Source organism: Fundulus heteroclitus, chromosome 7 (genome assembly GCF_011125445.2).
Source record: "Fundulus heteroclitus isolate FHET01 chromosome 7, MU-UCD_Fhet_4.1, whole genome shotgun sequence".
Classification (NCBI taxonomy): domain Eukaryota; kingdom Metazoa; phylum Chordata; class Actinopteri; order Cyprinodontiformes; family Fundulidae; genus Fundulus; species Fundulus heteroclitus.
The window spans coordinates 32,446,467-32,518,555 of record NC_046367.1 but is presented as its reverse complement, the minus strand read 5'-3'; the positions used below and the strand labels follow the sequence as shown (position 1 = coordinate 32,518,555).

The 72,089-nt window shown below is 38.4% G+C and overlaps 2 protein-coding genes across 3 annotated transcripts in view; one reads left to right on the top strand and one right to left on the bottom strand.

Moving 5' to 3' along the window:
- Positions 1-37,085: 37,085 nt before the first annotated feature.
- pou1f1 (POU class 1 homeobox 1) lies at positions 37,086-58,845 on the top strand. Of its 2 annotated transcripts, XM_036138700.1 has the most exons (8): positions 37,086-37,097; positions 37,777-37,959; positions 40,689-40,850; positions 42,452-42,550; positions 57,434-57,694; positions 57,869-58,033; positions 58,432-58,492; positions 58,588-58,845. In XM_036138700.1, the coding sequence occupies exons 2-8, from the start codon at positions 37,824-37,826 to the stop codon at positions 58,826-58,828; spliced, it is 1,125 nt and encodes a 374-aa protein (XP_035994593.1). In that variant the 5' UTR covers positions 37,086-37,097; positions 37,777-37,823; the 3' UTR covers positions 58,829-58,845. The 2 variants fall into 2 exon arrangements, with proteins under 2 accessions (XP_035994593.1, XP_035994594.1); XM_036138701.1 differs by lacking the exon at positions 37,086-37,097 and having other exon boundaries at positions 37,275-37,959; positions 40,698-40,850.
- Positions 58,846-65,507: 6,662 nt separating this feature from the next.
- Positions 65,508-72,089, bottom strand: part of chmp2ba (charged multivesicular body protein 2Ba) — a 10,775-nt gene continuing 4,193 nt past the window's right edge. The window contains exons 3-6 of the mRNA XM_012850120.3: positions 68,762-68,956; positions 67,335-67,437; positions 67,012-67,118; positions 65,508-65,674 (exon numbers count right to left, since the gene is read on the bottom strand). Coding sequence (XP_012705574.1) covers positions 65,558-65,674; positions 67,012-67,118; positions 67,335-67,437; positions 68,762-68,956 — 522 coding nt within the window. The 3' untranslated portion in view covers positions 65,508-65,557. The remainder of the gene's footprint in view (positions 65,675-67,011; positions 67,119-67,334; positions 67,438-68,761; positions 68,957-72,089) is intronic.

Here is a 72,089-nt window from a genome sequence, read left to right as displayed (position 1 = left end):
CTGCTCGCTCTTTGAGCATCAATGGTGTTGGAAACGATAATACCTGCACAAAGGCTTATTTCAACTTGTTTTAGACATCTAATCGAATTGCACTTTGAGTAGGTTTTGTCTTTGCATTGCGCAGGGCAAGCATATGTACACACATTTTTATAAAAAATGTACTTGGATGTGTTTTACTAAAAACCCTTTACATATGTATATTATTTAACAATTTTTTAGCTGATGATAATTTTCCTTAGCTGTAAGCAATATTTGTCTTCATTAACTAAAATAAATGCTTGGAATGTATCATGCTATGTGTAATGAGTTTCATTTTTTATGAATTTGATTATTGATATTTGCTTGTTTATTTGCTAGGGTAGGGCAACAGGAGTCTTTCTAGGATCTTCATGTCATTTGATGTCAGGACAACACGTGTGTAGTTATTTGGTACCTGACCAAGCAGGATGATTTCCACAACATTGAATCCTTTACCTAGGTCAGGCCAAAAGGTGCTTCAGAATCCGACCGAGCTGCTCTGCACAGGCCTTATGGATTCTAGGGCTGATAACATCTGGACCTGTGGCCTTGTTCTGGTTTGGCTCTTCAGGTTCCTCTTCAACAAAAACTCTTTTCATTTTTGACGTTAACCTTGCAAATTGCACCAAATGTTTAACGTAATCTTTTATTGCCAAGATATTAGTATACACTAGCGGAAACGAGGAAAAACCGAAAGCATGAAAAAGATGCAGGTGTTATCTTACTGAACTGCAATTTCCCAGAGGAATGTTTGATTGATTGTTTTATTTAGGAATTATTACAGTGTTTTTACAGTTCATTCAAGGTTCCTCCCCATCTGAAGATTAATTTTTTTGCACCTGTGACTCAGTGGCAGCTCATTTCTCAGCCAAAACTAAACAACCTGTGAAATCCTGTGGAATGCTTAAAGACCCGGAGGATGTGGAGTCTGGGGGTTACTGGCCCTCTATGGGGTGTAAAATCAATAATGACTCTGAAGATTTGCAGTATGACAGAAGAAAGCTGAGCCATAAAAATTTTATCTAGATCACCTTTTGAATTTTCACACCAACTGTAATATGACCTTTTAAGACATTTCATGTGACTTTACTCAGACTACGACAGCATTATGTTAAGATAAAAGTGCAAATACTAATAAGTTTCCCAGAAACAATCTTATATGCAGAACCTATCTGATTTTAAGGTATGGAACAAAATGTACATTACAGTGAATTATTTAGGTGTTAAAAAATGATTGATCATTCGGACAGTTTTACAGGGCATTTTTATAGGATCCTGTTTTCACAAACACATTTCAATAAATTCTTGTTACAAATTCTTAGCTAAACTCACTTATTGTTTAGAGTATAGTATGAAGGGAAATGGCTGGATCCCATATCTGCTGATGTGAGAGGGGTGATACAGTAACTGTGGTGTGCGCTGAACATTTATCTAGTCAATCACAGGTTTACCAAAGAAAAACAGACAGTAGGTACTTTTCACTTTGTTGCCACTTCTCCTTGTGTCCTGCAAACCCATTACCTAGCATGTTACCTCCTTGCAGTGAGGATGTGTGAAGGAAATGTGTGGACAGATCTGTAGAAGGTGATAAATAAAAAAAAGACCTTTGAGGTATGATCTTTAAGCTTTAACCTGTCTTTTAAAAAGAAAAAATATATAATGTTTTTTGTTATTGTGTTTCTTTTGACAATATGGACAATAATTATATGTCTGTCTGTTTGTCTGTCTGTCTGTCTTTAAAGACTGGATACAGTTGGGATTCTGCACTACTCTCCTATGAAATAGATTGTTAGAGGACATTGCAATTTATGTTACACAGGAGGGAGGAGAAAGCATTACTTAGCATAATGAAAACCATTCAGTGGTTCACATCTTTCCACAGCTAATTTAGATCTACCAACGGTCACCAGAAATCACACGAGAAGTCAAGTCTGTGACTTTTACTCACTTACATTACCAAAGCAAAGGCATCAAACTTTACTTGGACCCACATTGTCATGACCAATGTAAAACCCATGTAAACACGGCTGAGTTTTGCTGGTAAGTGTAGATCATTCAAGTCAATGATTAATATTATCCCCTCTGTAAAATAGACAAACTGCTTGTTGTCATGGTAGCAATAGATGGTTGCTTCTCTAATGTTTCTCGACAGTACATAACAGCTATAGGAGTTACACTTATCTTTGTTGGAAGAATCGATTGTTCTGCACACCACCCTAAAAACACCATGCAAAAAGCTAGTTGGAAGATCGTGGTGTGGGCTTACTTGTAGTAGGATACTGGCAATATTCATATATATATATATATATATATATATATATATATATATATATATATATATATATAAAGATGAATGGAGCACTAGCACTGGTTCAGTACTGGGTAGAAAGTGGAAGTCCATCAAAAAATAACATAAAAGCGGCTTTAAATCATACTTTTAATGTGTCAGCAACATGCATTTTGCAGGCCTCTTTGATTAGTTGAAAGTGTCAACACAGAATGGGGGCTGAATTTGACTCACCACTGTGATCCACCTCAGCAGGTAGCCACGGAGCTGTTATAAGCCATGAGATGAAAGTGGATCTGGGATCACTGAATGGAATATGATGCATACATTTTGACCAGATAGAATATTGAGGATGATGAGCAACATCACATGCTTACTACATGTTCTAAATCTTTAACAGCAATCTCACTGGATCGACTTGTATGATATCAATAAAAAAGTGACAGAAGAGAGTGGTTTGTAATTGCATGTTTATAATAAAGCTGTAGTCTGGGGGGAGATGTAAACAATCATACTAGCAGTTTAAAATTCACGATCAAGTTATCATGCACGGTTTTGGTCAACAGTAGGAACTGGATTACAGATTACAGCATCATTCTGTTCTGGAGCTGCATAGTGATGCACAATAAAAATATTACTTTCTACTATCCAAAAATGGATAATCTGATCCCTAAATGTTAAAAGAAGTTCTTGCGCAACATTTATAAAAGCCTGTGACCACACAAGGCTGGATTACCATAAAACACTTTATTTATATCCCACGTCTGCAAACGGTACAAAATTCTGCTGAATGCCTTTGAACTAGCACACACAATTTTGAGCAAATTTAACTGGTTTTGAGTTCACTTCTCTGGCTGCCGGTCCATTTTAGTATCTATTTTAAAATTCCTTTATTTGTTTTGAAGTCTTTAAATAAAGTGTAATTATTAAGCGCCTTTCACAGACAGTGCAATCAAAGTGCTGTACAGAAACCAATAAAACAACAATTAAAGTAAAATAACAATAATGAAATAAAATCACAATAAAAATAAACATTCAACAAATAGCTTGTATAAAAAAAAATATTTTTTAACTGCTTCCTAAAACAGTCCACAGAATCAACTAAACATAGTCGCTGAGGACGACTGTTCCTCTACTTTAGTGCCACGGACTGAAAGCCCCCCCCCCCCCCCCCACCCTTTGTGTTTAATCTGGTCCGTGGAACCACTTACAGAACCTGAGGTTCCGAACAAAGGGAACGAGCAGCAGTATAAAATTAAGAAGAATCTGGGACCTGGTTGTTTAGTGCTCTATGTGTTAGAGTGAGAATTTTAAAGTGGATCCTGAACGCTATAGCCAGTGTAAATAATATAAAATGGGGGTTATATGATCTCGCATTCTGGAACGAGTCAAAAGTCTGGCTGCAGCATTTTGTATGGTTTAGAGGTGTGAGAGTGAAGATTTATCCAATCCAGTAAAGAGAGCATTAAAATAATCTTAGTGCGATGATAAATGCATGAATTCATTTTTCCAATTCAACTAAGAAGACCACATTTCGCAGTTTAAACATGTTCTTTAAATTAAAAGAAAAAAAACAGGAGAGAGAGAGAGAGATATTTCACATGTGAGTCAAGACCTAGAGAAGAATTAAAAATTACACTCACTGAACTGCAGTCTGATAAAATGGCCTCCTCCCACTCTACATCTCTTAGCTTTTGTAGCTCGCTGTGCCACCTCGTTCTCTTAGGTCAACTGACCTATTACTCATGTCAGTACAGAGAACCAAACGCAAACTCAGAGGGGACTGGGTCTTCTCTGTAGCTGATCCTAAACTCTGAAATTACCCATTTCTGTTTGTTAGGCATCTTTATACTCCCTTTTAAACCACTTTTAAAAACAAGTTTTTTTTCTCTGGCCTTTAATACTTATTAGGGTTTTAGTTTTATGTCAATCTTATGTTGTTTAATGTATATTGCTGGGCCATTAACACACTGTTTTAAGATATTGAATGTTTAATAAATCACTCTCGGTCTGTTAGGTATTGTCCGGTGAATATCAGCCCAAACAGCTGATTTTGAAAGGATGATTTGATCACTGGCATTCTTATAACAGCAAACTCTGCACACAGTGACAACTTCTCTTCAAGTTCAAGAATTTGTTTACAGAAATAGGAATGAACATCCAGAGAACATCACTATAGAATGCTGTTTATCTGAATCAACACTATATTTCAATCAACTAATCCTTTCTACCAGGCTAGTGAAACTTAACTAACTATTAAGCAAAACAAAGATAAAAAGACGCTAAGGAACTACGTACACACAAAAGAAACAAAAGGACAAATTAAGATAGTTCATAACTATCATCAGAATGATTCAGTGTGTCCTGGTTCACTGCAGATCCAAGTTAGAGAACCAAAGTTCATCTTAAAGAATATGGAATGAGATCAAACTTGACTAACATAGAACAACATTTAGTATGTGTTTCAACCCATTTACAAAGCAAATCCTGAGTTAAACAAAACATTATTTGAGAAAATACAATTTTAAAGAATGATCATACCACTATCGAACTATCGATAGCGGAGTTAAACAAAAACAAAAACAAGCATTATGTTTAAAATGAACCGTAGCTGCGTTGACTCAAGCGCTATGCTAGTGGACATTTTGCACTAATTTAAAAGACTTCAGTTATATTTGGTCGTAATGAGCGGTCCGGAAAACACAAACATTAATATCCCATCAACGTATAAAACCCTTACGGAAATAAAGTTTGTCTAACCATAAAAAGACGCTCTAACAACATCAGCAAAGTTTGGTTTCCATAATGCTAGCGGAAGTTTGCCTGTAAGCTCCAGGGCTTTTTACTAAGTCAAATCTTAAAACAAGACAGTAAAACCATTTTGAATAAACCATTTGACTTTCCCTGCCTAACTCTGCCAAACCTGCCTGTGCCTCTGTGTCAGTTCGGTTCACTTTGGGGCATCCAGTTGGAAGCAATTGAAGCAGGGTAAAAGCTGGTTATCTCAGCAGCGAGCAGGCGGCTAGCTTGAAACGGGGCTGTGAGGAGGCGGCTCAAATTCCTTCATGTGGGTCTCAGGCTTTAGTGCTGCAGCATGTGGGCTTGATTGCACACAACATTTTCCTATTTTAATAATTTTGAATTACACAGGGAGGGATTTAAAAGGTTTATTAAAGAAACAGGTGTAGCTGGACTGGTAATTGGCTGGCACAAACACAGGGACTACTAGAATGGAAAAGGATAGGTTAGTGGTTGCAGGACAAACAGTGACCAGTTGTATGCACTGAATGTAAGCCCAAAACCTTTCGTGAATCCAGGAGGTAGCACAGAATCCAATCAGTGGGTCTGAGTGGTTAGTGGGTCTGAGTGGTTAGTGGGTGGTAGCATTGGCAGCCAATACGGAGTTCCTGGCAAAGCTAGGAGCTGATGGATTAACCAGGGGACAGTCCAGGGTCATGCATGGGTGATCAGAGGCAGGCAGTAGTAACAGAGGGGGAACCCAATAATCCTTATCCAGAATTGGTCCGGGGTCTCTATCCACAGAGAGCAAAGAGAGCCAGAGGTAACAGGAGGGCAAGGCAAAGAGACTAAGTTACGAAACTTGCAGGGGTCAATGTCCAGAATCTGAAGATCAAACCAGAAAGTCCTACAAGGACAAGGCAAACAGGCAGGAATCCACAGAACGATCTGAGTGAAACACAGGAAGGCAGTCAAGGAACGCTGGAAGGTATACTCACTCAGTGGTTTTTGAGAATCTGCAGCTGAAAAAAAAAATCAGAACTGAGAGTGTCCCCTTGTGTTACAAAAGCGATTAAAATATTAAGATAAATCATTTACAGCAGCAAAAATTTAGTCGTGGTCTGATCAGCGATTTACGTGTAGTAGTTGCGCTCCAGCATACAGGCTCCTTCAGAAAAGGACATACCTTTGGCGACACTTCCTTGTGAAAATCTCTTAACAAAGCAGGAAAAACTCAGTTAGCCCAAACAACTCTGCCCAGGAGCAGGGTTTTTTCCCCAGACTAATTTGTTGTCAAAATTTGACTCAAAGCAAAGGCTTCTGAGCTTTCTGAAACGGAAAAGCCAGCGTATGCAGGAATTTACCTCAGAAATTACTCTGAATATCCACTGACCCAGCTTTCTGAAACAGAGCCCGTTCGCCCAATTTGCAGTATTTCTTGATAATTCAACTTTTTAACTTTATATTCTTTACATCTTTTTTTCCTTTTCATAGTAGGTGCACCTGGTCTGGCATTCTGTTTGCTGTGACACCGTCCAGGGGAGCAGAGCATCTGCCGTTACCATTCCTGGATCAATGTCTCTGCTCAGTCTTCTCTAACCCCCAGTCAGTCGCGGCAGATGGTCGTTTACACTGAGCCTGGTTCTGCTGGAGGTTTTTCTTCCCTTAAGGGGGCGCTTTCCTCTCCACCGTCACTTCATGCATGCTTGGTATGAGGGATTGCTGCAAAGTCATCAACATTACAAAGAACTGTCCACTGTGGCTCTATGCTGCTTGTCAATATCCACTTAAATGGATATTAAACATCATCTTTAGTATCCAGCCATCAAATTGTCAAGTCTGGTCAGTCAGGGCTATTCATAATTTAGAAAATGTAACTTACTGTCTTAATATAAAAACATCTTCATATAAGTCAAAGAGAGTGAAGTAAAAAAAAAAAATCCAGTCCTATTGAGCTTATTTTTTTCCAGTTGAAATACTTTCAATTTCCCACTTGGACTGGAACACAGTCGGCTCAACTGATTAAAGCCGAGAAAAAAAAACTTGGATCATCAGGCTTTCCATGCAAAGCTGCCAACAAACCAGCTTTGCGTGGCCTTTTGCCATGGACAGAGACGGCAATAATTCCATCTAGGTGTTGAACAGTGACATTTTTGTCACACAGTTTTCCAGTAAGTAAAACAGGTGCTTGAAAATAGCAAGGAGGGTCAAACTGATGTCAGAAATGTAGAAAAAGACAACAAGATTTTACAAAATCTACAAGTATTGTATGAATGTTAAATTGATGAGTATGGGCTGGATTACTCCAGAACCAGCACTAAATCCACGTTAGAGCTCCATTAACACCAGTTCTTTTTTATTTCACTGCTGAAAGCACTGCTGATAAAACTGTGAAAGCAACTCTACCTTGGCACCAACTCTTTCCTGGAACAGAGGGTGGTGATGGAAGTGGTTAAAGTGGTGAAGGGGAATATTGTGTGAGTAAAAATCCCAATTATTCCCAATTTTGGGTCATCTTTTTAGAGTTTAAGTGTGACTACTCACCTTTCTAACGTTTATGATACTTGAATGAACATATTTTACCAATACTAAATTGATTAGTATACTATACTGAAATTGGTAATCTAACATCAGCACTCACTTATAGGAATAATTGTTGGACAGTTTTTCCCAAAAACAAGAAAAGAAAATAACTTTCAACATATCAAAGCTGCAACAATTTCCATTCAGTCACCATGACATTCTCATTTGCAGTTTCAACCCTTTGTTTTGTTGGGTTCGGTGGAACTGTTATCAAAAACCTTAGAGACCACATTGATGCATGATGACTTTCACCCTACAGGGATTTTATTCTGATAAAAAGCGTTTTCAGAGCTGAGCAACAAATTAGGTCACAATCAGACCAATGGGCTGACACAGACATTGTATACCCTTTAGTGACAACAAATCTTGCTTTTGTGTATATGACTTTGCAAACACACACACCCAACCTGCAACGTGGACTATTCTTGTTGGCCAGGTGGGAAACATTTTGAAATAACAGGGTTTTGGTCAACTTGACAATTCACTCAGGATCCAGAAGGTAGTTGATATAAGGAAAATATTTTGGTTAGCCAACTAATCAGGAAATGTTTTATATACACTTAAAACCAGATATTCTCCAAAACTGTGAAGGAAAAAAACAAATGTTTTCTAACTGCCTAAACGACTTGGGAAAGCTAAAATGATGATGGGTTAGTAAGTTTCTGACAGATCCATGCAAAAAAAAAAAAAAAAGTTAAATGGAAGTACTCCTCTAACACAGCTTGCTTTTGTAATATCAGGGAAGACATTGGCAAGAGAATTGTGGACCTTCACAAGGTGATCTATTAAACAACTGATAAGTTTAAGTGTATATAGGTGTCCACCCATCACACCATTCAGCAGGGACACAAGTTATGTTCGGTTCTCCAGAGATGAACTTACCTGACTCCGCCAGATAGATTTGCTCCGCATATCCATCTGGAAACCTTCCGTTGAAGTAATTTTGGGAAGGGGCGAAAATACTGGTTAGCTGATTGGCCTATGTTGGTGATAGACGGACCAAATAAACCAATCAGATTCGTCGTCGCTCTGTTACGAGGGTCGACGAAAACACAACCACAAGCTAAGCTACTCTTGCTGCTGCAGGTAAAGGCTCGTTAGCTCAGCAAAGAAATACTCTGTAATTCCGATAAAACTTGCTCGATAGCCGCGCTAACGCTAGTTTCATCGGCTGAAGCCGCCATGTTCTTTAGACTGAACTGACGCTCCTCGTTGCGTCACACCTCAACCCGCCTCAAAGCCAACGCTGATTGGACGTTCGTTTGGTGAACGGCTCCAAATTTTCTTTAACGGAGGGTAGCCAGACTGATCTGCGAGTGAAACCTTGAAAGCTCGCGAGATCAGGATGGTCTCACGAGGCTAGAGATGAACACCTTTAGGGTGAAATATTAAATTTACTCCAAAAAAAAACAACAAAAAAAACAAACAGCTTTTGAATGTTCTGGCTGAAGCTGGTGCGTCATTATCCACATTTAAACAGGTATTTTACTGACATGGGCTGAACGTAACCTGACTCTTGCCAGATGGTTTAGTTCTGCCGAGATCCACACGGCTCCATACATCCACCTGGGATTGCTCCATTGGAGATGTATTTCAGAAGAAGGGACCTTATCAAAAACCCTTCCATATGACTGGATAAACCACTTGTCTGTCATCTTTCGCTTGCCAAACCCGGGATCCAGTGCTGCTTCTCCACAATCCCCCACTCACACTGCTCCTTTGGGAAACAGTCGTGGCTCCGGCTGCTGAAAGGGTGGAAATTTCACGTGGTCCTTTCTGTTGCCATCCCTCAAAGGTCTTTGTTTTCTAGGACAAAACTCATTATCCGTGCACATAAATATCCTATTTCATCCTCCAATAGCCCTTCTGTTTCCTTGTGTTTCTGTGTTCCCATTTTGTTTACATTAGTCAAGTTAGCATAAGTTGGTGGTGTGATTTTATTCTGAAATTCAAGGAATTTTCTCCTGTCTAGAGTCCTACTATTCCTGAGGGGCATGTAAAATTCAGGAGCTTGGTCTGGGGGCGCTGTGCCGTCCAACCAAACTTTCTTCTTGCAGAATTTTTTGCAACTCTGCGTGGCCTATGTAACTGAACCCCCAATACACCGTGGCTGATGTGAGTGTACCACACTGATTTTAATGATTTGGATTCTTTGCAGGGCCTACACCATATCTGCAACGTATTCAGTGTGAGTCCCAGTGCAAGAGAGCTAGGGTGCTCTCACAGCTGAGACAGCTTGATGGGGATATGTATTTTCTCTAGGAAACCCATCTTAAGACTTCGAAGGTTGTTTGCCTTATCTACAGTGCCGCATAATGACGAAAATCACACTTTTCATGCAGTGAATATCCTGGATATGTCACATATTTAATGGAAAATTCTTTGCTATGACAGGAGGGGCAGTAATTAGCATTAGCAAGAACACCCAAACTCAAAAATCTACTGAAGATCCTAATGGGCATTTCTTTTTTTGCAGTATCTGGTAAGCTTGTTGACACCCAAGTCAATAGCCAATCATAGGCGAGATTAAAAACATCATAATCACGTTTTAGGTCTTCCTCTAAACCCTTTACTGTTTCTAACTCTGCCACAATGAAGTATCTTACAGACCACCATGGTGTAAGTAAACCTTGGAGATCCAAGCCTTTTCTTTTTTCTCCCATCTTTATAGCACATACTCAAGAAATAATTTCTTCACTATTGACAATAGGCTATTGAATTGTGTCAAGTCCAGTAATCATCACAGCATCTTGATCTATGACAATTATTCAGCTTCTCTCACTTTCACTCTCACACTCAGAGGAGGCTTTTTCTTTTTTTTTGAATGAGCAATCCTAGACTTAAAGAATTTTTCTGTTTGGACATTGCCAACTTTTTTCAGATAAACAACACATGATATTTTGAGAGGCAATTTTGTGAGTTCTGTAAGGCATACTTGAGGAGGCAGGCCATCTTATTTGCCTCTCAACAATACAGTAAAGGCAACTCGACCTTTATATCAGTCATCAGAATTTGACACAAAACATGCCGCAACTTCCATTTCAGAACTGTAACTTCCATTTCAGAGCAACGCCTGAAACGTAAGCCAGAGTTTGAACAGCCAAGGTTGAAACTCGATTGTTAAAAAGAAAGTACTATTATTATTATAAAATGGGAGATACAATCAATGATTTAAAGCCAATATGTATTTTCTATTTAAAAAAGATGAATGCAATAGTTACTGGCCTATTTCACTCTTAAATGTGGATGCGAAGATTTTTGCCAAGGTCTTAGCCATATGATTACAATCCTTCCAGCAGTAAAATCAACTGAACAAACTGGTTTCATAGCCAGAATGATTTCATCATTTAATACTAGATGTTTCTTGTTTTCTTATTATTTAGTCTCTTGTCATGCCCAGCTTCATGGTAAGCAGAATGGGGCTCTGGATGCCGTAGATAGGCCAAACATATTTGCTTTATGAAGGGAGGCTTTATACTTAGAAATCCACACTTGACACCCAACCTTTAATTTTATTGCTGTTAACCTATTGTGTATACACTGAAGCCAAACATAACAGAGGAATAAGAACAAGGTAAAATAAAGACAGAAAGGACAAAGAAAACATAAAGACAAGCCTAAAAATACCAGACAAACAGCTGCAACAAAAATATATATATATTTTACGACATCCATGGGAGATCATGGAAAGATAACCACAAACGCCAAGAGACAAAACTAACAAAAGAAGTATGCCTGTGCATGTTGTCAGTTATTTGGGTCATCACAACAGCAAACAAGCTAAATCCGAGGCAACCGGACTTAAGGTCAGTCTTTTCTGAAAATGTTTTGATGCTTATCCAGGAGTCTTTGTCAAATATGCTGGCTCGCACTTGAGCGACAAAAACTCCTGGATAGGTGTCAAAACGTTTTCATAAAAGAAAAAAAAAAAAACAGATAGCAACTACTCCTAAAGCAAAGATATGGAGGACAACTGTTGATGGTGATGGACAGAACTACAAGGGAAAATAGCTACTGGATTATAAGTGCATAAATGTGTGTGAAAATGCAAAATAATGTGATGTAGGCCTTACATGACTTGTGCTCAGTGATGGGTGCAGTGGGCCACTGTGATCCTACCTCCAGGGATCAGAAGAAACCAGAGAGGACCCCGACACCTAGTAAACCAGCAGTCCCACTGAGCAGAGAGGCCAGGGAGCCCACCAGAGATACACCACGCATCCGCCCAGAGGAGAGCAGAAAAAAAACCCACTGCCATGGCCAAGAGGCCCCCCCAGGAACCAGGCTACCAACCCTGCAAGGCCTCGTTCACCCAAGCGTGAGTCAGGTGATGTAAAATGTGAAGATCTCTTCTTGTTTTTAACACAAAACCTCCAGGTGTATGCTTGAATGCTGGAGAAGAGGTGTATAATTTGCCAGCATCCCAGATAGCATTAGCAAGAACATAACATTTGAACTCACAGGTATACTTAAAGGAGCATGAAGTAAGAAATCATTTTTATTGATTACCAGGCAGGGTAGTAGCATTCCCTATAAACAATCATTCCTCTACATCAGAGGTGTCAAACTAATTTCTATATGGGGCACTTTGGCATCATGAAGTCATTAAAAGGGCCGCTTGCATGTGTAGAGACGATACTTTTCATTTCCTAATTTCATTCCAGTTCACACAGTAGTATAAAAAATGCACAGTAACATAAAAGTAGCACTCTTAGGCCCAGTTTACACAGTTTTTCTGCAAAAAAAATTTATATTGGGGTGAGTTACACTTACAGGAGGCACAGTTTTAGCCACTTTATACACTATAAAAGGATATAGGCTTTTTTTTTGGCTCTCGAGGGCCGGATAATTTACCTTGAAGGGCCAGATTTGGCCCGCGGGCCTTGAGTTTGACACCTGTGCTCTACATCAACAATGTCTTAGTCAAGAGTTTCTCCTTTCAAACATACAAGCACAGTGCAGGACTACATCAGTGCAGTGTGTGGCCCATGTTTACTTCCTGATTCCTGAGCCAATCACATGACAGTTCCCAGGGTTGCCAAAAGAGAGCGCAGCATTTGATCATTTATGTTGACAAAAGAGCAGCAGCCAGCAAACATGGAAGCCATTAAGAAAAATGGAACAGAATACCACAGCAAATACCTATCCTGTTTAAGTAAAAATTCAATGATCGTTGGGAAGTGTACTTGGCTGCGTTTCACAGCAGCAATGGACTGTTGAGGAGACAGCATAGGCTGTTGTCAGTGTCAGGCTGTTGGCCCTTTGTGGATCTCTGCGTCTTTTTAAGCAAGCTGTTAATTCCACAATAACCTACTTTGGCTGAATAGTGTTCACTCGTCTTGAATTTTGCTGTGCAACATCCTCGTCTCTGTTGACATGGCAACCTGCCAATGCTTTCCGAAGGGGGGTGGTGGTGGTGGGCACTAGGTGTCATTATTAAATTATTAAACTTCACCTAAAGAAAGAAATGTTGGCAATGATGGGAGCCTACAATTAAACATAATTGTCATTTAGTGATGTCGCCAATAGTGCTGTAGACAGATATCCTCACAATTTGTTACATTTCAAGAGTATTCTCAAGTTTTAGAGAGTACAAATGTTGTAGCTATGTATGAAACCTGTTAATGGTCTCCTGGCTAAACAGTTAGCATGATGGAATTAAATCACAAGATAATACAAGCAAATTACTGGTTAAAATAAAACAAAAACAAACCTTAAATCAGCCAGATGTTGGATTAGGTTAATATAGAAAATAAGTTGATTCTCCACAATTAAGCAGATAAACATGGCCAGCATTCTCCACTTAAAGTGTATACAAGTAGTTTAATGTGACATTTACTGAGCTGATGCAACATCTGACCTTTGCAGATATTAACATGTCCCTGACAGTGAGAGCTGTTTTTGTAAATTCAGTTATTTCTTTTGCATTGGTTGTTCTAGGTTGCTTTTTTGTAAACGTCTTTACAGCTTTCTCCTTATCATGAGCTTTTCATTACATCAGATACAGTTGATTGACAAGTAATCTGCTGCTGTGCTATCTGTTGTTGCTCATGGAAACTCAGTTACTTCAGGCTTCATTTATATAGTTTTTTTTTTTTCTGATTTCCACAAAGATATTTATTTGACCCTGAAAATATATTTTATTATTTGATGTGGCAAGTGCAATGAGTCATGGGGGAAGTGCTGGAATTGAGGAGGGATATCACAACAGGAGCTGCAGTTCAAAGCCAAGCTGCCATTCACACATTTTTCTTCCAATTGCATGCAGGAGCTGCATATACCAACAAAACAGCACTAAACATCTAGGGGACTGTGACTCTCGCACACAGCCCAAAAACTTAGTGTGGCCTTGCTACAAAATCTGCAACACTGTGTTTTCTTCAGAGGCTTAAAATAAATTCTTATTATGTTTTCTTGACAAGTGACCTTTCAGTGCAAAACCCTGGTCATGATGCATGAGTGTTTGAAAACGGATTATCATAGATGACACAGGGCTGTTGCTTTAGTTCCGCAACACACATTTTAGAGGTTGCTTTCAAACACAATCTTACACAAAGTGGTTTAGTGCATGCACGGATATGGGATTTTCCAAGTTATATCAATAGGAAGAAAAAAATCCTCTTGAGAACAGAGTCTACAAAGGAAGTTAATCTTGATTAACAGCACAAGTGCTGCCTTTTAAAGGCTATTTCAGGTCAACACAGAGCAAGGCAAGCCAGATCTGAAGTCTGATGTAAAGATGAATGCAATGGCCACCCGTATAAAATTACTAACCTAAATACCTTTTTTTTCTGAATATATTACAGAGTTCAATAGTGAGACATGATGGTGGTCTCATATCCATAGGTTTTGTACTTTTGGTTCTCATGTTTTTGGATTTTAAATATGTTGGGTTGCCACTAAGGGTGTTTCATATTCAATCCATTCCTTTGTATTGATCTTCTTAGTTATTTCTTGTCTTTTGCTGCTCTTGTTGTTGGTTTGTTTTTATGTTGGAATGACTCTATTTGATTTGGTTAATAGGTCCTTTTGTGTTCTTGATCTTTTGTGCTTATCAGTAACCCTCCCCCAGTTTCCCTGATCTGGTTCATCTCCACCTGCACTACATTTTCTTGGCTAACACGTCACTCCATTAACCCTCCCTGTTGACATAAAATAAAGACTGGATATAAAAGACAAGTCAGATGGCAAGTCTAATTTAAGTTTTCAGTCTTAAGTACACAAGTCAAGCCGGATATCTTTCTGTTATGGCTTAATTGCTTCTTGTGCCCAAGAGCAAAAACTTGGCACTCCCCCCTGTCCCCATTGGTCAACCATGGTATAGTCTCAGAAGCATTTATTTTTATTATTTTTTTGGAAATAAACCTGAGGAAAGACCAAACTTCATCCATGTGTTTTAATACAACCTTTAATTGTTTTATATTTTTTTTGAATGTCTGTCACTCAGTCAGACTCGCTGCTCTGTAAAGAGCACGAAGTCAGGGGACTAACAGTATTTTAAAAATCATGAATCAAAAATTTGTGAGGGGCTCAAAAGCATTTTCTAACATAGAAAGTCAGCAGATTTGTGATTTAAAGGTTCTTCAAATTGAAATTGCAGGCAATATTTTGCTTCTAAAAATCTTAATCATGAATAACATCAGTATTAATCGAAACAAAAGTCAAGCTCTTTGAAGTGCTGTCCTCTGAAATACAATTTTAAACGTTTAAAATTCTGGTATACTTTTTGGCTTTGGCATGCTACCCAGATATTGGCCCTCATCTGTGGACAAAGCTGAGAATTTTCAGCTCTATTGGTAATGTATTAACAGGTATCAGCAGTTTAAAGAGGCTCCAGCCTTTGGTTTGCTTTTACTTTCAAAGTTTACTTGTTTATATAATGAAAACAATGTCTGGACAGCAGTGTCGACATAGCTGTGGGCATGTTTGTTGTGCACAAATGTTCATAAAAGAGGCTGTGTCTCTCTTCAGCTATTGTACCTAGAAATGTTTACATAATTTATATCAACTGATTCATTTGGCCTATGTCTCTGCAACAAGGCCAAATACTCAGCTATAAAATTTCTTGGAGACACAGCCTATGCATGTGTTATTCACCACTCAAACAGTTGCAGCAGAAGTAAAAACTGGAGGATAGAAATATCCTGTCTGTGTGCGCATGTGCGCGTGTGTGTCCTGTCTGGCAGTGTAGCATTAAGAATTGCTGTCTTAATGCCAAAATGAACCCAACAGATTTTTCTTTCACAAGTGGAGCCTCACTGCTTTCTCGTGCTCCGCTTGATTTATATATGCAAGAAGCTTTATTAGATTTTAGAATATACAGTATTGAAGAATATACAGTATTGAGATGAAGCTAAAGCGCAAGTTCAATTGAAGAAACTCATCGCCTGCCTCCATTCAATCAGAGGCCGATCCGCCTCTGATGTGAGCCAATCAGCTACGAAGCGCACCTCCATGAAGCCTAATCAGCATCCCGCGCTCATCTTAAAAGCAACTTCAAATCCAGGTCTCAGCCTGCTAACCAGCAAGCGCAAACAGCATCGCATCATGTCGGATTTCGAATCAGATGTCCAATTCAGCCCACCCCCAACCCCTTCTCCACCATCGTAGCTGAGTTCATCTAGCTTCCAAGACGTTCCTCCATCCTCAACCCATCAGAGTGTTTTCTCCCAGTCTTCAGCACTCCCTATCACCTCGTTATTGGTCCGGCAGAAGACCACCATGTTGGGCCCGGTTCTGCCAGAGGTTTCTTCCCAAAGGGGAGTTTTTCCTCTCCACAGTCGCTTCAAGCTTGCTCATCATGGACAGTTCATGCAAACCTGTGTTTATCAAGTTGGACATCTATCTTAAACAGATCATCATATGGACTGAACAAACTTCTTCTATCTCCACTCCACCACCAGTTTCAGACCTGGGGGGAACATCCCTGTTCTCATACATCTACATATGCATATTAAAGTATAATTCAGCATTAATGTTCCTGCCGAGGTCTGAGCGCCAAAGACTTAAACTATTGTGTCAATAAAATCCTTCTAATTGCCATTTCTTTCTCTGTGAGTTTTTCAGATTAGAATAATAAAAGGGGTTTTCTAAATAGAAGTGAATCTGTAAGTGAATCCTAGCTCCTGTAGGTGTTTGTGAGAGTATGTTTGTGTATGTAAGGTTTTTCCATAAGAAAAATAGTCAATAGTGGTTATGAGGTGCCAAAGACCCACCCCCCAGAGCACTAAGGCAGACGCCAGGGGAACTAGAACCTCAGAGCCTCCCTCATCCCAGGGAAGAGCAGAAAGGAGCCCCAGGAAACCCCCCAACAGCCACAACGCCGAAGCCTCCGGGAGTCGTGGGGACTCGCCCATGGGAGCCACCAGCAGCCAGCTACGCCAGAGTTGATCCAGCCATGGGCCCAGAAACCCGAGGCCCAGGGGCGGCCTTTCCCCCGGCGGGTTCCCGGACCGAGCCACAGCTGCCCAGGCCCCGCGAAGCAGCCGCCAGGAGTGAACCAGTGCCCGACCGAGTACCTATCCCTGGACACCAAGGACCACCAACGCACCAGCGGGCTAAGGCACCAGCCAGCGGAGGAAAGCAGGACGGGGGGCTTCACAGATAGCAGAGACCTGAGATGTCCCAGGAGAGGGGGCAGTTCAAACCCAACCTGATAGAAAGACAAACAGAAAACCATGTAGACAGTCACATTCCTTCTCATCATTTGTTCAAATCAAATATGACTGTCAAATAAGGCATGCTCATAGGCACTGAAGCAGCATGGGGTCTTCCCATCCCGCAACCTCCACGCCCTTCTGTTACAACCTGTCTGGCAGCCAACCATGGTACTGCAGTCGGCAAAGGGCAGCAACTACCCACAAGTGTAGTGGTGCATTAGGTGCTGTGAAAATTGTCAGTCCGGTGGGGAATCTGATGCCACCCTGGACCAAAAGCCGCCTTAGACGGCTGCTCACATCGCTCAAATCAGAAACCTCCACCGCTTTAACAAACCTGTCGCTGCTGCTGCATTTCAGTGGTCCAATAGTTTGGTGAAGAGAGTAATCCATTTTGTCATTTTTCTTTGGTTTCCAAGACAACTCATAGCACTACTCCTGAGGGCAACCCATGCACATCATGACAGCCTTCTAGAAAAACATTGTGACCAAATTGAAAACTTAAATTGTATTTGTTGTCTTAGGTGGTTGTGCTTGAATTTTGCCATCGTTTGCCTTTCAAGAGCATTTATAGCTGTTGAACTTTTGCATGTTTTGTCAGGGCACGAGCACAATTTTCAGCATGCTATTTGGGAATTTTATGGCATTGACAGAGACAGTGTTGCAAAATTATGAAGTGGGAATAAAAGGATACATGATTTAGGCATTAATTTGAATTTTGTGTGCTTTAGTCTGATACAGGTACAGTTTAGAGAAATATCACTTTCAACAACAAGCAGTCAAGTGTCACAGCTGACAGTTCAGGGCAGAAGCTGATGAAAAGTTTAGATTAAAAATTTTAGATGGAGCTAAATACAATGATTTAATGTAGGGCATCCTGTTAGAGGGTGGACAGTCTTGAGATTGTGGTGTAGGTTCATCTTCCTGCAGAATAGCAACCTTAAACATATAACTAGACTTACAATAAACATTTGAAAACAAAGCTTGTCCTTGAGTCAGAACGGTCCAGTCAAAGTCCAGATCTAAAACCTTGTTAAGAAATATGAGAAAATTTGAAATTGGATTTTCACAGAAGCTGAGACTAACCTGAAAAGGCTTGCAGCTGTAACTGCAAATACAAACTCACACTCATCTTTATTGGGAGTTAAATTAAAAAACTTGTATCCACTACTTGTCTTTGTCTACCACACAAAATGGCAATCTAAAATACGTTGAAGTTTGTTGTTGTAATATAACAAAATGTGAAGTTCATGACAAAAAGTCTAGATGGTTTTAATACTTTTATGAGTATTTACATTTATTTTGCAATTATTTAACAATAATAATATCATGTATGAATATGTACAATCATTTATTCCCTTTAACAAGAGTGGTTAAACTGAAAAAAATATGGAATGAAGTTGACATGAAAGCTTGTAGGTGGATTATATTCAACTGCAGGTCGGTGTAAGGGTGAATAGAAAATAGGACATATAATAATTGACAAGGGCTATCTTTGCACAGATTTGCACACAATGTGTTAAATCTTTAATGGTGTGCACAACATTTAAAATGTTTCCTGAAATCTGCCCGAGTACATGCTGTACCAGGCTTTCAGCTTACTTCCACAGAGCCAAGATTCAAGGTGACAGTAACAGTAGAAATATAGCTGTGAAGTGAAGTATGCAAGTCTGTGCCTAATATGAAAAGATCTTCAAAGAGAAGCTGATTCACATTAAGTTGCATTTTATTCCACAGTCCCCTCTGTGTTGAGTCAAGCTGATCTGTGTACAATCACACAATATGACCAATGATCCCGAGTTCAGGCAGCCAATCTTTGAAGCTTTTTCATTACGCTCTGAATCATCAGGGAAAATTAGCCTTCATTTGTTCCTTTTCTCTGATCTCTGTATCTCGTCCCCTCCTCTCTCAAATCAGCCCTCAGAGACCTGCTCTTTTCATCACCACGACCGTTTGATCTGAGCCTCTGAGCTACGGTCTTTGCCACATACAGAGGCACTGAGAAAAAGACAGAAAAGACTTATTGTTTTTTTTTCTGTTGCTGTGGCCCATTTTCCCACTGATATTTGTGTTATCTTTTGGCTAATTCCATTATGTTCTTACCTGGGTAGTTATCGGTCTATTTCATTTACTTACATTGTTTCTCTTATCATATCAGCTCTGTGAATTGAGAAGAGAAAATACAAAGGCATACAGAGATGTAATGCTGTCTCATTCTTCCTGTCTTCCTGTCACGACAGACAAGACTTGGCCTGCATATTAAGACCAGAGCTGTCCGGTACACTGGCTTTTCTGGTTCTTATCAGTGTACCAGTGGCAGACCTGGTACAGCCTGTCAGCCTTTTATATTTAATCTGCCCTTATGGCACCATCAAAAGCCGCCTGGACACAAATTTATGCACCCACTGGTTCGGTTGTTGTACTCCTAAAACTCATTTGTTGGTTCTTTTGTTGATACCATCAGTTAAATGGTTATGAATCATGGAAATGTCATCATTTCAACAACTTTGACTTTACTAGTTAAGGATTGTTAACTTTTAGGTGAGTCATTTTCTACATGTTTAAAATGATTAAAAGGCGTTGAGTGGGTTTAACGAGTTAAATAGTTATTTTTTTTTATGTAACAGAACAGAGATGATGGCACCAATGTACATGGGACTGTGAGTCTTCTCCTCAAAACTTTGTCGCGTTCCTGATGTTTTTGTTATTTGTCATTCAAAACGTCAACTTTCTGCTGGTGTATGGTCGCCAAATTCTGCAAAATCTTCAACCCTGTGTGGGAAATTTGGGCCTAAGTAGACAAGAAAGCCAGAAACATGTCTACTCTCTTTGGTATGCCAGCCTACGTTTACCGTAGCCCAGTTCTACCAGCATGTACCGAAGAAGGCACAGTAGCCCCGGGAAATGCAGTCGCTGGCTGTTAAATTCTAAAAGCTTCCATGCCGTCCTATTTGGCAGCTTGCTCTGTAGATATTGTGTCTGCACATCTCTGCTAGATTCTGTAGCAGATTCTGAATCTGATAGGTTACTCTCTGGTTGCTCTCTGTTGACTTGGATGGGAGGCAGTCGATCTATTGCCACACCGTTCCTCACTCTTGCAGGTGACCCAACTCAGCCAACAAGACCTTCATTCTAAAGGATTCGCTTAAATCCCGCAACATGGATGCATGGAATGGAAAATCTTTCGGAACCTTTTTACCTTATTACTCCACCTACTTTAACCTTGCCTGTGAGCTGAATTCTCACAGTATTTGCGCATTTACAAGGATCCATCTTGTCCCGCTTGCGTCTCAATTGTTTGGGCCTGAAACGAAACGGTTCAGACCAATCATGTTGCGGTATTAAGGTTTAAGGCGGGACATACCAGCTGTAGCGAAAGCAAGAGATGCCGAGCCCACAGTCGAACCAAAACATGGGCGTGCAGGAGGAGACATGCATAGCTGCTGCTATCACATCTGTTTTGTCAGAATCCACAATTCTTTAAACTGTCTGTTCTTCTTTGAAAGAAGAACAGACAGTTTCATTTGCTGACATTTTCATTTGATAAATATTTAATTTCATGATTGGATTAACCTTTGGTAGGCGGGTACTAGGTGTCCAATAAGCTCGGAAAAGTCTGCTTAGTGTCCCTCCTTTCCCCGAACTGGTTTGATGGGAGCAGTCCCAGATTGATAATGTGCACATTATCACACATTATCATCCTGGCTTGCCAGGTTACACCTACTTTAGTTCTCCAAGGATGATGGGATGTGAAGATGGCGCTGTGACTTTTTACAGGACGTGTTACCTCTGTAAGTAGCTCATGCTGAATACATCTTGTTCAAATTTTGAGATTAACATCTTTGAGCATGGATCTGTCCTCCTGGTGCTCAGTATTGTTCTATACAGGCCTCCAAAGTACAACAAGGACTTTCTGTCTGATTTTGCTAATCTTTAAGATTAAATCCTGCTGGGATATCACCGAGTTTTATTAGTGTATTTTAACATCCATGTGTGCTGTCCAGTAAAAGCCTTGGCCAAAGACTTTTTATGTATTATTGACTCTTTCTATCTTGCTCAGTTTGTTTCTGCTCTGACACAAGAAAGTGAACACACTCTCGATCTTGTTTTAACAAATGGTTTAAATGTTTTCTAACACTAAGATTTGTGACGCTGTTTCCTCAGACCACATGTCTGTCGTGCTGGATATGCTGCTCCCCTGTTTTACCGTCAATCCTCAGGCTCCTGAACAGCATTGCTGTATTATTCACTCTTCCACTGCTGCTCAGTTCCCTATGGCCTTTAGTTTAGAAATTACCTCAACTAATGGTATGGCCCTCTACTCTGATGGGGAAACTCTCTCCTTTTGATTAAGTTTAATTTGTTGTTTAAGGTGTTGTGGCTCCACTAAAGATCAGACTATCCACACTTAGACCTGGAACTTGGATTAATTTAGCCACACATGCTGCCAGGCATGAGTCAAGAATAGCTGAGTGAAGATAGAAAAAGGACAATTTACCAGCGTCTCTTCAGTCACTGAGAGATAGTTGGCTTTTTTACGAGAGAACTGTTAACGCTGGAAAATACAAGGACTTTTATAAATTTGATGTCCCCAACTATCAGACTCCTTGTGCTCTTTAAAAACGGTCAACTCTGTACCAGCTGACCTGGCGAACTCCATTGAAATATATAAGAACTTTTTACTTTTTTTATTGATAGGGCTGCAAGTATTAAAGTTCTAATTAGCCCTCTTTTTGAGACCTCTTTCGCTGTGCTACAAGCTCTGCTGTCTTTAACCAGTTTGAGGACATTACTTTGCCCTTTTTGAAAAGCTCATTGATCATATGAAGCCTACTAGGTCTTCAAATGATCATTTTGTCTTTTTTTAAAAAAAAGTTTGTCCCACTTTGGCTCCTTTTTTTTTACTTAAACCAGGCATGAATACAACTGTTTTTTCACATTTTAAACCAGTTTCAAAGCTTACGTTCATGTCTAAGATCCTGAAGAAGGTTGTCTGTTGCCAGATGAGTTCACGGAAGCCACGCTGTTTGAGCTTTTGCAAAGTAAAAAAGATTTAACCATTTATCAATTTAATGCACTTTACTACTTATAATCTATTATAATCTTACTAAAATTAAAGGCTGTGGTTCTAATGTGAATAAATGCAGAAATGTTGTGAGTGTTTGAACACTTTTGCATGGTCTTAGCTTAGCTGTAGAATTGTCTTGAAAATGTGTTGTATTACGATTATGTCTAAACTTTTAACACCTCTGATATCACATTCATCTTTGTTCTCAGTTCTTGATTATGGTTTGATATTTTTAACAGGAGCATCATAACAGTAGCATTAGGAGAGAGGTCAGCAACAGAACATCTTTATTTCTATTGTTGCATGTTGACATTTATAAAAATTAGTTGAATTTTTATAAATATTTTTATTTATGTTAAATCCATTAATGCATTGATGTTTTTTATTGCTGCATGTGGCCTTTGTGCTTGAGAAAAGTGCTGCACACATTTTCTGAAGATCATCTTTTCTAAGCTGCATTGTAAAATTAGACATGAACTTGAGGATACTTATACTCCCACCACTTCCATAATGTCATTTGTGGCTGCACCAGGCAGCTGTTCCCAGCGTTATAAAACCTAATTCACAACAGGAACAGAGACAAAGTTACATACCATGTGATACGCATATTGAAACACAGAGCAGCCTCCAAACCAAATTCCTTTGAGATTTGTAATTACATTAACTGTGATATAAGAGACATCCTGCAATATCTCTTATGTGCATGATACACTTTTGTGCATTTGTTTGCATGCTACAATTAATATTTCTACATTTTATGGACTTAGCACATTGTTTCTTTATTGTACTGGCAGTAAAAAGAAAAAAAACTAAAGACATTTGGTTCCTACCAGATGCATCAGAATCTGTTGTGTAAACTGTTTGCCAAGCAAGGAGGATCTGTACCTGTAGCTGGCTTTTATTGCATGTGAACAGCTGTCAGTGTGTTGCACGCACGGATGAGTTCAGATAAATAAACAGCCAATATCACGTTGACTACCTTATCTGTTAGACCTGCAGGAGCCTTTCATAATTTGAAAATACATTCTGAGTAAACCTTCAATACTCATCTAGTGTTTGGAGTTTCCACGTATCGCCAGGTCTAATTTCTTTTAGCAGAAGTGCTCGCATTTGAGCTCTGCAGCAGAGTGGAGCGGCTCTACGCTCCAATGAAGCCCCTGCTGAATTTGTAGTTGTTGGTTAATGGGGAATCACCAAACCTCGCTTTTTTTCTGTGCTCGCGGTGGCCTCCTGGTGGTCAGGTAAGAGAACAGCTCACAAATGTAAAAATATAGAATCTGTAGCTGTGGGCTGCATTAAAGTGATTAAATTGATTTAAATTAAATGATTTAAATACATATTCTGAATCTTGTTTTATTAATTACCATATTGTAAGGGCATTTTGCCATTCAGCATTTTTACTTAAATACAAGGGTTACATTAAATCAGTACAAAGTTTATGTCGAAACATTCAAACTCTGATGAAAGTTTTGTCTTTCAGTCAAACTCTGTCAATTTCAGCTTGAATAAAAATCTCTGGACGTTCTTTTTTTTTCAGCATACAGCATCATTTAACTAATTGATGGAATATAGCTGGGCAGAGTTAGTGCCTAGGAGGGTCATTGGTTGTAGCTGTTCTGTTAGCGCACTGTTTCCTGTAATGTATTGAAAGGTTTGCAACCCTTTTTATTTGTAAAACAATGCATTTCGTGTTGGTATGTAGATCTGCCATTAAAAAAAGTTGAGTTTTGTCTTAGCAGGTTGTGTTTACTTTTTTTATTGTACTGGTACTAGACCTTTATTTGTATAGGTAATCCTATTGAGACACAAGTTCTCATATGCAAGCAAAAGCTGTTAGGACATATATTAAAAAAAAAAAACTCACAGAACAACAATACAAGGCAGCTTTTAATTTAGCCTGTTCACAAAATAAAACCCTTTGAGAATGGAAAGAATGGAAGTACACAAATGAGATTATGAAATAGAAGCAAAATAATATGTGTATTTCAAAGTTGTTTGTTTTTTTACAAATAGAAATCCGAAAAGTCAAGCATGTATTTGTCTTCACTGTTGCATTTATCCTCTTTTACTCACACGCCAAAAAAATCAAACCCTGTGAGACCAAAACCCCATCAGAAGTCTCCAATAGTAGCATACCTGAATCACAGTTTATGGAATCACCTTTTGCTGCAATTACAGCTGCAAGTCTTTTGGGCCGTGTCTCTTCCAGCTTTGTACATCAACAGGTTGAATTTTTCACACTTTCTTCTTTCCACAGTAGCTCGAGCTCAATCAGAGTGGAGGGAAAGCATCTGTCAACATATCTTTTCAATTCATGGTACGGTACATATTTTTAAATGTATTTAAGTCTGGACTTTGACTGGGCCATTCCAACACATGCATATGCTTTGATATAAAGCTTTCCACTGTGGATCTGGCTGTATGTTTAGGGGGTTTAGGTGTTCTGCTGAATTATTTTTCTCTTCCAGAATTACCCTGTATTTAGCTCCATCTACCAGTCCCTCAACTCTGACCAGATTCCTTATCCCTAAAGTAGAAAAGCATTCCCACAGCATAATGCTACCACCGTGTTTGATGGTGGAGATGGTAGGGTAAGGTGCTGGTTTACGGCTCGTTGTCCATTGCTTGTGGCAAAAAGCAGATATGACTTTCACTGTCTTTTTTTATCAACAGTTCAAGAATCTCTGGACTCTTCCATAAAGACCAATTGAGATTAATACTTTTACTGTCAACAGTTGTGAATCTCTCTAGCTCTTCCAGAGTTACCAAAGGCCTATTGGCCACTTCTCTCATTGATGTCCTCCTTCCCCAGCCTGGTCTGACAGTTTGTGCTGAAAATCATGTTCTGGTAGGCCTACAGCTGTGTCAATACTCTTCATAATCACAGATGAAGGATTGAACAGTGCTCTGTCAAATGTTCAGAGCTTAGGATGTTCTTTTTTTAAACAAACATTGTTTTAAACATCACCGCAACTACATCTCTTAGCAGTCTGCTGTTTACCTTGATCTTAATGAGGCTATTTTTTTTTTACTAATGTTCTCTGACAAATCTATAAGGCCTTCAAAGAACAGCTGGATGTTTATTGTGATTAAATTCCACACGAGGAGCATTTTTCTTATTAATGAGGTAATTCTGAAGGCACTTGGTTACACTTGATTTTATTAAATGTATCAATGTAAAGTGTCAAAATACATAGGCATGCCACAATTTACAAAAATGTACTTGTAAAATATTAAAAAAAAAAATAAAACTTGATTTTTTATTCCACTTCACAATTATAACCACTTAAAGACGGTCTAATGCAAAAATCCCAATCGAAACATTGAAGTGTTTTTTTTTTTACTGTTAAGAGAAAAAAAATGTGAAGCAGTTACTAACTTTTAAAAATCTCTTAGAAGGAAAGATTCCTGACACGTTTTCCTTCTGACTTGTAGGTTAATCCATAATAGCAACATGAATCAAACTGCTAACAGTGTTGCCCCATCAGCTTTTAATGTTCACAGTTGTGTTCTTCAGAAGTTGAAAAGATGAACTGGAACTCACAGAATACAGTGTCTTTTGAAGCAGATGAGTAAACTACCCTGTCTTCGTGTTGCTTAGTTACTGCCAGTTCGATTTTTATTCTTTTCCTTTTTTTTGTTGCTTTTTTTCCTTGGCAATGCAAAGTCATAATTTTAAACAACCTGACTGGATTACATGCACTATACATGTGGGAAACCTTCCATTTGTGCTTCATATGTTGACACATGAAATGTTTTCGACATGTTTGTGTACATTTTCACATGTACTTTACATGTGACTAGATGATCTATATTTCAAATGTGAAACCTATTTCAAGGAGACATTCCAACACAAACTACAATCTGGCAATTGAACCACGCATGCAGATTTTAGTTAGTGGAATGTTTGAGTTTTACCTGTGGACATGACAATATTTTACAATTGTCACATTTGAGACGTGTGGGAACGTTTCCAATGGAATGCTTCTCCATGTGTTTCATGTGTAAAAATGGCTCCATATTTGTTTCCAGTATTGTGCCATTACATGACCTCCATGTCTGAAATATTTCCTCACAATTTTGTCATGCGGAAAATGAAGTGCAAGGAGAATCTAAGTATTTACCCTTTTTCACACATTTCTTTTAAATTTAACATGTGAAATTTCACATTTTAATAATCCCATTTATGCATAGACTCAATATGTATGTTTTTTTTCCAGTTTTAAGGCTTTTTTTAAATGATCTGGTCCAAAAAGTTTTTTTTTTCAACATTAGCTGACATTTATTATTCATTTAATAATTATTGAATCAATATCCTTCCATCTGTTCTATATTTGTTCAGGAGATGGTCTTTTGAAAACTACCAGTGAAGTGAACTTTGATTTGACTTTGATTTCCTCTGTGAGTCAGTGTGCTTTTAACAGAGTTATCTCTCCAGCAGTTTTTCTGGAGTCTCTGCAGCATTTTCTTATTCAAGCTGATTTGTCCTTCAAACTGTCAGCACCAAATAAAGCAGAGGAGGAGACAGAAAGAAAAAAAAAACATACAAAGAGCAGCGAGAGATGGCAGAGTTGACTATGGAAAGGGTCGTGGGCGAAACTCTGCAAGCGCTGCGATTGTATATGGATTGTAAAATAAAAGTCTCTTTAAACATGCAATACGCTGTGTAATAAATATATTTAGCAAGTTGAATAGTGTTTGTGTGTTTTTCACGAGCAATGCACAGTGAGGTTGCGGCAGAGACTGGCTGAAATGTGACTGTTAGGTCTGTAAGGGAAGTGCGAGAATCAGAGACCACGGTTGGAGCTTCACAGTAGGTCCATAACATTATTATTATTATTAATCGCATTGTTTATGTTATTTAGTACTCACTAGTGTAATTGTTGAGACATTTCATTGTAGTTTTGAAGAGCAATGTATGTACCTGCTTAGCACACGGAGTAGTGCTGTTTGCAAGGACATTTTAATTTTTTTGTCCATTTGATTGCAGCGTTATGAACCTTGCATTTGAAATCAGACCAAGAGACATACTCATTTCTGTCCTATTGAAAGAGCTTCCTATTTGTGTTATGTACAGGTTGTTGGATTAGTTTGACAACAACTGTAATAGTGTAATAGTCATTTTTTGTAACAACGTTTTCACACAGAGGTCTAAGTTCAATTGTTTAAAAATCAGACTAGAAATTATAAATTGAGGCTAAAACTAAGTTTCAACTGTTAAAATTATAATATATTAAGGAAAGCTTTGCGAAGCAAATCGATGCCGTTTATCTACAACAAACCAGAATCTGTAAATAACAATTGGTTAACTGTCATTTCGCTAGCAAATACCTGGCGCTGACATTTACCTCGTGAAAGAGAGATAGTAATCTGCGAGAGGCAGAGAGAGCACATCTAAAACCCGGTCCAGTTTCCCGCTTCGCACGGTTAACCTTTGCGGTTCGTATGGGGTTTGTTGAATATGTTGATGAAATTAGTCCTCTCTGATCCGCGCGGGCCGGCGCTTGTGAGCCAGGCACAGCTCCGGGCAGATGGCGGCGGGAGCGATGCAGAAGGTTCGATTGATATTCATCAGGAGAGCTGACCTCTGCCATGATGTATTCAAGCATCCAACAAACTTCACTCGGTGTTCCCTTCTGCATAATGAATGGGTGCAGAATGTGAAAAACAGGCAGCTCAGTTTCATCTTTGCTTCACCGCAGTCGCGGTTTGGTTGGGTGAAAAGGAAAATCTGAAATTTCGGGGGGAAGAGAAAGCACTGGTGTAGAATGGAGTGCAAAGTTGATTAATACAGTTCACAGCGTATTAAGCGCAGAAAATGCTCTCAATCTCACAGCATAAAAACATCAGCATATGAGGGTTTTTTCTTTTTGCCAAGTAAAATTTTGATTTGTTAAAAGAAAGTGCTAGACTTTACATTTAAAATTTTACTTTTTAATCAGAATCTTGTGAATATGTCCATCCGTCAGATTTTTTTAAGTGCAGTAGGAGAAAAAAAATACAGTTTGACTAGATATGTCTTGGAGTTCTTTGTTTTTTTTTGTTTTTTGACATACTATTAAAATCAGTCTAAATGATGGAAACACTGAATTAAGATACTTTCCTTCTTTATGACAATGGTAAACGCTTTATCAAATCCGACGACCCCAAAGCGCTTTACACTAAAGTCAGTCATTCACACATTCACACCCTGACGGTGGTGAGCTATGTTAACAGCCACAGACTGACAGAAGCAAGGCTGCCATACATTGGCTCCAGCAGGCAATATGCCCAAGGACACAACGTCTGAGACGTTCAGCTCAGGGAATCGAACCGGCAACCCACCGAACTCCTGAACTCTTTCCCCAACATCCCCACTTGTAACATGACTTTAATGTAAAAAGTTTTTGGTTTCCACAAACTAATCCAACCACATACCTACAGCAGAGTCCAGATATTTTGCCAAAGGAAACACTTACATACAAAAATTTATGAATTAAAATAAATGCACTGATTCATAAAAAAAATGATTTGGCATATCCAGCACATTGCTCACTGATGTGTAAAACATACAGCACATTCAGCACTTTTCTTACATGTGCAGTGCAAGGTGCTTAAGGGAACCTTAACAATATGTACCCGATGCTTCATTGTCCCTCATTTTCTGTCAGTCAGCATTGAAAAAGCTGCTTTATTATTACCTAAAGATCTTTCAGATTCAGGCTAGTATTGGCAGAGAGACAATGAGTGCTGACTGTTGACAATATTGACTCAAATTCGAGTCAGTCTATTATATTGACCAAAGCATATTAGTCATGTTCTCCTGTCCCTGCGTGAACGTTCGCTCTCTACAGCATGGCGTTGTAGACCCTCAAATCATGGCAGGAAAAAAAAGACATGTTTCCTGCTGTAAATGTCACAGGAATGTGTCAAAAACAGTTATTTACTAACGCATTGATATCTGTACTCAGGGCATAAACCATTTCTTTGACTTCCCAGGAAAATATTTGAAAGACTGTTTTCACCCTGTAACTGCTGAAGTTGGTTGACTTCTCGGTATAAACGCTTTTAGCTTCACTCTATGGTTTATAATATGGTCGGATACAGTAGCATGGATCTTATTTGATAAACTTAGCCTTTATCTTGAGCATATTCTCTCTCTGCTTACAGTCTCCCTCTACATCCTCAGTGCCTTAATACATACTCAGACCCCTTTAAACTTTCCAACTTTTTTTCCAAATTGTCACCACTAAAATCAAATTGCAGTGTATATTTATATTGAAAAATAATATTTGAACATCTCACCGAGCACATTCCAGTCTATTATCTAACGTTTAAAAAGTGCATAGCACAGCTATAAAGCTACCAAGACATGGCTGTCCAACAAATCTGGTGGGCCAAGCAAGGGGAGCATTGATCAGAAAAACCCATGGTGGTGCAGCCATGAAAGAACGTACTCTGGACAGATAAGACCAAAAGTTTTTTTTCCAAAATGCCAAGTGTTTAAGGAAGCTAACTCTGGACACCTACCTCAACGCTGCCATTCCTGCAACAGTTCTTGTCATGATTATAAGAGTTGTAGAATTTCAGCTTTAAACAGTTGGTTAGATAAACAAGTAACTTCATCTGACATTGTCCTGATTGTTTTTGTCTCCACAAAATTTTTTATTGTCTTTGCTGTCTTACACAATCACAGAAAAAAAAAACACACCACTGATTGTAATATACACAACGAGAGATGTACCGTTAGAAATGTTCTTTATTCAGTGAACGTCCTCTTTGTCATTCATGGAGTGTGTTTGCTGAACATGTTCTGACGCTGACCATGAACAAATTCATCTAGTTTTTGTTGTTGTTTTTTCCTGACATTGTTCAAAAGCAGCGACTACGCAAAGACTATACATTAACCTTGGGTATATGTTTATGATAACAGGTGGACTTTAAGGAGTTTTTCTCCAAGTAGACAGCGGGCACACACCCGCACGGCGTCATGAGCCTCGCTTGGCTGTGCCGTCACGTTTGCAGGGAACTCTGCTGTCGTTGCTCTCACAGACGCAGGCGAACACACCTGGCACACCGTGAGCATGGATGTGATACCTGTGAGAATGTGTCATCCAGCACTGTTCCCACTGCAGTAGCGGGAGCGGTGAAGGGATCCGTGCTTCTTCTTGTTTTTTCTGTGTGTCCGTATGTTTGAGTGGCGGCAGAATAAATGTGTCTGCACCTCATTTGGTGCAGGGTGGATTTTTTTGTGTTTTTTGTTTACTTGTGAATGCTGAAAAATTAAGTGTGTGTGTGTGTGTGTGTGTGTGTGTGTGTGTGTGTAAGTGAAGGAGAGGGGGGGGGTTATATAGGACAGGTGCTTTAGGAGAACCCCTTTGACTCTTTGTCTCTTTACTAATTAGGTTTAGGGTCTGTAGGTGCACATGTGTGTGTTGGTTTGTGCAGCAGTGCATACTTGCGTGTTCATGGGAAAGCCTTGCCTTTTTCACACTATTCTTTGATCACCTGGGGTTTTCACCTTACATTAGAATACTCCCAGTGTTGTCTAAATAGAAGCTAGAAAAATATAAATTTTGTCAATAAAAGAAAAAAAAAATGCATTTATGACTTTTCCTGTGTTTACTAACATTTCCATGGTTTTTCATTTTCGAAGAATAAAAAAACAAACAATTTTGTAATGTCTGTCAAAATCTTCATCTGTAAAATATTTTAATTATGCGTTTAAAACTATCTAATTACATTTTCATGCAGACAAATTAACCATTTCGGAGACATCTAGTATTGAAAGGAACAGTTGTCTTTAATAAGTTAGACCTAACATGAACATTTTAAAAGGAGGGTCTTTTTTTTAAACTTGCTGAATATAAACTTGCCAGTCACTCACACAGAGAGGACAAGTCAGTCATGCTCACACAACCTGTTTAATAAGAAAACAGTTCTGTTTCAGCACATTTCACTAGAGGTGGACCCACCAGAATTTTGTTACTGAGTTCCATTTTTTAGCAACTTTGACCTACCAATACTAATTATTCGCAGATCCTGATTTTTGCCTGAGAACCATGATACAGAAAAATAAAATGAACAGCAGTCACTGTAAAACAGTTTTTTTCAAAACACTAAGGCTACTTTCACACTGCAGGGAAATGCGACCTAAATACGATCTTTTTGCCCATATGCTACCCATCTTTTTCACGGCAGTGTGAATGGCCCAATTATTTTTACTCAAAAAATATCAGATTTTTGCCAATTCCATATGTGGTACTAATTCAGATAACCTATCAGATATTTTTTTCAAAGCATGCACAGTCTGAACAGTCATGTTGCATTTCATCCGTCATTTACGTCATTCTCCTGGCTCCAACTACACACTCACAGTAATAATAATATTAATAATAATAATAATAATACATCTTATGCACTTCACATTTCACCTCAAATCTCAAAGTGCTACAATGGCAAACAGATTAAAAACAACAACATAAAAATGAAACATAAAAACAACAACTAGGCAGAGTATGCCTTTCTACATTTCTAAGGTACATTTTAAGTTCCTTTTTTAAAAACATCCACCATCTGTGAGGCTCTGAGATGGTCCAGGAGAGCATTCCATAGACAGGGAGCTGTGGCATTAAAGATTGTGTCGTCCATCGTTTTGAGCCATGTTCTGGGCGGGACCAGACAGTGCTGTTGGTCTGACCGGGTCCGGGTTGATGTTTGGGGTGTGAGCCAGTGCAATGTACGGAGGATGGGGGTGATGTGCTCATGTTTTCGCACCCTCATCAGGATCCTGGCAGAACTGTTCTGAACATATTGGAGCTTTTGCAGTCTTCTGGCAGGAATCCCAATGACAAGTGCTTTACATTAGTCCAACCTGGAAGAGACAAAGGCATGGACAAGCTTCTCTGCAGCAGGGAGGGAGAAGGAGGGGCACAGTTTGGAAGTATTGCAAAGTTAAAAGAAGGAGGTTTTGCAGATGGATGTAACATGGTTATCAAAAGAGAGGTGGGAGTCAGACGTAACCCACAGGTTAAATTAAACAGAGGTGATAGGGGAAGAGTGTGGTCAGAGGTTCCCGTTTAATGGCTTCTGTTTTTGAGCCATTTAGCTGCAGAAATGTTTTACTCATCCATGCCATAATCTCCTCCAGGCAGGAGCTGAGACGGGTCAGGTTGGTGGAGGGGGAAGTTGACGGAGTAATCTGGAGGTAGAGTTGAGTGTCGTCAGCATAGCAGTGGAAATGAATTCCATGTTTGCTGACGACAGGGCCGAAGGGAAGCATGAAGATGGTGATAAAGGGTGGGACCGAGTACGGAGCCCTGAGGGACCCCACAGGTGACAGTGTGAGGACTGGATTTTTGCCTCCCCCGGGGCCATGTACTCGGTCCGTTCTGTGAGGTAGGAGTGAAAACCAGTGAAAGGCAGTGCCAAAGAGACCAATGTAATGCTAGATGTGGTGATCTACTGTGTTAAATGCAGCATAGAGGTCAAGAAGGACGAGGAGGGATGTTGAACCATAGTCAGATGCCATCAGCAGGTCACTGGTGAGTCTGATAAGAGCTGTTTCGGTGCTGGGAGACTGTCAAAAACAAGATCGAAATTTTTCATATAGACTAGTAGTAGCAGTGAGCACTCCATAAAAGACCATTGTTAATAGCTGTGCTGATTTCTTCTTACCTTACTTTACCTTACTTCAGTGTGATGTGGTGTTAATATTGTCGGCTCCCTTTGCTCAACAGCTTTCTAACAGTAAGGAGAGACGCCGGCCGGTATCCATGCTTTATGTATTTTTTTTCAACTTTTTTTTAACACTTCTAGAAACAATTACATTCACCATTACTTCCGTAAACAGCATGCTGCTGTGTGGCATCACTTGTCGGTCGTTTTGCAGTCTTGAGCTGTTCAGACAGCACCATGGTTGCGGTTGCATTTGATAGTAATATGAACCGACCACTAAAAAAATCAAATTTCAGCAAAAAATTGGAATTGAGCATCAAGACCTGCAGTATGAACGCAGCCAATGAGATTACAGAGTAGATATTTTAGACTGACTTAAGCATTTTACATTTTAGCACAATTAGAGTGGCTAACATTACCCAGAGAGCAATCTCTGTGTATTCATTTTTGAGAATGTATATCTTATCTTAACTCCAAAATGCTGCCAACCTTTCCAGATCCAGCATGTTTCATAGCAGACGGACAGACAAATAGACAGACAGACAGACAGACAGACAGACAGAAACAGAGCACCTTTGACAGATTTCAGAGCCTTCCTGTTATCTGCTGAAAGCTTTGCTCCCTCTCACACAGACTCAATCACAGACACATTTCAAGTTGTTGTAGATAAATGTTTAATTTAAAATGTGTTCTTCCACCTCTGTGTATTCTCTGACTTCATTCGAAACTTATAACTGATACTGAAAAGAGCTAACTATGAGTCGTCATCATTCAGAAACAGCATCCAAACCACAGAGCGTTGTTGTGAGATCCCCATGGCAGATCTCTGTATGTTGGATTTATGGATCAGATAAAGATCACATTTTTAAGGTTCTGACTGGAAAGTAAATAATTCAGGATTGATGAAGCTGAGAAATGTCCGATTCTGATCAGATGACAACTTCTGGGGTCTGCGTGCATACAACATTCAAAACGTACTAATTCCATATACAGCTGGGTCTTATTTATTTTTCATGAGAAAGCTTCTGAGAATTTACATTTTAATATCGCTGTGTTGTAATGCTGAAATTTGCTTAAAACATTTTTGTTTTTCTGTCAGTGTGCACAAATAGTCCTGCATCCACCATCTGGGACCTTGGTCTACAGCCTGAGTGGGAGTTCTTGGCTTGGAAAAAAAAAGACAGAGGAAAGGTATTTTAAGGATGATTCTGGTATTGGTTAGATTTTTTTTTCTATATCACCATTGTATTGACTTGTTTTTGTAACACTGTAGCTTCACTGTTGATGTATTCAAGTATGATCATGTTTTGTCCAAGTGGGTTTCAATTTTCTTGACTTTTCTTGAGAAATAAAATCATTATAGGTGCTTAGTTTTCTTTTAATTTTGTTTAATTCTGTAAATGTTGGAGGTTATTATCAACTGGGGGCAAAAATTACAGTGTTGCATATTTAGGTTAACATGTGTATTTTCAATGTTAATGCAAGTTAGAAGTCTAGAGCTTCTCTCACCACTAAAATTGTCTTTTTTTGAGGGGGGATTAAAAGGATCAGTGAACTCATTCAACAGAGTTTGTTTTTAGTTCCTAGTCTAAAGAGGAACGTTGTTATAGGGTTACGTGCATTCTCTCTAAATTTGCATGTATTAAGCAAAGCAACCTGAATCTTGTCCACCACCCACTACCTACTTTCCACCTGCTGCCCACCTCCACCAACAATAGTGAAGCAGAACCAAGGATAAACACAAATACAGACCCAAACAGAATACGCACGGTGGTCACATGCTACAGATTAACCTGTATTCACACATGATGAGACCCATTGTATTTTCCTGGAGCTCTTTGCGTCTAGAGCACAACACAGACACCCCTCTGAAACAATGGAAATAGTTACCTGTCTTCGCAAGCAGCAACTCTGCTTTGGTTTGAGGTCTGTCAGGTCAGAGCCCCAGGTCAGTCTGTGTCAACCTGAAACAAAAATAGAGGCTATTAACATCCCTAAGCTCCCAAAAGGACTTGTCAATGTGTGTGGTAATAGGAATGTTTTTGTCTAAGTTACACCATCCTAGGCTTTTGTGTAAGAGGAAAAAATACCAAATGTTACAGAAACAGTGAACAAAATATTTTGAGCATAACTGGTAGTTACAGACTTCTGTTTTTATAGTTTAAAATATACGTTTGAGTACTTTTTACTATAAACTTTGAAGAATTGACTGATCCATTAGTATATTTGTGCAATAAAATGGGGTCATTTATTCTAATCAGTCCTGCAATTTGCTCTTGGAAACCTTATCTTGAACTTCATCATTTCTGTTAACTGTAATTTTGTATTCACATTATAAATTCAGTCATGAACTTTAGGGGCTACCTGAGTGCCAAGCACCTGCTTTGATGCCCCCATTGATGCAATGTAATGGAGCAAGGTAAAAGATGAAAAAGAACACGTAACTTGTACAGATATAAAGGTTTACACTGCCGTACCTTAGTTTACTGAATCACCAGCTGAATCACCATGATGTTACAGGAAACAAACATTTTGTCACACTAAGGGATCATACCTCTGTGTATGAAATAGTGCATATCTGTTAGGTGGCGCAAAGGTAAAACATAACTTTCAAAATTTAATGAATAACTAAGTAAAAATCTAAAAAATTTGGTGTGCATTCATATGTAACCCTTGTATTCTGATACCCATAAAATATTTGTTTCCAACAATTTTCTGCTAATACTCCTAAAACAACTTCAGTGCAACAAATTGTCTTCAGAAATGGCTTAATTTGGGAACTAAAAGTTCCCGTGAGTAATGGTAACGCTGCCACAGAAGTAAAGAAGGAAGAATTAGGAAGACAAGTAGGGTGAAAACGATAAACGCAGGAGAGAGAAAGAGGCATTTGTTGGGACCGACAACAAGGCGGTCCACACAAATGCATTGGAATTTGTGTGGACTGTAAAATTTACAATAAATTGAATAGTGTCTGAAACACAACTGCAGCTCTGAAGTCCACCATTGTTGTTGTTTGTGCTAGCACATGTGTGTTAAGGGAAAAGCGAAGTCTACATTGGGCCACATGCACAAACATACCAGTTTTTAACTGGTTATGTGGATAAGATGGAACTGTCTTAGAGTTTTTACAATTCTAAGACACCCATTTGTACAATTTACTAGCAAAAAAATAAGTTGATTTGCGGGTGAGTTAGCCTTTAAAGAGTAGCTGTTAAAATATCCTTTGTTCAACGAAAGCAATGGGAAGTCTCATTTATGGTTAACATGCAAAAGAAAGTGCCCTGTTCTGATGAGACCAAAGCTGACGTTTAGGCATGCAAACAATTACATGCAACAGCTACATGTGGCAAAACACGATCCACATCCCTTGAACACACCATCCCCTTTGTGAAATGTGGTGGAGGAAGTATCTTGCACAGGGAAGCCGGTCAGAGTTAATTGGTGAATGACGGAGATAAATACAACGTGCCAATTTCCAACCAATCTGACTAACTTTGAGTTGTTTTGCAAAGAACGATGGGCAATGCACTGTTTTCTGTTGATCTATCCATCTGAGAACACAATTATTTATATTGAAGTTTGTCAGTGTGAGACAAAATATGAGAAGGTTCATTGTAAAAAATACTTTTATGACGTAAATGCGAATCTCATTTCCTTCAGTTGAGAATTCAAGCCTCTCATTCTTTATCAAATGAAGGTGGTGGTGCTCTTCTTTAAATTATTTGGTAGATTGTGCAAAAACAAAAAGAAAAAAAAAATCTTCTTTACAAAGAAAACAAATTGTAAATAATGCTTGGATTTTATAGTTATATATTCCAGGAACTAAATTGAACACCTTACTTTCTTTGAGCGACAGAAATCTCAACCGGCTTCACTCACAAGTTTATATTTCAAATAAAACTTTAAGAAACTGTTAAACTGTCGAGTGCCTCAGAGTGTTTGCTTTACTCTGCTATTGTCTCCTTACGATCTTGTAATCATGGAGACAGAAAGAGATGGAGGTGAAAAGGCAGCGGCGGGGAGAAGATCAGGTTTCTCGGCCGCTCTGTACCCTAATCCAGGATTTGGAAATGGGATGAGAAGAACATAGGTAAGTACAAACAACAAGCAATTACTGCACTGACATGGAATTGAAAGGTGGGGGGGGGGCGAGCAGTTCGGCAGGAAGTGAGGGATCTTATAGGTTGTGAGAGGGCTTGGTTAGATGTAGGTGGGGTATAAATACCTGCAGTAGACTGGGGCAGAGAAATGCTGAGGGCATGACAGAAGCTGACTTCAACTGATAGGGGGAGGTTAAAATAGACAGCAGGGCTGTATTGTGGAGGCCTCTTAAGCTGAGAATCACATTTCAGCAGGTATAACGTGATTTAAAATCGAACATGAACAACTTAGGCATTCATCTTGTAAGGTTGTGTCTAAAACTTTAAAGAGTTCTTGCGGAGGCGCTGACAGGGGGAAAGAAAAAAAATTTAACGTATCGCAGTTTTTTTATCCTCGTATTCCCAAGTGCCTGAAGGAAGATGCATGCTTGACTGAGCCAGAGGAAAAAAGGACAAGAAAAGAAGAAAATACTCAAGGTGTAAGACAACTATCGCAAGCGGGAAAAAGACTGCAGAGCAAGCGAAGGCCAAAGAAGACAAGAAGAAATCACAATAAAGAGGGCAAGAAGACACATTTTAGGAATGCAATATAGAGAAGCAAACCGCGATGGAAGACGAGACCAAATAAAGTGAGTTGCCGTGCTTTGACGAAAATAAATCCTTTGATAGACAAACATCAGCGTAACCCTGGGACTGCTCAAGAAACCCAAAGAGACATGGCATGTCAAGCATTTGGGGCCGATTCCTTCACCCAGCTGGCCGGAGACTCACCTTTGCCAATCCTCATGCATCATGGGTCCACCGGGGACTGCTTACCGACCACCTCCCACGCTCACAGTATGGTTTCTGCAGGTAAATCAAGCCCCGCATTGTTCTTTGTTACCTTTGTGTTTCCTTCAAGATGATATTCATATTCTTATTCTCATTTAAGCTTTTTTTTGTTAAAAATAATACAAATAAATAAAATAAAAGCTTATAAAAATCACATTGTATTGTTAAGATGCTAAATCACAGCTGTAACAAAGAAGGCCAGGAACAATCTTTACTATCTAAAGATATGAACATTTGATTTCCAGAGCATCAACAGCATCCCTTAAAGGCAATGTAACTAATCATGGTTGTTATCACAGGTACATGTAGGGGTAAAGGCAAGCGGCCCCTATAGAACTGTAATTATACTACATCTAACCCTTTAAAGCCTGTTACAGGAAATAATAAAGAGAACTTTTCTTTAAGGAACGTTTAATGAATCTATATGTAAATAAAATATTCATGGTATAGATAAATATTTAAATTTAATCAATAATATGTTAGTTTCAATAAGTTTCAACTTTTGTTATGTGTGTGTGTTTGTTGTAAAACCCTCTGTACAGGTACAGAGGGTTTTACAGGGTTTTACAACTGATCCACATGTTTTCACATTTTCAATGTATTTTATGGAAGAGTCATTTTGAAATTGAAACTCTTTTTTTACATTTTGTAACCATTTGAAATGATACTTTGTACTCCTGGAAATCTGTAGCACCTCCATTGGTGGATATAAGACAAAATAGGATTTAATGTTGCTGAATTTTGATCTGACAAGGGTTGAGGTCACAGAAACGGATTTGATAATGATGCAGTTAGTAGAGATATTCAATTTGAAAGTCCCAGTCACTATTGTACAAACACATAATTGGGAGAATGGGTCAAGCTGAAAAATGCAGCATATGTTTTTTTTATATCTGAACTTCTGAAATATGTATCAGCTAGTTTGGGTCATTTGTCAATTAGGAAAAACATAGCTAATATGTACAACAGAGATAAATGTCACTTTCTACACAGAATATCTATATTTGTTCTGTATGATTAAGGATAAAGTTTGAAATGTACTGTAGTTTTTTTTTATTATATACTGGTGGATTATTTGCTGCACCAATAAAATAATACATATCACTGTGCCATTGCAAAAATGTGTGTTTGGAAGAATAAGGAAAGCTAAACATTAGTCCGTATTTTTGTCAAAATCTGAATTTAGTGAAACTGGAAAAAAAAAGCATCTAATCAGTTTTACCGGCCGTCATTTGGGGCAAACTGCATCAGGGCCATCTCCCCACACTCTTTGTCATAATGGAGCATTGTGTTAAAAAATAAAATAAAAATAGAAAAAAAGGAACGTTACTGGGATTTCAGTGCCTGTTAATTATTTGGGCTCAGAAGAGATTATATCAGATCATGCAATCCATGTTCATAACAGCTGGGGAAATGGGTGATGACTAATTAGTATTTATTTTACTCAGGTCACACAAATGACAGAAAATATTCCAGTGTCCTTTAATTGTTCATCATCTGTCTGATAAACATCTATACCTCACAATTAAGGCCGCACAGTCATGAAATGTCATTGTATTCAATCTTTCTTTTTATTTACACATTACCAGTGGTACTCTGGGTTCATCCCAACAATAACAGTAAGCTTTCATTAGTGGCTGGAGTGAGTTATAAGCTGCCCGAAGATGATCCGTAATTATGCAATTTGCAGCAAGAAGAACATTCACAGTGACATGCAGCTCTTCTGTTTCTGAGAAAAGCCACCATCAAAGCTTGTGTCTTGTTTTGTAACAGAATCCCAGCATCATCTCAGTATACACAATGTGCAATAAGTCGGCTCAGAATTCCTTCTCTAGTTTATAATATTATAAATAGGAACAAACTCTCCCTTTACTTTAACAATGATCCAGAGGAAAATCATGAAGGAAATTCAGTTTTTTTAATTTATTTTATTTTTTTTTCAATTTCTTTGAGCAGAAATACAAGTAAGATTTACATTGAAATGTTAAGACATTTTAGTAGTGCTCAAAAGGAGTAGGTAGATGTTCTGAGACCTTATAAGAACCTACCCCCAATTACAATATTCATGTCATGTAACATATGCAGTCTTTTGACAAAAGGCATTACAATCAAAGCACAGTTACATGATATCGATGTCTTATTTTAAAGCAATTGTACAGAAGAAGATATCTAGCAGTACTTATTGAAAATGTTACAAATTATCACATTTAAATGTTTGGGTTACATGCATATTTTTTATAGATGACATACTTATACCTGCTTTTAAATTGTCTTAGCGTGGTACTCCTTTTTATTTCTATATCTAACCCATTCCTCAACACAACTCCTGCTTGGCTGAGCCCCAGACCTTTAAGTGTGGTGTGATAGCCACATCTTCTCAACACAAATTCTCCTCTCAAATTGTAATTCTCTTCTCTACTGTTGAACATTTTTTTGTATATTGCCAGGAAGTAGATCACGGCTTGCTTTGTACACTAAAGCAAGAGTTTTAAATTTGATTAAGTCTTCAATTTTCATTATGTGAGATTTTAAGAAAAGTTTTAATAATACACAAAATGTAAGCTTACCATAATTATGGAACCTTTGAACTACTCTGTCTCAGTCCAACACGTATGCATATCTTGTAAATTCTCAGACATCAACAACATGGTAATTCCTATTGCATTTACACAATGCTTCTATTTCTAACTCTGTGTTTTCTTTCTGCCAAATTTCAAAAAGCTTTCATATGTCCTTGTTTTGTCCATCAGTATCATCAGGACTGTCCCTGGGTCAGACCTCCAAGAGATCCCACATGCACCTGTCCACTTCCTCTCTCGGCAACGCCCTCAGTAACGCTCCTCCAAGTTTGCATTACCCAGTCACCCCCTGCCATTACAGCAACCAGCAAACCACCTATGGCATGATGACAGGTGAGCAAATGTAGAGAGAGGGTTTCAAATAAATGGATTATTGGGTAGTTTATCAGCTGAAAAAAATAATCTATGGAGTTGTTTAGCATAACTTTTACCCAAAGGTAGAGGGTGTCAATATGCAGTGTAACTACTAATTTAAGAGCAAGCCTTACAATTTTTTACAAAGAAAACAACTTTTGATTTGAGTATGCTTATTCAGTGCAAAAAAGAAATCTCCTGTTAAGAAAAACAATCCTTTATTTTTTCTAAAATTATATGTGCCATAATAAGTGGCACCCGTAACCACTGTACCAAGTATGAATGTAAGAAAAATCAAATTAATGCTTTACATTTTTTAAATTGATAAGAGTGTCTGTTGGAATATATGATGAGTAATCCTGGACCTTCCCTATCTCTTCGGTTTAAAAAAGAAATCTCAAATGATGGTGGATCACAAAGTCAGAAAATACCTGTGCAAAGATATCTGCTTCTCCAAAGCTGCCAAGTCAGAGCAATGATTATAAACTTTTAAAACCCTGCAATATAAAGCTGGACGACCTGATCCACATCAGTTCATCCCCTTATCAGTTCGTACCCTAATTCCATACCCAAATGTTGCCATTTCATCCCTTCCTGCATCTGTTTTGTACTTGTAAACAACCCATTCACTTCCTATGTACGTCAACTAGAGCTGCATAAAATAAGGAATACATGGGATTGTGAAATTATTGCTGAATATTGCAATGATCTTCTATTTCTTGTTGTCCGTCAAAATAATGTCCCCTGACACACTCCCTGAATTTAGTGTCACAATTTTTTTAAATGGTCCATCCTATCAAATATAATGTAACAGTTGTTTGCTTTTGTGATTTTGCACACATTCACACTGTGATGAATATTGCTATTCAATATAGTCTGCAGCTCTAAACTGAACCTATGGTATCGACTCTAAATTGAGTCAGTGGGATCATCTTAGTATTTGCAACTGATATACAGACAAATAATAATGTACTCAAGAATCAAGAAACTTTATTGTCTATATGTGTCATCATAATACAATCTTTGATGAGACACTGTCTCAGGATGCAGACAGATTACATATAACACGCAGACAGACACACAAGACATATTGTTTCCACACCTTTTTTCTCTCCATTAAATCAGTTGATTGCACTAACCAACAAGGCTTCCTGAAAAGTTTAAAGCATGCAAGTACTATGAGTTGAACATAGATGTTTTGCTTTGAAGCATTGGAGGTCAGAGCGGGAAGGAAATTCCCCCATGGCTGGCACAAACTGATGTGTGGTCGTTATGAAATGCCCTAGATCAGATCGGTTCATTTGGTACCAGCAAGGAGGATGGTAAAGGATATACAAAGTCTCTGCTGATCACTGGATGAGACATGCAGCTCACTTCTTAGTGTACAGTTGTGCTATTGTAATAAAATATGAATTTATTTAAGGCTTTTGCCACCGATGATTGCGGATGCTGCAGTATAATGACAGCCACAGACGTCTTGACGCTGCTCATTAAGAATAGAGTAAAACTGACTTGATCCATGATGACAACGTATTAGCTTTAATAAGATATTCTGTGCCTCTCTTTCGTTTTCCTTGCAGCCCAAGAGATGCTTTCTGCGAGCATATCTCAGACTCGTATCCTGCAAACCTGTGGCGTCCCTCACCCCAACATGGTGAGTGGTGCAAACCCATTACAAGGTAAAGAACAGATCCACACTCTGCACGCGCTCACACATCCCCTCATTCCCTCGCTTGCAAATCAATTCCGCTGAATTAAGCAGGAAATGGGTTTACTTTGTGATTGGTTGCCAGTTTGCTTCCAGATAAAATAAATTTAAGACCTTAATGCCTTTTTTTTTTTGAGCAATGCGGGGCTAAAGCTGAAACGAACTGTTAAATGATTTGCTAATTCGTTTTAATCCTGTCGGGAGCTGAGGTATGAATCTGTCAGCTGCAACGCAAAGTTCAATGCAGACTTTAACTCTTTCATTCCCCATAAATACTGTTTCATTCGACTTCCTGGAAAAAAATATATATATAGTGTCTTTGCACATGTGATAAAGATGTGTACAAAATCCTTAAACTAATTAGTTGAAAGGCCTAATGTGCCCAAGATGCTATTATCTGCTGCAGTTTTCTGACTTTGGCTGTGGGCATTTCTCACTTATTTCAACACGCTCCTCACAGTGAAATTGTGGTCAGGAAAAGGGTGGTAACAGTTGAATATGCTTTAATTATCAACAGCAGGTGCATACAGTAACATACATGTAGCTCACACTGCAATCTCAGTAATCTTCTTCTCCTTCCTTCCTTGCGAGACACAGCACCACCTGCTGGTGAAAACCTGTCAGCATGCGTAACTGCACCACATATTAGTAAGCGCAACACAACCGCGGCAACACAAATACGGGTCTTCTTTCAGCTTTCCTTGTCACAGATCAAGACGTTTCGAACGTTTTATTTATTCTTCTTACTGCAGCCTTTCATTGAGGATTTATGAATACGTCTCTTGTCTTTTCTATTTTGAAGAATGACTTAAAAAAATAGCTTCTGTGTCATGTTATAGTTATATCTCAGAAATGCGTCAGACTTAAAAATAAAAGCTCCTAGACACCCTGATCAGCATAAAATGTAAAATAAAGAATGTTAAGAAAGGACAATATTTAGATTTTTTTTCATTTCTGAAATTTAAGAAGAATACAACATACCCTTACTTTTTTTGTTGTTTTTGTAGTTTTTTTAGGATTACCCTTTATGACTTGGATCAAACATTTTAGGTATCCGCTATCTTCTCACAGTACTCAAGTTCTGGCCCAATCCTTCTTACAGAGCCGGTGCAATTGAGTCAGGTCTGTAGGCCTTGCTTGTTCAAACTTTTTCAGCTCTCCTCACACATTTTCTGTGGTGCTGAAGTAAGGGCTTTGTGACGAGCACTCCAACACATTGATTTTGTTGTTCTTAAGCCACATTGTAACTACTTCGGCTGTATGCTTAGGGTCCTTGTCCGTTTGGATGAGCCTTTTGTGCTTAAGCTTTACTTACATGGCTGATGTCTGATTTGGAATATATAAAAAATATTTTTCCCCATAATGTGCATTAACCTTTAATACAGCAAAACTCTCACATAACATGATGCCGTTACCCTCATACAGAGTTGGCATGGTGTTCTCAGGTCTACAAGCTTCCCCCCTTTCCTCCAAATGTTAACAGTGGACATGTGTCGGTGAAAAAAAAGTAAAAGTAAATATATCTTTAAAATATTTCTATATACAGCACTTTTTTTTTTCTTCTTCTTTTTTTTTTTTTTACCATGGACCAATGTTTGACACTGTACATATTCTCAATTTGAATATTTTATTTTTCCAAATCTTTCAAAGTAAAATTAAAATGAATATTAAAAAGACGTTTTAGACATATTTACCAAAGTTGACAATAAGTGCAATGATTGCCGAAATTATCTTTAATATTTGACTTTTTAATTGAACTCATAATAATGTTAGAGGCATAAATGTTGCAATAATGTTGAAATTCCCAATTATCCAAAACATGTTGCTATGTCAGTTGCTTCAAAACAACACGTGTTGTTTTTTTGTTTGTTCGTTTTTTGTTTGTTCTTTTATAGCTGAAGAATTAACATGTAAGTCCAGCCAGATGAAACATGATACTGAAAAGATGACTATTTTTATTTAAATTCCAACATTTATAATGATAAAACCTATATAGCAGGATGCTAATTTCTTTGAAGTATTAAGTTGAATAAAAACTTCAACAATTGAAACCAGAAGTTTTCATACATTATATTTAAAAAAATAAAAAAATACTTTTATTTCTTACATTTCGTACATTTTCTTTAATTTCATTTAGGTCCATTAGGATTACCAAAATTATTTCTGTTTTATAAATATCTGAATAATGAGAGCGTATGCTAGGCCTTTAAACTGTATGACTTGGGTCAAATATATTGGCTATCTTTTCACAATTTCCTCACAAAAGCTGACAGGAACTTCGGCCCATTCCTCCTGACAGAATCAAGTTTGTAGGCCACCTTGCTCGCACACACCTTTTCAGCTCTGCCCCTAAATTTTGTAAAGGATCGAGGTCATGGCTTTGTGATGCCACTACAAATCATTGACTTTGTTATCCTTAAGTCACCTTGTAACCAGTTTGGCTGTATGCTTCAGGTCATCGTCCATTAGAACGATTCATTTGTGCTCAAGCTTCAACTTTCTTGCCATTGTCTTAAGTTGTTGCTTCAGAATTGTCACATCATGTTCTTTTCTCATGATGTCATCTATTTTGTGAAGGGCGCCAGTCCCTCCTGCAGCAAAACAACGCCACAACACGATGCTGCCAGCCCCGTATTTCACAGTTGGGATGGTGTTCTCAGGCTTGAAAGCTTCTTCTTCCAAGTGTAATGATTGTCATTAAGGCCAAACAGTTGCATTTTAGTTTTGTCAGACCACAGGACATGTCTCCAAAAATAAATTTCCTTGTCCCTGTGTGCATTTGTAGACTGTAATCTGGCATTTATGTGTCTTTATATATATATATATATATATAATATATATATATATATATATATATATATATATATATATATATATATATATATATATATATATATGGCTTCTTCCTTGCAGAATAGCCCTTCAGCCCATTTCAGTACAGTACTAGTTTCACTGCGAATGACACTGTTACCAGATTCAGGCCAGCATCTTTACGAGGTCTTTTGCTTTGGTTCTTGGGTTGGTATGCACAATTTAGACCAAACCTCATTCATCTCTGGGACACAAATCCCATCTCCTTTCTCAGTGGTATGAAAGCTGGACAGTCCCATGGTGTTTATACTTACGTATAATTGTTTGAACAGATGAATGTGGCACTTTCAAGCATTAAGAAATTGCACCCAAGGATGAACCAGACTTGTGCAAACATCTTCCTGGTATCTTGGCTGATTTCTTTTGACTATCCCATGCTGTTACACAAAGAGGCAGTTTTAGAGTGTTTTATGTGCGCCTTTAAAACATCTACAGGGGTCTCAGATCAGCTCAAATGTTGTCAACAAGCCCATCGGAAGCTTCCAAAGACTTGATATCATCATCTGGGTGTTCCGAAATTGTTTAAAGGCATAGTTATCTTAGTGTATGTAAACCTCTGAATATGAAGACAGTAATAAATTATAGTCAAAAATAATCGTTCTCTCATCATTCTGGCATTTAGCAAGTATAAATAATTGTGGTAATTCAAGCAATCCTAAAATAGGAAACAGTTATTCAGATTATATGTCTGACAGTAAGAAAAAAAAAAACGTATATAGTGTGTGTAAACTTCTGGTTTCAACTGTAGGTTTTCACTGGCTTTGTTAAAGACTGTCTAATACCAAAAAGAAGCTTGGTTCCTAAAAATAGTGAACATTTGCAGACTTTTTTTATCACTTTTGTTAGACATTACTTTTTAAAGTAATGGCTTTAATTATATGAGGTCTACCTAAGCAACATCCACTGTCTTCATGAAACGATTTGACAGCATTGAGACATTCATGCTGTCAAAGATTGTGTTTAAAAGACATTAAGATTAAATTAAAGAGGCACACCCTTTTATTGCCACCGGGAGGTAGACTAATTTGTCACTTCAATGATCCCAGATTTTTTTCTGCCAAGTGAATAAATTGCAAAATCAGGCCACCAAAAATAGACCTTTGTGTAGATTTTGTCAGCAGCTTAAATGAAAGAAACAGAAAGAAGGAATGTGAATTAATCCATGTTAGCACAAAAAGATATTGATTCGCATGAAAAGAAAGACATATTACCATTAGGTGGATTGACAGGCCACATCATAAAGGAATTTATGTGAGGAATGTAATGAGATGAGAATGAAGCTTGAAAGTGGGGGTTTTGATATGGAAAGTCGCCTCTTATGAATCAGAAAATGAAGTTTGTTTAATTTTCTCACAGAGATGTAAGATTGACAAAAGGATACAAAGTTGGTGTCATTACGGGGAAAAAAAAACAGGTCAAAGAAAAAAAAGACATATTATAGCTTAGATGTATACTAATCTATTCTTTATTAACATTTATACATTTAAATATGTGCAACACGAGTTATCATTACAGCCCTAAGCAAAGTAAATTTGCCCTTTTGATAGTTTTTACCTGTGCAGTTTGGCTTTTCTTTTTTTCAAAGACCATGCACCATTTCATACCCATGCTGGAGATGAAATCCACTTTACAAACGATAATAAGAAGTGCTTTTCTATAACATATTAGTCAAAATATTTGTTCATTTTGAAAGATTCAAGAATAACTTATTAATTACATTCCCCAGTCTCATGCTGCGCAGTGAAGATGAATGACGTTCACTCACCTCGGCATGCTAAATCCTCGCAGTGGCTCCTTCTGACAGCAGTCCAAACTATTTTGTGTTTTTTCAGTTAAAAAACCCTTGCAGGGGCAAAGTGTGTAAAAAAACATCACATTTTTGTCCCCAGATGACCAGGCAGTCATTGAATAAGGAATAAATGATGGCGATATCATGGCAATATAGGATCTTTATTTTTTTAGATATACCGACATATGATAGAACCAGGAATAATGACAACAGTTTTAGTTTTACTTTAATGTGATCAGGCCTCATATTTTTTCATATTTGATAATAGTCAACTGACTCGATAGCAGACTGAACCTTAGTCGATGGAAAAAGGCTGGAATATGAATTATTTATGCCATTGAATTGAATTATACAGAATATTTAGGTAATTTTCTGATCATTTATCACAGTCATTCTTCAAAATACTAGATCAATAAAATGCAAGAGAAATAAATTTGTACTTCTTCGTTTGGCCTTCCCCTTTCAGTGGATGCCACAGTGAGTCATTCCTATATAAACCTGTATTTTGTATCTTCGTCTCTCACACCAACTACCTTCATGACATCTTTCGCTCCGTCCATAAATCTCTTATTTGGTCTTCCTCTAGGCATCCTGCTTGGCAAGTCCAGCCTCAACATCATTCTACTGTTGTACTAACTATCCCTCCTCTGTACATGTCCAAACCATCTCAGTCTGGCTTCTCTGGCTTTTTCTCCCAAACATCTGACATGATTTGTCCCTCTGATGTTCTCATTTCTGGTCCTGTCGATCCTCGTCACTCCCAGAGAGAACCTCAACAACTCTGCTATGTACAACTCTGCCTCCTGTTTCTTTCTCAGTGCCACTGTCTCTAAACCAAACAACATTATTGGTCTCACCACCATCTTGTACACCTTTCCCTTCATCCTCACTTAGGTATATTCTTTCATCACACAACACATCTAACACTTTTCCTGTCCCCAACCTGCTTGGACAAGTATCTTTACCTCTTTTCCACACTCGCCGTTGTTCTGAACTGTTGACCTTAAATACTTCACCTTCTTTGTCTCTACTCCCTGTAACCTCCTGGTTGTACCTTATGGTTAAATACATAGGTATAAAAGGGTTCGTCAATAGTGAGTAAATGGAAACAGGTTGGTAAGAAACAGTACTGGCTGGGTAATAATAACTGCGAGGATAATGGAGAGTGAAGCAGAACATTACAGAGATTGCTAATGCCGATATATGTTTAGAAAAGCTTTTCAAATTACAACGTTTTCCACTGTGTACCACCTTTTTCTGTTTGGGAACTCGGAGGAGGCCGAGTGCCGTAACATTGGAAGCAAGGCATTTTCCAGTTCTTGCTTGAGATAAGATTTGAGCTCCTTTGACATTTCATGTGTTCTATAATGAAAGTCTGGATAGCAGAAAGGGACTTCAGCACCCCAGATTCAAATCTTCAAGCTCTTATGAGCTCAGGAAAAAGTGGCCACATTGGTGCACCTAGCTTGCATGTGTTTCTTTTTATTTGCAGGATACAGTTTCAAAATATATAACACCCTTTATAGTCAGCGTGAAAATGCATGTGGCTCTATCCAGGGGTTTCAACAAAAGATCTAGACTTGAGCCTTAAATTATTCAGACCCCTGGCAGATTTAGGTTTAAGATTATATTTTTAATCTACCAACATGTTTGACTGGAAGTATATATTATCAGTTGGGAGTGTCCCATAGCTTTCATATACACCTCAACGCCCTGTCAAGTTAGCGGTCATACGTTTTTTTTTCCCCGGTGGTTGCTGTAATAGGAAAACAGAAATAAAGAGCGAATAAAAGTTAAAGCTGACACAGGGTACAGAATCTGGTACCCTTTACAAAGGCAGTGGCTATAAGAAAATCAAACCTAATTAAATCAGAGCTGCTGTGGGGGTTTATTCCAGTGCATCTGTTACATTGTCTACTTTCTTCTCTTTTCACATTTTTCCTGCTTTTTGGCTTTGCTCAATGAAATAGCAGAGCTCTGGCAAAAAGGCTAGGAGAAAACCTTCACACAGCCAGTGAGTCCACTGTAATGAAGGGAGGGTGGGCATAGCACGCAAACAACCACTGTGCTCACTGTAGCATAGCTGTTTCCCCAGGGAACATCAGTGGATGCATTAGGTAGAGGCAAGGAGTGGTCCACTCTCCTTCCCCAGCTCAGTGTTGGGGAAAAAGATACCTTAAGGTGTGTTAACCGGAAAAAAAGATTTTATTCTCTGGGGTAGAAAAGAGAAAAGTTCCTCCTACATAAGAAAATAACTTCCAACTTCTCTGAAATTATTCATGCATGCGGTTCTATCTGAGAATCTGCAGTGTTGCTCTGTGTCTTGAATGTAGCTCCAGCTGAACAATGCAAAAGGCCGACAATAGGCAGCAATTTTCCTCTATTTGGTTGAGCCTGCTGAAATGAGCCATTGCAGAGAGAGCTGCTGCTAAATTTAGTGTTTGGATCGTCACAGTGCCTTTAAAAGTATTTATACTTCCTGAACCTTTCCGCTTTTTATCAGATGATGACCGCAAAAGTTTTGTGTGTTTTGCCAGATCAAGACAAAGTAGGGCATACATGTGAAGAGGTAAAAAAAAAAATTCATGGTTTAAAAACTATTCTACATGTAAAAAGGGTTAATCAGTTACCCCACAATAAAATCTATTGCTACCAAGCAACTTTAGAGGTCACATAGAGACCACCTTTGTGTAATTTAAAGGTGAATAGCCACATTATTTGACATTTTTTGAATTTATAAGTCAGAAATTCACTCTGGTTGCATGCAAAGTTTTCATGAAAGATTATCACGTCCTGCTGGCATATTAGTTATTATTTTGCTGTTTTATGCATTGGTTTTGCTCAATTAAATAAAATAAAGCCCTTTGTGTTCATTTACAATAACAACGGAAGTACGACACTGCGCGTGCTCTTTTTCATTTCCGTTTCTTTGTCCATTCAATTTGAAATTATCCCAAAATAACATCCAATAAAGTTTTTTGTGTTTGTATCAAGCAGAGCACTATAGCAAAAGCAGTAATGCTCCACTTGTGAAAGTAAATCTGTTGGACTGTCTTTGGCATTAAGACAGCAATTCTGAATGCTACACAGACAGGACACATTAAAGAATAAAAACAAATGTAAAAATAGAAGAAAAACTGTTTAAGACGGAAAAAGACTTTGGGCTGGGGCAGAGGTTCACCTTCCAGCATAATAAGGCATACAAGTGGAGCTATAATGGAGTGGTTTAGATTATATTTATGAGTTACTATGTCCACACCAAAATTCAATTGAGAATCTCTGGCAAGACCTGAAAATTACCTTTCACAGATGCATTCTATTAAATCTGACACATCTCAAATATATAATATCTCAGTTAAATGTCATTAAATGTAGACAGCTGGTAGAAAGATAAGTAAAATGTTTTGCAGCAGTACATTTTCTTTACAAAGTAGAGACTAAGTAAGCTTATTACAGCAGTGAGCCACAATTCTCAGATTTGTATTTCTAAAAAAATATTTTTAAAATCTTTCCCTATTTTTCCACTTCAGTTCAATTCAGTTTCTTTATATAACGGCAATTCACAAGGCGTCTTCTCTAGGCAGTTTCCAAAAAAAGTAGTCAATTCAATCCAATCACACAGACAGATTCCATTGTTATCGAAGTTATCAATGCAATTGAGCTTGTTATTCAAATTGTTTAAAACAGTGATCTCGAGCTCCAGTCCTTGAGGGCCGGTGTAATACAACTTTTAGATGCGTCTTTGCTCAATCTAAATTAGGAAAGCCTTAGTGGGGTATACAGTTTGTCTTGATCAGATGAGCAGAAAAGAAGAAAAAAAAAACTCTCTCAGAAAGGTCTGTGAGTGTTAATGCTACAGTCATACGGACACTGAACTGGACTAATGTGTATCTGTTAAAGCTGTCTAATGTTCAGTCTACTTAAAGTATCATAAAATGTGTGAATGACAAATAATTTTATCAGCACAAACAGTGCATTTTCAAAATGTCAGTGATGCAAACACCTTTACCGAGGCACAAAAACACACCTTCTTGAATAGATTATGTATTGCATACATTAGATAACACTTTTAACAACATTTTTTTTACATTCAGGCATTGATGTGTGACGGTTAGCACTGTTTTATATTCAACAGTATTCTGTCCAGGCAATTTCCTGTCTGTCCCTGAATAGCTGCAGGGTAAGGCTCCTGAGTCAGAACAAAAAGGAATTAACAAAGACCGGGGGGCTGGCTTTTATAAGGTGAGCCTACAGTGCCAGCCAGACATTTAAAATCAGAAATCAACTGGATCAGTTTTTTAGTTCTGTGCGTGGACCCTAAACTATACAACAATCACCTTAAAGATTTTTGTTTAGAATTATTACAACTGTTTGCTAGTAAAATCGTGATCACAATTTTCTCAGAAATTTTTAATCATTGCAACATCTTTCTTGAAGGTGTCAGTTATGTGTGTCAGTTTGCACAATTTAAAAAAAAAAGAAAATCATTCGTAATTAACATTTAAGAAATACATTGCCATCATCCAGACACTGTGTTTCAAACTGTTTTGACAAACACAAAAAAAAAAAAAAAACACTCAGGAAAAGTTCACTATTGCTACCTAGTGTGTCTGTGAAGGTATTAAAATGTAATCATTATTACTGTGTGCAAATGTATCACAGTTCTCAGATTCATTTCAGCATCAATGTTATGATTATTATTGGTAACTGTAGCAGTCGTCATATGTTTCATAAGTTCCTCACCCTCTCACCAACACCCCCAGAATGTCTTCTGTATGAAATTATATCTGTCAGGGATAGATAACGGTCTGTAGCCTGAACACACAATACACCCAGCCCTCAGACAGTTGTGTCTTTATGAGCAGCTAGGATACTGTAAGCACTTTTAATTAGCCTGGATAGGGCTTTGATTGTGTGGGTTTGCGTATAGCCACTAGAAATAGAATGATATACCCCCAGATACAAAGCTGTCAGTCCAATAAAGCTGTCCAGCCGGTAACGACTTCAAGAGACTAACCCAGGGGTTCTCAAACTTTCGTGGCCAGGGACCCCTTAGCAGCAGTAACATTTTTCCAAGATTCCTCATGCTGATAGTAGTAGTAAACAGCCTTCTGTTCCTGTTGAATACATTAGGAATTATATATGTTTATATATATATATATATATGAATGCTGGAGATAGGCACCAGCACCCCACGACCCCATGAGGGATAAAGCGGATCAGAAAATGGATAGATGGATGGATGGATATATATATATATATATATATATATATATATATATATATATATATATATATATATAGATATATAGATATATAGATATAGATATAGATAGATATATATATATATATATATATATATATATATATATATATATATATATATAGATATATATATATATATATATATATATATATATATATATATATATATATATATATATATCTATATATATATCTATATATATATAGATATATAAAAGAGATTTGGTGGAGATTAGATCCTCATTCTTGATAAATCCAAACTCGATGTAACTGTTGTCATACTTCCTAATTTTAGCTGTTTTGGCTTTTACCTTGATGTGGTGGACGGAGTTAAATATTTGTCCATTGTGTCACTTAGCTCAACCCCGACGCATCTTCAGCAGTGCCTCTTCAGGCCCGACAACATGCGTTTCATGGACCCCCAACCTGTGATTCGCGGACCCCCGGAGGGAGTCCAGGGACCCCAGTTTGAGGGCCGCTGGTCTAATCAGAGCGTTCCGTATATTGCATGCAACCAGCTAGCAATGTTTACTTACTTGGTATATGCTGCCATGCAGCGAGTAACATTTCCAACTACGGCTGCACCTGTAGTTTTCCTCTGAACGTAGCGTGGACAAAACATGTTGAAAAAGACTTTCTTGCCCAGTTGTAAAGTCCAAAGTATAGCTTTATGCAACTCTTGGAGCATTTTGGTGGTTTAAATAGCCCTCCCCTACGTTCACTGCTTTCCCTTTATCTGCTGATGGACAATTGAAGATCAGCTCTATACTATCATATACTAATGGAATACTAATGACATATCTATACCATACTGCTATGATGGTAATTATTAAAATGTGTCACAATTATTAATGAAGCTGTGGGAAAATGAAGAAAACATATTTTACGCATCTGGGCAAGAGCAAATAAGTGCATTGCACAGAAAGTACCTTATAGTTATAGATGCACCCACAATCTCTGCTTTGGCAGCTAGCAAATGTCTTCTAATCCTTTCATGATCTACGATTGTCATATCAGCCACCTAAAGTCGAACTTAAACCTTTGACTTTTCTGCTGATTTTCTCTAAACCACACAGGGTTACTTATACATCACTCCTATTATATGAATAAATGTCCCTTGACTATCAACAATGTCCATTCATGATAATGTCCTATCATAATTTCTTTTTGGATATTTGAGCACTTTTATTAGCAAGTATGGTAAAGTTCATTCAAGTTGGTTGGCTTCTTAGAATTGTTCCTACATTTTTAATGGGAATCAGGTTGGGACTCTGAGAAGAAGCTCATTGTTTGCCTGCTTTATCCATTTCATGTCCGTGTCTTAGCAATCTATCTGATGAAGTAGATCAAGTTAAAGAAAATTGGAGGTAATCATCCATTTCCATTACTGTATCCACTTTGAGTAATGCACCAGTACCACTGGCAGCAAGGCAGTCGCTCAGCATGAGTTTGTGACCAGCATGCTTGATAGTTCCAAAGTGCTATTACTTCATACATCGTGGCATTAAAGCTCAGTCTTTGTCCTATCTGAAAATAACAGGTTTCTTCAGAATGCATTCAACTTGTCCATGTGGGCAGCCACACACTGCTGTCGTGCTTAAAAGTGTAAGAGTTGAAGCAATTTTTTTCAGTACCCTCTCAGTCTAGATTGCTGTTAAACTGGCTGCGCTCTGGGAAGTGATACATGTGTTCCAGCATTTTTTCAGTTCCCTTCCTGAACGTAATACCAATTTCCTTTCATGTGAGGAGGGACTGTTTAAGTGAGACGGTGAAAACTTGGACATAATTGGGAGGATGATCCAACACACAAATTCAAATTGGTTTTGGAACAGGTGTACGAGCTGCTAAGCATGGTGTTTGTAGCATCAAGCTGAGGGTCGCTGACAGTGGTACTGGTGCACTCCTTTGGTTGAATCATCATCATCTACATCATTGTCATCTTTATTGTCGTTGCAATATATATTCAAATTAGATTTACCTTCTGCATTTAACCAGTCCCTTTCAGAGAACAGTAGGCTGCCACTGTGTGGCGCCCGGGAAACATTCTGGTGCTAAGGGTCTTGCTCAGGGACCCTGAGAGCCAGTCTGTGGAATTTTAACCCAGGAACTTCTGGCCTCTCCAAGACAGAAGGGTCCCCGCTCTAACCACAAGGCCAACACTCCCCACCACTAATCTACATTCCTCACCTCTATATTCTTCACCTTTACCTCAAAACAGGAGCTGCACAGCAAGAACTTGAACACAATTGGGTTTTCCGACAGAACAATGATCTCAAACACATCCAAACTAGTTTTGGATAAAATGGGCTAATATTAAACTCTTTAATTGGCTCCAACCTTAAACCTATTTAAAAAAAATGTGTGGTATGATTCTAAAATCCAGGTTTTTGTAAAGACTATATGAGAGTGGTCAAATATCCTAAAATAATTGACCCAGGACCTTGGTGGTAGTCACAGAAAGTATGGTTTATTTGCAACTTGCTAAGAGACATTTAACCAAAGGTTAGCTGGTGTGTACTCATGTATTCAAATCCTTCTGTATAATTTTAACCCAGACAAGATTCACATACATTCAGACTACTGTTCCCTTTTTCTTTTCAAAAAAATATAAAAAAAATATATATTTTGTATTAGCAAGCCAATAAAAAAAACGATAAACGGTAAAGACAGGACATCTATAACCAAGTTGACTCAGTGTCATAAGCTAAACAAATCATGACAAAGAAAATAAGCTTATTGTTATTGAATATTTAACACATATTTAACTCTGCTGTTGCCTGATAGTTTGCACTGCATCTCTATTTACACAAGAGGGGAGTATTGCATAGCTCATTGTGGGTGCTATAACATTCAAGTGATACTGACAGGAATAAAAAGGATACCGTGGATCCAGTGAGGATACCGGATTGCTCTATCAGTGGCCCCGTAGCTGTTCTCATATGATTGGTGGGATGATACATTTCATAGATAATTGGCCAGCATGTTTGTCACTGAAGCTGAAACAAAGCATCGGATTCCTCCCCGCATGCCACTCCGCAGACATCTGTCATTAATCTGTCATCCATAAACAATTAGCAGCAAAAGCCATCGCCTCCACCCCAAGTGCTCCATTCCAACGGCTTTGGCGAAAATATCAAACAGCAGCAGTTCCTTTACTCATATTTGTCGTCACAATGCAGAGCTTTAAAAGATAAGTACAAGCATCTCATCTCTGCGTGGCAGTCCCGAAGCTAAAGGTGAATTTTGTTAAATTACCAGTAAACTCCAGCATATTGTGCAAAGTGACAGGGAGAAGAATAGCAATTCAGCAAGCCCACCCTAAAAGAAATACATTGAGATTAATTTAGCACTCATGTCACAGACTAGCTCGTTGAGGCTCCGCACTCTTGTTTTTATCAGTAAATTGAACTGGCTCAGCTGTCACCCAAGTGTGCAGCTTCAAAAAAAGAACCAATTCCCCACAACAAATATCTGCACCGGCACAGCGGTGGGCGCTGATTGTGTGTGCGTGCCTGTCTGTTGATGGAATAATGATAGCTTAAGTCTACATGCTGTTTCGGGAAAAGAAGATGAAGAGCGAGGCGCTGATTAGGTTTAAAACCCTCTATTCAGTTAGGGCTGGAAATTGTCATCATGAGGTGTTTATCTTAGAAACAAATTCAATCAAGCTCATAAAACTGTAGTCACTCCGCAGAGCGGCGTTGCAATGAGAAACACGAGTTCGGGTTACGTGAGACGTCTTGTGCGTCCAACAACTTTTCAGAGCCTTTCTGACACTGATACAAGCAGCAGGGCCGGATTATCCATAAGGGCCAGTGCCCAGGGGCACCAACCAAAGGGGGGGATGGGGGGGGGGGGGGGGGGGCACCACATGACACATGCTTTAAAAAAATATTTTTCATAAATTGTTATATTATTTACTTGAAATTGTTGAAAGACCATGCATTATTTGTTTTGTGAATACTGATGTCACAATAATAATAAATGATAAATAAATCAAGATTTTTTTGATTTCAACAGTTTAAAATGAGATATTTGAATATTGCTCACTGCTCATATTCCTACACATAGTTGTGTAAGTTAGTAAATAGTAAATTACATTACAGAAATCCCCTCGATTATGTCTGATGTTTTTGACCGGAGGACAGCACGGGTAAGCGCGCGCGGGGGGGGGGGGGCTTTGAAGTATAGTGCCCAGGGGCACCACATTGTCTTAATACGGGCCTGACAAGCAGCTGTGCCAGGAAGGCTTGTCAGAGAACAACCATGTAAACGAAAAGAAAAGAAAAACAAAGCATCATAAGGATCAAGGAACACACATGCAAAAACATTGCATATGTGGGGGGGGGGGGGGGGGGTCACTGCTCATAACACTTAATGCACCATCCTGACGGCGAAACATGGCGGTGGCAGCATCATGACGAGAGTGTGGTGTTGTTCAGCAGAGTTAGGGAAGCTAAATAGATAAATACGGGATGATGCATGATGAAAACCTGTGGAAGGGTTTGGACCAGTGCATATCCAGTAGGACAGAGCTATTTAGCAAAGACAAATGGACAAAAACTCAGGATACATACAGCTTGAAGTTCAACATCATTAAGAGCAGGGGTGACCAACCTTTTAGATGTTGAGAGCTACGTCGTTGGTGCTGTCATACGATGGGCTACCTGTACCGACATTTGAACTACAAAAGTCAGAGCTCACCTTAACTTTATGTAATATAAATATGTTTTTATGCATTTAACCTTTTATCTATGTAAGTAAAAGTGTGATTAACAATTTAGATTCAACTGACTGGAGGGTGGTGCTATTTTTGTACAGGCTTGAGGGCACCATGTTGGTGACCCCTGTTTTAGAGACTCTCTGGCCTCTCTAGGTTTCATACCTTCACCACATCACCTCTTTCCGCCGTCTTTTTCCTCTCTGCAGGGTCTCTGACTCCTTGCATATACAAGTTTCCAGATCACGGGCTGAGCAGCAGCTCTTGCGCTTTAAGCCACGGGTTTTCCTCGCTGCCGTCCGCCCTCCTCTCGGCCGACGAGGTCTCCGGGGGCCCCAGCGGCGAGTTGAAAGGTGATGCGCAGCGGAAAGGGATGCGGGAGCAGGAGGACGCACCCCCCATGGACTCCCCACAGATACGAGAGCTGGAAATGTTCGCGAATGACTTCAAAATACGCCGGATCAAACTCGGTGAGTGCGATCCAAAACAAAGCCGTTATGTCTCCGTCCAGCTGCGTTGTTTTTTTTGTTTTGCTTTGTTTTTGTTTTCAGAACGTTTTTGTTTTTATCATTATTCATCTTGCTTTCCCCTCTGCTGACTGTATTCTATGAGGCATTGCTATTTGTGTTTTATTTTGACCCCAGGCTACACTCAGACTAATGTAGGCGAGGCTCTTGCCGCAGTGCACGGCTCAGAGTTCAGCCAGACCACGATCTGCCGCTTTGAAAATTTGCAGCTGAGCTTTAAGAATGCCTGCAAACTCAAGGCCATTCTGGCGAAGTGGCTTGACGAAGCTGAGCTGGCTGGTGGTGAGTCACGCCGATCCACTCCATCATCCCCCATACAGTGTGTGTTTACAGTAGGTGTCATCTATATCCATCTCAGTGACATTAAACCTGCCCTTTTGATTTGTTGCCATAGTATTTTATATAAGTGGTGTTACTTGGATGAAATAAAAAGGAAAATATCAGCTGCTTTTATTATGATACTTTGGAGAGAACCAAGACATTTATTAATCTATTTTCTCCAAACTCACATGGCCATTATTATTAAGACTAAATCAGTCATAGACCAAAGAGACACAAGTAATTTAGAAATATGCCTGAAAAAAAGTTATTTGTGATGGAATGTTATGTTGTTTTTCTTTCCTGTGATTACAGACAAGCACTCATAAGCTTAAATTACAATATATTTAACTTTCCTGTAGCCTTGTACAACGATAAAACCGGAATGAATGAGCGGAAGAGGAAAAGGAGAACGACCATCAGGTACGTTTTTTGAGGACGAATAGTGTAAAAAGGAGTCGATGCGTTCAGCGTTAAAAGGATTTTGCTTTCTGCTCTTCGTTTGTTTGACACTGCAGCCTCGGAGCCAAGGAGGCCCTGGAGCGCAGCTTTGTGGAGAAAAGCAAGCCGTCGTCTCAGGAAATAGCCCGGATAGCCAAGGGGCTCCATCTGGAGAAGGAGGTGGTCAGAGTGTGGTTCTGCAACAGACGGCAAAGAGAGAAACGCGTCAAAACGAGCCTCAGCCTTAGCTCGTGTCTGACCAAAATCAGCCAAAACTGCCTCACGCAAATGAATAAAACACAAAGACCACTTACATGAATTATCGTCCAGCTCGGCTCGAGGGTCTTCAGAGCTGATGTGACAGAAGCTCCTTCATCACCACGACTTGTTGGAACTGGCTATTTTTCAATAGCTCCAAAATAAATTAAATTCACTAAGATACAGAAAAGCAGAAGCATTTCAAAATGTTTCAAGATTTTCTTTTTTTATGAATGTACTAAAATGTGTTTAAGATCAAGTAAGCTTAAGGATTCTTCATTGGGATTTTATGTGGTGACCAGGGGTCTGCCACCTGTGGCTCCAGATAAATACGCATGTAATAAAACAAGCGTCTTTTATGCAGAATACCACTACACAGTACCAGTAATATATTTTAAACCTATTTTTCTTGTTATTATGCTGGAAACCATGTGTTTTTTTTGTTTGTTTTTTTGCATATCTGTCCACAAATATCAACATCCCTTAGAAGAAAATGCATCCATCCTCGTTTCCAAAAGGTTTTGTTTTTCTTTATTTTATTTATTTGAATAACAAAAAAATCTAGAATTGATAGAAAATGATGTTGTCTTTTTTCAAAAGTTTATAAGACCCTTGCTGCTCTAAACGTCACTGTGAATTGTAATGTACCCCAGTGATAGACCGACATATAATTTGGTATATAACTATAAAGTTCAAGGAACATGACATGGTTTTCACACTTTTTTACCGATAGTATCAAATGTGAATATTGCGGTGTGCATTTGCTCTCAATCATTTCTGAGGTAATACTTTTTTTAGAATCAGCTTTAACTTTTACAGCAGCAAGTCTTTTTCAGGTTTTCCTCTATCAGCTTTGCACACCTAAACACAACGACAAATTCGGCAAATATTTCTGTGAAACGTTTCAGGGTTAGATGGATAGCATCTGTGAAAACCAACTTTCAGCGTTTCCAACAGCTTCTAAGATAAAATTTAAATCAGAGCAACTTTAACACATTGATCTGTGTGGCTCTAAACCGCCCCATTGTAACTTTGGCTGTTTGTTTAGGGTTGATGTCCTGATGGAACGTAAACCTCTGACCTAGTCTCAAGGCTTTAACAGGATTACGTTGCATTTAGCTTCATCCACTTTCCCATCAACAACCTTATCGGCTCTGAATAAAATGATCACCATGTTTCACCAAGGGGATGGCTTCAGCATTGGTTTAGTTTATTTAAAACATGTCATGTGTCAAGAACAAAACAACAAAAGTTATTACAGTAAAATAGTACTGCACAATTAAGTAGGAGAATTTTTCTTAATAATTAACATAAATCTGTCCACACAACAAAATGTATGCAAATGATTGAAAAAGGAGTGGGAAGAAGTAAAACTTACTGAATGCCACAAGTGTTAGTTTTCTGTCTCACACGGGATTCTTCGTGATGTCTTTTATTCACTAATGTTCTCTAAACATTAGTGAATAAATGTTTATTATAGATAGATAAAGTTTATCTATCTATCTATCTATCTATCTATCTATCTATCTATCTATCTATCTAAACAAACCTTTGAGGCCTTCACAGAACAGCTGCATTTATGCCGAGTTTAGATTATTCAGAGGTAGACTCAACGTATTAATTAGGAGACTTCAAAGGGCAATTAGTTGCACTGGGTGTTTATTTAGGGGTATCAGAGTGAATAATAATAATAATAATAATAATAATAATAATAATAATAATAATAATAATAATAATAATAATAATAATAATAGGGTGAATATAAATGCATGACAAACTTCAGATTTTAAGTTGTAAAAGATTTTGAAAACCATAAAAATGTTCCTTCAACACAGTGAAGCAAAACTTAATGTTTGTCTATCACATAAAATTCCAGCAAAAACAAAAATTAATTAATAAATAACTTTGTAATAATTTTGTGTTTGGAATGTGACAAAATGTGAAAAACTTCAAGGGTTATGAATACATTTGCACGGCACCCTGTGTTTGTGATGCGTTAGTGATCTCCATTTCTATAAATAAAGTAATGTACATTTAAAAAAGTATAAATGTCAGCATGAAATCCAATATTTTCATGTTTGAAGTTGAACTTTGAAGCCCAAACAAACTACATGCAGCGGCTGTCCGTTGCTGGCATTTAAAGCGTACTGAGTCTCAGCTGCAACCTGTTTCCTAAATGAATGCTAACCTCTCTATCAGCCACCCACCTGATGTGATTTCACCTGAAAGCACCAGAATACAAAAAGAAACCCCTTAAAGATCAGCTCAGTCCCTTTCTGGAAACTATTATCTAAAACTCTGTCCTTCAACCTGCGCTTATCTTTTCCCAAAAAAAAAAAAAAAAGAAGTGGAAATATTTATTTGATGAAATTACCATTTTGTATCTTCATATTTATGGATGTGTTCTTCATTCTGATGCTTTTGTGCTCTATCTTAATCACTTGAAAAAAGAATATTTATTTTCCTGTAGCTACCGCCATAAACAGCTGAAAAGTAAATTTTAATTTTGACAAGAACGTATTTATTTGAAAAGTAATATAATGTGATGTGTTTTGCTGCTTTTTGTTTCTTTTATGGACCTTCAAGTCAACCGTGAAAACTTTTGTCGGTATGGAGTTCTTTGTATGTTATTTTCATGATTTTTCTGATTTGCTTGTGTTACTGCTGCTTTGACAAAGTGTCATACAATAGGACTCATCAGCCAGTGGAGATCCTGACACTATTGGGATGACTGATGTAAAAACGCCCGAACAGAACCCTGACAGCTTGGACCTTACATCGCTGTAACTACAGCTTATATTAATACTGCAAAAAGAGAACTAAAATAATGTAAAAGTTTCTTGAAATGGGGTATTTTTCTTTGATTTAAGCAGATAAAAAAAGATTTTTGCACTTAAAAAAAAAGAACAGTTCATCTCCATCATCTTATTTCAAGAGCAGGATATCTAATTATCTTATTTTAGGGGTAAAATTACTCATTCCATTGGCAAATTGTCCTATTTAGCTGCTCAATCAAGGAAAATATACAAATTTATTTACTTTTAGTTCCCTTTTTGCAGTGAAGTGCCAACAACTGCAACCTGGAACCACTTGCAATTGATCTTTGTGACAAGTACACAAGACTGATCCAAAGTATTGTTCATCCCAAGGATATGTTTTAGTACACATTTGGTAAAATAAACTGTCCCACTTGCAGAGGCTGGAAGGTAGCCCAAGTTCAAACGGTAAATTGAGTTTTATGATGAACTACCGCACCTGTGCCAAGTCTTGTTTTTACACCTCTATTACCAAATCAATACACGCATTAGGAAGACTGAGCGGGGATTCATAAATAAAACCAGCCGACACTTTGATACGGGAACAAGCTGTTTCCACTGTGACTTATGTGTGGTTGTAGAGCTCGAGTGCCGCCCGGGGAATTACATGCAGCAGGGTTATGTACTGCCGATGCAATTCCTAAGGTGTTAAAAGTTAAAGACAGACTTGCTGAAAAGCCTCTTTATCAAGTGTCAAAGTGCCTTTGTGTTGTCGATGGGGATTCTGAGCATGGCGTTGCAAATTTTAAAATGTACCGTATCGTCTGCTTTATCTTTCCAAACATTTGGGGCTCGGCGCCGAGAGGTAAATGCAGGAAATTTCAAAGCTAAAATCAACAAGTCATTCCTAGTTTCAGTTTTCAGCCGCGCCATGTAAATGCGTATACCTGCAACGTTATTGTAAGAACATTTGTTTGCCAAATTGCAAAGAAAAATAAAAATGCATCTGTTTTAGAGTTCTTTGTCTCTGTTGTTTAAGCGACCGGATGATTTTTACATTCACAGTCCTGTTCAATAAAAAAAAAAAAAAAAAAAAAACACAATTTCTTGTCAGTGCAAACATTTGTTGTCTATAACTGTTGCTTTTTTATAACACAATGTGTAAAGAAGGTCTAAAATTCTAATTATTTGATGCCTTAGAAATGCCCCCCCCACCTGTAAATATACTGCTTTAGTTTACTTTTTTTTTCTTATATGTTATATACATGTACTGCACACTGAGATGAAACACTACATTTTTAGAAGTTCACAAGTAAGATTTTATAAGACCATTAAACCAGTCCTGCAGGCATGTCCAAGCACAACTTCTGTAGAATACGAGTCTCTCCTTGAAGTTTATCTTGGGTTAGGAAGCTTCTTTGATGTCCTGACACCAGCCTGGCATCCAAAGGTTTGAGCAGGAACAATCACACCTGCCTGTTGCCTTTTCTGAGCTAGCTCTGTACAATTGAGGAAAAAAAATCCCTCAGTTGCATCCTCTTTCTGCAGGAGGTTATGGCAGCTGCTGGACTTTCATGGTTGGCCTTTTTGTGAAACGCAACCCAAATAAGGGTTTTTCATTAATTTACTTTGCAAATAAATGTGCTTCACCTAATCCCCCCCCCCCCGCCCCCTTATTCCAGTTTTTGAAAAACAAAGTGAATCTACTCACAAAACCCAATGTGATAACCATACACTGCGATTACATTGATTGCTAAAGAATATTTAAAATCATGTGCTTTGACTTTGTAAAGTGCCTTGAGATGATGTGTTGTGAATTGCCGCTATATAAATAAAACTGAATTGAAAAAATGTTTTATCTTGTAATAGCGCCACATGGATGTAAACCTCAGCGAGGCTGCCATATATACAGAAATTAGCCAAAATCATTGGCATGCTTGAATACGTCTAAAAACATGTTTTCTTTGCATGGTAGAATGTGCTGGAGTTGTTTTATAGGAAAGGCTTACAGCAGGGACAATAGGGTTTTTAAAAAGTATTTTTTTTTATGAATATCTTTCTGATTAGGGTATTGACATGAAACTCACACTAGATGTCAGTAGCAACCAATGTAATCCACACATGCAGTGAAATCACAACATGCAAATCTATATATGTAATAAAGAGGAGTGACACAGGGAGTAAAGATTGCAAGCAATATCAAAAAAAAATTAAAATAAAATCAAGAAAACTTAAATCTGTCAGTAAATCACTCCTAAAGCATGGAAATCATAGTTCTATCGTGTTCTATTTATTTAACAGAAAATAGGACACTTATCCCATGACTTTTACTCAGAAGCAGATTTGGCTGCAGCAACAAATCATCTTGAAATAAATTTCTTAAACTTGGCCAAAAATAACTGACATTTTTAAAGAAAGGATGACCCAAATCCTTCACTATTGCTAAGAATAGACTAAACGTATGGACTAACTTGTTTGGATTTCTTTCCGTGTATGGATGATGTTGGTTGTTTCAGACATCTGGTGTGAATTTCATGAAGTCAGAAGCATTATATGAATGTTTACTGAGAAAAATGACGTGCTCAATCCTCATTTTAAAACTTACAGTATGACCTTTGGAGGAGGAAAAAAAAATACAATAAAACCGTATGAGACTAAATCAGAATCGTACCTGAGGAAACTTTATTCCTTATAAAAGCCATAAACCTTTTACAGAGCCAATTTACAATGAGGGGTAAACAAAAATGAGAATGCACACCTTTTAAAGACATAATATAATAAAATCCCACCCAGCCAATGGGATGCACTCATCAAAATCTTTTAAGACCATAAATCTGTTTCCAATTACGTCAGACTGGTACATGATACAGGGAGATATAATTAGCAGAACCTCAGTGGGGTATATTGTGTCGTAAACGTGCAAGAATGACACATTTTCAGGTCATTTTGGCAACAGGAGGGGATACGGAAATCGACGTCTAAGAAAGCGGGAGAAAGACGGTGTTACTTTGTGCAGATATCGCTCTCTCTTTCTCACATAGCCTGAAGCTGCTGACATTAACAATTCACTTTGTTGGAAAGTCCGACGTAAAACACTTTATATCACAGTGTCATTTCAGCATATACTCCCATTATTTTGTAGCTGTAGTGTGTGTGTTTGTGTGTGTGTAGTTTCTTTTGTAAGAGGCAGCTTAAGGTTCCTAAAGAAAAGTAACTGCACAGCAGCTGAGAGAGAGAAAAGGGACTGCAGGACCGGTTCTTTCCTGCAATCGCTGATTAAGTTAAACAACCTACATGCCAAGATAAAACTTCACTTGGTTACTATGCATCAAGACACAGTTGATTCAAACCTCTGCCAGTCTTTCATTAAATCGGAATTTGAGTTGAAGTTTAGCTGCAAACGCATTGACGGTTGTTCTAACACCTGCATGCGAGTTTCCAGAGCTGCAATAAAAGAATGCAAATTCGTCCACTGGGGGGGGCTTTAATGGAGACGGTTCGCCTCAGAGGAAGCCAGTCAGATGGATTTAAATGAACCAAGAGCGACGCAAACAGCAGGTAAATGTTTGGAGAAAAAGAAAGCAAGTTTCCATCTGTTTCTAGACAACCTCAAAGCTCTTTTTAATTACTATATCAAGCATTAAAACTTCCTAGAGAAAGCAAAGCGCTTCCATCATTAATTACAGGAATAACTAAAGGCTGACCCAAACAGAGAGATGGAAAGGCCAGCTCCAAGCTGCATTTGTAGCCCTTCCAAAGACAGATTCACACAGTTCCTTAGGCCAAGTCGCGGCCTTTCCAATGTCATAATAAATATGTTCTCATAAATACGTCTATTGAACTTCAAGGCAATACGCATAAGAATGGGAGAAAACGGCTTCCCTTACGTCCGTCTGCCTGTTTGCCTTTGACTGTGTGAGTGTGGGGGATAGTGTATGCAGCATTTAAACAATGACTAAACTTCTGACAGAGTCTGTATCAACCAGTTTTGAGTTGCACCAGTTTAGAGTGTGAACAAAAACAGGAGCGCTAATTAATCCACTCCCAGAGCTCGAAGCTGTCTCTCGATCTCGTCGTCGGAAATGGTGGCTTGTTTGGAGGAGGCGGCGGCACTGGGGACGCTCTTTCCTGCGGCTGGTGCTCTGACCATCTGGAACCAAACAGAAGATGTCCGTTAGCAGGAAGGCCCGGTGATTAAACGCACCCAGTCACAACAATAAAACGTCTAAAGAGAAGGCTGGGAAGCTATCTGGCATCTCTAAGCCAAGCTTCTCACCAACAATAACACTTATTTTCCTCTCAGATGACAGCACTAGCTTCAACAAAATAAAGACTGGGCAGCACTGAGCCTAGCAAGCATCCAGACTCCACGCTTCCACACCTTCTGGTGTTTTATGTTATATGACATCAACCAGCACATAATAGTAAATAAATAGAAAAAAAAACAAAAACAAAAAAACAAAAAAAAAACGATACATGGCTTTTGCAAATTAAAACATCTTAAAATACTTTACTAACTCACCACCGGCCTATTAGGTGACTTATGAAAGCAGCTGGCTGCACTAGATTTTATAAGTACGGCAAAAATCAGATTTTTATTTGTAAGAACATTTGCGTTTTTGCACTTTACAGTTATGGCCACTTTGTGTTGTCACGTATTATGGCAAAACCTTTCAGAATTTATTTCAGACACTTTGATGGAAATCCATCCAATGCAGCAGGCCGTTTAAGCAAAGATACAAACAGCAACGAATCAACGTTTGGCTGATTTTTGCAGCTCTTAAATATTACATATGACCTTTAGCTGAACATAACTGAAAATACGCAGGCTCTGGAGTTTCTTCACTTTAAACTTTTAAGATATAAAATATGATCCAACGAAAAAATGAAAAAAAAAAAAAAAGATGGCTAAATAACTTCCATGTGTTTGAGCACCATTTCAGTACATCCCTATTATTGTTAAGCTAGACAGAAAACTTATTTTTTCTCTCTTTAATGAATTTTACAAATTGCCAAAGCGCCCATAAAAGATCAGCTCAGTATTTTATAGTTACCCCCTTCTAGGACCAAGTATAATATTATCAGGCTGCCTGCCTGTTCGCTGCAGCTGTGGGTTGCCTTTATTGGACAATGTGTGTGTTTCTGCAGCGTGTAGAGAGGCGATAACTCATGCAGCCCCCCAGGGGGAGCCAGACACACAGCAGACGGAAAGCCTGGCAGTAACTGCAGAGCCTGAAGAGCTGTAGGCTTGCCCCACCATGTGGCAGCTGTTATGCATTTTAACAGCTGAATCCAAGAAAAGCCATGCCGAGAATGCATTGGGATTGTTTTTTTTTTGTTTTTTTACCTCATTTAGGAACGATAGGTCTGTAGAATTTGCAGATAACAGTTTCTTTTTATCCTCCAAAAGTGATTAGATTCTCCCTGAGTTAACATAGATGATATTCCGGGCATGTTGAAAAAGGCACAGCAGAGTCGGTTTCTTACCTTCCCTGAGATCTCAATGCCGATCTCATCCAGAACCTGGTTGACAATGTCCTGAGATTCTTCTTCATCCCCAGATTCATCAAAGATGTCATCTAAAGTGTCGTTGACTAGAGAGAGAACGATAAAGGAGGAGAGAAACAGGAGAGAAAAACTAAATTTGGAGGTCAGGATGAAACTTAAGGATTTATTTTGTTTTGCTTTATAAATTCTAAAATCTTGTTTTTTTTTTTTTACTTGTTTCTACTTCCAAGCACACACAGATGTCCATAGATGTTTCTGTTAAAAAGAAAAATGCTTATAAATGACCACATATGTGCTCTTACTCATGTCCTCGGTCATCTCCATCTTCATGTTCTCCTTCTGGAAGTCCTGCATGGTCTTCAGAGTCTTCTGTGGATCCATTTTCTTATTCACAGCCTGCATAGTCTGTAAACCGTAGAAAATGAGTCAGATGAATCTATTTTTCAGTTTGGTTGGAGGAGCAGCAACAGACCCAGAGCTTCTCCAGAAACATACTGTCAGGCTTGATTTGTTGCCATTTTCCCAGAACTCATTAAGCACATTAAGACTGGAATTAAAAATAAGAAATCATCATGTTTGCATAGATGATTGTGTAAACAAAGATAAACAAAACCTAAAAAAATACCTTAACATTAGACTTGGGTGCATTTCTGAACATAAATCACAACGAAGGCTCACAGATGAATCATAAATCTGGTTCTATCTCAGCACCCGTTTGTTTGTAGAACCGCTTCAGTCAGGATCTGGGGGCAGGCTCACGGAGACCAACAAGTGTCATGACAAAACTTATAAACAACTTTTCCTTTTTATCCACTTAATTTAAGATAAAACTCCAGAACTGAACAACAGAAGGCTGGATTAAGCTCAGGAACAGCACGAGCTCTCAGTCTCTCAATTTCTAATGTGTCTGTCTGCAGCTGAAAGCCAAACCTGTGCCTACATTTTAATATCAGCACATTACTTTACCGTCCTGCTGTTTTCAGCACTGCTAGCTATTGCTCATCAGTGATTCGGCCGGAGAGAAAACTGCAGGAGCGTTCACAAACAGGATGGCCATCTTAGAGCAACTGGTTTGCAGGGATACTGCGATAAATGATTCAAATAAACAATCAGATAAACAGTTTGGCCCTTGGTTGCTTGGGTAGAAAACTTCTATCATTTTGGTTTCATTTATAAAAATAAACAGACCCAAATACTGCAGATCATGGATTGTAATGTCAGACAAACATGGAGGGTGACACTCAGGCTGACACGCCTCAAATATTCCAACAAACATAACTATAAACAGAATGCATTCAATAAAAAAAATCAAGCGTATTATAGAAAACGGCACACGTGAACTTGTGTCTGAACAAACATGGTGGACATTAAGCTGCTAATATGTTTTTCTTAAAGCCTTAATGCGCAGACGCCTCGCCGCCCTCCATTAATCTGAAGCCTAATTATATTTAACCTATCGGTGTGTGTGTCGCTCCTGGTCGATGTGTGCTAGTCACACTTCATTAACAACGATGCTGGGTCTTCCCTTTGAATGCGAGCAGCTTCTATGATAGACTTTTAGGGTAGTTGTAACATTTGTTGCAAAAAAAACAACCTAAAAAGACATCCTAAAACAAACTTCTGATTATTATTCTGGTTGTTCCAATTTGCAAGTGGAAGTGAATCCTATGTTTAAACTATAGTAGTGAAAAGTTTAGCACACCTGAGCTCAGACGGCCTAACACTTTACCTTGGCTGTGGTGGACATGGCACCAGCCATCTTCATTTGAGAGTTCATGACTTTTGCTTGGGTTGACATGGAGGTAACCTTGGAGCTCACGGCGTACGTCCGGTTCTTCTGCTTCCTCAGCTGGACTAACTGCTTGGCAAGAATCTTACACGCCTCCTTGTTACCGCTTTTTGCCATTTTCTTGATCTCCATCTCCTACAGGAAAAAAAAAACAACAAGATAATATGAGCCTCAAGTCCAATCTTGTTTTATTCTAGGGTTCCTCGTCCATTTTCTCTAAAGAGAACACATGCCATTTCAATGTTTTTCAGTATACAGACAATTAAAAGGACTAAATATTTCAAGTTTATATGATAGTCTTAATGTTTTGGTCAAAACAGGCCTAAACTCTACATACCAATAGACGTTTTATCAACAAAAATGTAGGTCTTCAGGCACAACTCGCATTACAAACGCATGGAAATATTAGCATTGATAATCCCGTAATGTTTATGAATGTCTTTTAGGTCAAATGCTACTCCCTGGCAAGCCAATCCATGCATTTAGCTTTAGTAAACATGAGAAAGTACCGATGCCTTCAGGGATTCTGTGTGTGAGAGCATCCCAGGAGAGCAAGTATAAACTGCAGGTACAGTACGTCGGCCCGGCCTCTCAGAACCAGCATGCGGTGTTTATTTCTTGCAGGCTGAAAGCATCCTCTTTAGGAACTAAATCAATTATTTAGATTTATTACAGCATGGGGAAAAACCAATAGTCTTTCCCAACTCAGGTATGTGATTCTGCCTCTTGACACAAAACCTTTGCGGACTGTCGTTCCTCATACGCGTTAAGGTCGGTTCATATTCGCTTGTCTCTGAGGGATTTCACTGGAAGTAGCAGCTTTATGAACTGCAGCGTCTTCAGAAAATATCAGTGTGTCGATGAGGAAAATGTTGAATCAAAATCTCAGCTCCTACTGTAGCTCAGAGACTCTCACTATCCCATTTACCTTATAGACATTAAGAAGAAAGCTGTGTTGTGATTGACCCCCCCCCCCAGACATGTTCAATGCAGCACTTAGCTGAGAGACTGTTATGCTTTTCCTCGATATGTAAACAGTAAATGGACAATTAAGACACTGAAGCTGCCTCAATCTACAATTAGATAATTTGTTCCTATTATTTGCTGCAAATAGTATTACGTGATTTTAATAAATATATAAAGAACTAAGCATTGTTGGTGTTTGGGATATTTCTGACATTTTGAAACTGGCCTAAAATTAGAGAAGCACCAATAAATTGGTCGGTAACTGGAGCCGGCAGATTTTCAGCTTGATCAACCCTGGCATGTATCAAACTCACCAGAAACTTCAAAATCCTATCTTTCTCCAGTCAGTGAATACACCATACCTACCTGCTAAAGAAATCTGACCACAACACTCTTGATGCTGAGCATTTCACTCCTTTACCCCTACTGTACTTTACAGTTTTAAACATGTCTGACTTTCTCCAGGTAAAATATAGACTAATGTAGTTACTAGGAAGCTCTTTTTGATCCTTTTGAGCTTTCAACCTCTGTTTGTCATGGAACATGCTGGATCTGTATGTTAAGGTAAGGTTATACGCACTCTAGGGCAACCCTGACCATTTCACAGTCCACATGATGCATCTGTGGACTGTTGTAGGCTGTTGAAGGACATCTATAGAGGTCCTTCGTTCTGCAATTATTTAAAACATGGGGTCTTTTTTTCCCTAGCTATGTAAGAACTGTGACATATTCCTCCAGGGGCGTACCACTGCAAGCAAGCTCCCGGCTTGACCTAAAGAATATCCCATCTCATGCTAAAAAAAAAAAAAATAATAAAAAGATTGATAGGTTGAAGTTTTTTTTTTTTTCTTTTAAAGACCAGGGTATCTGACTAAAGATGAGGTGTCGTCCTCAGTTTGTGCAAAAAGAATCAGAGCTGTTCTCAGGAATTACAACTTGATTTTAACATTAAAGGAACAATAAGCAATAAAGACACCTAGTGGTTATAACTGGAACAACACATACACCATGTACTCAATGGTCCGTTGTTGCACTGAATTTTTACGTCCACAGGACAGGTATATGATGTTGTATTCTGTTCCATTTCTTATCCTCTTCTCTTACTGGTTTCCACGTTTAAAAGCTCTTTTACCAAGATAAAATGCCAAATGCTGCACTCTATTTTGGGAACCCTGGGAACTCCCATATGATTGGTTCAGGAACCAGGAAGTAAACACGGGCTACACTATGAACAGAAGTAGTTCCAGACCGTACCTCTAGGTTTGAAAGGAGAAAAATGTGACTAAGACATTGTTGATGTAGTGGAACGAATGTTTATAGAGAATGTTACTTCAATCCTGGGTGAGCAATGAGAATGATTTAGGTTGATTTTACAGTAAATATCTTACTTATAGCTCCTTTAAAACAAGTCACTGCACATTTGCATCAATTGTTTTTCTGTAAAAGATAATTATTTACACAAAGTTAATATATAATAAGCTTTCTAAGTCAGTATGGAGGATTACGTTTTAATCACTTGTTACAATGTCTATTGCTGTCAAAACAATTTTAAATTAACTGTTTATATTAAAATATATAATGGGAAATATTGTATTCAGCTAATGGTCTGCTTATGTTACCCTTTGGGAAAAGTAATTGTAGGTAATATACACGAAGACCGACGTTTATAGTTATAAACAAAAACTGTAGTAATCGTGCTGATTGCTAATAGACACTAAACACACTTTTTAAATTCTTTTGTCTTCATTTTAAATGGGTAAAACCCTACAAATCTTCTCTGAGACGCACGTTGAAGGACTCCTCTGCTCCTAAACTAAATAATAAATAACAGCTCCAAAAGCTGGGATTTATATCATTGGTATTATAGTTCTTAAAGTAAAATTAGGCTAAAATGCAGTTTTTGGTGGTCAGGGACTTATTAAAAAAATGTGAAGTTTATAATTTGGCCACAAATATATATATAAAAATAATAATAAAAATCTGACAGTAAAAGAAGATAAATGCTTAAATAGATGCAACGTCTACCTGGTCCAATTTAACTTCATGACAAATTAAAAAGCAAATTAGCTGTTATGCAGCTTAAAACCCCCAAATAAATATTAATATATACACACACAGAGTTTTACCTCGGCAGTCAAATTCAACAAATTTTAACAAGTCCATTTCATTTTGCTTTTATATTCCCTTGCGTAAAATGTAATATGCATCATAAAAAGACGTACTTTGAATCTTTGCCACTTTTAATAAAGGCTGTGCCTATAAATCTGGGAGTGGGCACATTTTCTTATTGGAAGCACAACGG

What these genes read in the sequence shown, in the direction of transcription:
- pou1f1 (XM_036138700.1), top strand. Translation starts at nt 37,824, where the DNA reads ATGGCATGTCAAGCATTTGGGGCCGATTCCTTCACCCAGCTGGCCGGA. An exon ending in TCACAGTATGGTTTCTGCAG is followed by an intron (nt 37,960 to 40,688) that starts GTAAATCAAGCC and finishes TTTGTCCATCAG; the next exon opens with TATCATCAGGACTGTCCCTG. An exon ending in AATACGCCGGATCAAACTCG is followed by an intron (nt 57,695 to 57,868) that starts GTGAGTGCGATC and finishes TTTTGACCCCAG; the next exon opens with GCTACACTCAGACTAATGTA.